This window comes from Euprymna scolopes, chromosome 8 (assembly GCF_053919585.1).
Source record: "Euprymna scolopes isolate OS-2025 chromosome 8, ASM5391958v1, whole genome shotgun sequence".
NCBI lineage: Eukaryota > Metazoa > Mollusca > Cephalopoda > Sepiida > Sepiolidae > Euprymna > Euprymna scolopes.
In genome coordinates this window covers 127,196,007-127,268,095 of record NC_136489.1, presented here as the reverse complement: position 1 = coordinate 127,268,095, position 72,089 = coordinate 127,196,007, and the positions used below count along the sequence as shown (strand labels likewise).

Sequence of the window (72,089 nt, the reverse complement as noted above, 5' to 3'; positions counted from 1 at the left end):
TTTTTTTACTAAAAGAGCCATTTACACATGATAATCACCTACTTAAGGAGAATTATTTGTATTTCTTTCGCAAATGTTTTCTTGTAGCCTATTAAACTTCTTATAAACTTTTTTCCCAAACACTTTATTTTGTGAATAGGATATTTTCAAAGTTGGGAATTACATAAGTAAGATCAACCCACATAGTGAATACGATATTTTTGTGAGATAAGTAAAAAATATCCCCAAATTGGATGACCACTGACACGTCTTTTCACTCTAAACGATTAGGGCTTTATGCCTAAGACAACTAGTGGAGTTTTATATAATTATCTATATCTATATTGAAACCAAATGTATCAATTTTATAGCTACTTGAAATTCGTAGTTTAAATAATTCTTCATAGTCTTTTATACACGGAACAAGGTGAAGCCATTAGGTTCCTTGTTTTTATTCAGGAACAATACCAGGTTTTATTCTTGAATTTTTAAGTAGGTCAACTTTACTACGAATTGATTTCTAAATCGACATGTAGGTGAAGTACTTGTGTTAATTTACTATACAGGTTGTGAGCGTTTGCTTATTGTCTTTATCTCGATTCTGAGCTTAGTATCCATTCGGTAGTCTCTGTTGTTGCTGAAATAGAAAGGAATGTTCCTTTGAAACTAACTCAGAACTAAAATTCAAAACAAATAACAATGTTGTAGTTTAGAGGGAACTTTATTCTGGCTTTTTTATCCGCTAAACAACAGACCTGTAATCAGAGCTATTAGTCCGACCAAAGTCAAACCACAAGTCAAACCGAATACAAGCCTTCAATTTAGAACCGACCGACCCTATCTGACTGTGAGAATTACAGGAACGCAAATTACTCTATCCACCATCTGCTTGATGGTTTGGATCCGATACAATTATTCATGTCGATGTCGATTCGTTTAATATTTTTAATAAAAATTTTGGAGGGTGAGGAAGTCCGATTATCGCAAAAGCTCATGTGATATGTGCATAAATTTTTGCATAGTCAACATACAATAGATCTATAAATTTTAGTTTTGCTGACATTTTCAAAATCAATAATAAAAATAAATAAACTCATTGTATCATCAATATGAATCATGTCAAATTAACTTTTAAACACAAACAAAAACTAAAAAAAAACAAACAATAAAAAGAATCGTTTTCAGCATCGGAAAATAGGCACATTTTTCCGATTCTGATATCGATTCTGATATCCGCTAAAGTTCCAACACACACTCTCTCTCTCTCTCACACACACACACACACACACACACACACACACACACACACACACACACACACACACACATATATATATAATACATATGTTTAATACAGTATGTTGAGAAACACTTTAGCAAGAGTTAAACACATATTTATTATTCGGAAAGTAAACACAAATAGAGGTGAAAGGATATAATCCGCGGAGTTTCGAAGAAATACTTTGCCTCTTGTTAGAGGGGAGGAGTTAGTAAAATGCATAAAAAAATTTGCCTGTTACGTATTTAAAGAAACTTAGTATGAAAAGGATCATACTAGCGTCAAACTGAAATGTAGAACAATGAAACAGATTGAGTGGGTTAAAAGGATAAAAATTGTTTCATGCGCGAGGATGCTTCCATAGTCGTTGAGTCCAAAATCACGTGAGTGGAGTAAGGAAGGATGATGATCTGGTTGTCATGAGAACCTATCGTTGTCAAAATAGTAAATAGGGCAGTACGTGGCGAGGTGGAATAGGTCATTGGCTACTGTTTGGTGGGATTATGCGCAGAGTTAAAGAGAATGAAGCAGGAGTATTTAAAAAAAGCTTTTTAAAAAAAGATTTGGGGGTGCAAGTTTATTGCTAGAAAGAATTAATCTGGAAGATTGGAGAGTTTTATTTAGAGTTTTAGCAGGGATTGAGGAAAGAATGAAGAATAATTAGTTGAAGAAACAACCAACAGAAAGGAAAGAAATAAATCAATTACATATGCATAAGCATACTCAAAATACACAGGAATGCACGCATATACACGGAAGACAAATGCATGTACACATGCATGAACATTCTAGCAGAGTCCGATCAAAGGGGGGAAGAAAAGGACAGGGAACGTATAAATGAATAAGGTACCATACAGTTCTGAGGAATTGAAAGGGATAAATCTGTAATTGATGGAAGTGAAATTTTAACGGAATCATTTAAAGGTAAATAATATGAAATTGCCTATATATATATATATATATATATATATTAGTCATATGTCTACAAAAGGTGACTAGTTCGCTTTTAGAGTTTATTATATTATTGTTTGGAGGGAAGTAATTATTGTTATAGCGTCAGATGTGCTGAGGTGACACGAGTCGGAGCCTGAGATGTAAGACAACTTTTTTTTTTTAGGATGGTCCATTTAATTGAAAAAAGGAGTTTTATTAGATTTAAGTTTTTTTAATTAAAGTAGTTAGAGAAGTTCTTCGCTTATTGTCAGGGTTTGGGTTGTTAAAGGAAGAAATGTGGTTAGATATTCTGGTCTTTATTAGAGTTGAGGTGGCGCTGATATAGGTATGTAATTTATGAAATACTTGGGGCCTATAACTGGTTTGTTGATCTGTATTGGTGTTTGAGGTAGAGGGTGGGATAAGTTTGTTGAGGTGAGTGTGAGTTGACTTAATATGTGTAAGAGTGTTATTTAGGGAAGTATCAGTGTTGTTAGTGTTAGGATCATTGTAAGGAGAATTGTTATTATTATTATTGTTGTTATTGTTGTTGTTGTTGTTTTTACTACTAGTATTTGTACTGGGGTAGTTTATCGAGCTCGCTTATTGAATCAGTGATTCTATCAGATGGGAAATGGGGAAGGAAGGAAGGAAAGAAGATGTCGGCAGAATATGAGAGTCGGAGAAATATAATGTTATTGAGCAGGAATGTATAACATGCCTATGAATGCAACCATTGTTTGGTAGCAAGTAAGCTTGTTATTAAAATTGCAATTGTTTTAAATTTAATTGAGAAAAGAAATTTTGGGGCCAATTTTATTTTTTTTTTAATTTTTATTTCCTACATAATTTAGAACAGAGAATCTTAACATCTAATGTTAAGATTCTTTGTTCTAAATTAGGCACAGTTGTGTAGGAAAATCCTTATTGAGTTTTTATTAACGATGGAACTATATCGCTGTAGTTACTTGAATGGGGTTTTGTACAATGTTAAAAATTTATTTAGGTATATTTGTTTTGACATTTGAACTACATGGAGGATTTAACCAGGTGTTTTTCTTTCTTTTGAGGGGGCTGGATGGGTTAGTAGTACTCCTCTGAATTTGTTTTTTATGTATTAATATTCATATTAAAACACCGTTTTTCTATTTATTTAAAGAGAGAATAGAACTTTGTTATATATGGGACGTGGAATTGCGTTCCTCTGCAAAAGATCTAACTAATTTGTACATTCTGTTAAACATTCATTTTAATTAATTCCCTATTTGTTTTTTTTTGTTTTCTTATGATCATCATTAGTCATCTTTAGTAAAGTATTGCGTGTAATTATATTTATGCAGATATTCTACATGATTTATATTTTCGTAATATTTGCGTAAAAAAGGTTATCGTAAACACAAACCTCTTTCTATATACATTTATGTATACGTATGTATACATGTTTAAAAAAATTATCTACTAAACTCCCTGTAAGTTTTTGAGCTAGAAACATTAAACTTAATAAATAGGATATTCGCACTCATGCAAAACTTTATATTTGAGTTTAAGCCTGGGAAAATTGTAGCAAAAGTGTGAAAATTAAAAAAACCGAAATATTCTAGGTGAAGGTCGAACGACGACATTACGAATATGCATGTGTAACGTAATAGCAATTCGTTCATGTTTTAATTTTAGTCTTACAACAAACATGTCCTTATAGCTACGTCGTTAATGTCAAAAATATATCATAAGCTAAACGTTTTTGTTTCGATTCTCGGTGGTGGTACACGATTCACTTTTTTTTGTATTTTTTAAAAAGCATTACTATATATATATTTTTTTAAACTTTTTAAATCATTACTATATATTGGGTTCAATATAATATAATAATAAATACGAAATCTGCATTAATCAAAATATCATATTTAAGCATATTTTACGAACGAACAATGCCGGGCGGCCTGCAAATATATATATATATATATATATATATATATATATATATATATATATATATATATATATATATATATATAAAATAGTACTTTGATCATCTGGTTAAAACTTTCGATAACCATTGGCTATGATAAAGTAGGTCTAAGCCTATTGTATTCGTTCAATGCACAGTTTGAAGTTTAAATTGATTAGTAATAAAATCATTATTGTAAAATAACCTCTATTAAAACATCAATTAGGCATCAAGCTCTTTTTCTTAATTAACGAACTATAACTTTTGAATGTTTTATGGACAAAATATGAAGTTTTTTAAAAATCATTACTATATATAAAGTCCAATATAATATAATAATAAATACGAAATCTGCATTAATCAAAATATCATATTTAAGCGTATTTTACGACCAGGTAAGACCGAATTCGATTTATAAAAAGTAATATTCAACACACAAAACCCTATTCACAGTTTGAGTTTTATTTTACAGTGAAAACAATTCTGGACCAAAGCTGGGACAGTTTGTGCATTTTATCTGCTTTGTTCTTTTTTATAGAAGCAGACAACATTTTCTTTGAGCATAAAGATATCTTTCTTTTAGCTATGAAGAAACTTTACAAAGGAGGATGTAAACAACATTTTTTTTTATATATAAACGAAGTTCTTATTTTCTTGTCTTGAAATTTGTCGCAAATTCTATTGGAAATACGTAAGTCTTCCTTCTTTTCGGAAATCTTGCAAAACTAAGGAGACTTTAGGAAAAACAGTTCAACGTAGCCCTTCACTCGAGAAAAATTATTAAGAATCTGAAAAGGAAAAATGCTGAAAACCCTAGCTTTAAATAACTAAATATAGCCTTTAATGCCCTTTTTTCTTTGAATTTATATTACATGACAAAACGTTTCGTTAAGTTTCTTTTTAGAAATACTCTGATCTTAACAATAAATAATTAATACCTTTTAATCATTTAGTCACACAGACTACAATCTACTAGATTTTTATCTGGGGGATAAGTTCCATCAAGGTTTTCTTAAAATATTTTTAATATTTTGAATCTCTTTCAAAATATTTTAAAACAAATATTGCAATATTGCGATATTTCAATTTTTCTTAATATTTTTACTCTGTTAAAAGATTTAATTCTTTATCTAGTTTAATTTCTCGGTAGAAATTGTTATTACGAAAAGATATATAAAACTCAAATTAATAATTCTGAAGATTAATCGTCTCGTCAAATTAATAATTCTTAAGATTAATCGTCTCGTCTCGTCTTTTCATTTCTTCTCGATATATCGAGTTTACTAAAAAGAAGAGAACAATTGTTACGAAGAAACATTTTTTTAAAACTAGATTCAAGAAACTATAAAAAAGCTGAACTAATCTGCCGCAAATATTTTCAATCTGCCTATATGTGTTAATTTTACTGATGTGCTTTGTTTATATCACGTGACCCAAAACAGCCAATGAGAAAGCACTAAAAAGATCGTCTGCTAAATTGAATAACCCGACCAAAATCACACATGCCTAAAAATTTTTGAACCAGTTAAAAAATCAAATTTGCAAACTTTTCTTTTTTTGCTGAGCCTTTCAATTTTATATGAAATAAGCCAGTTCAAATACATTCTGAAGATATCAAAATATTCAATTAATTCGAAAAGAACAGCAAAGTTTGTTAACAATATTTAAAAAATGCAAAAATTAATCAGAAGTGACCCTCTGAGGGCATTCTAAATGTCATAAGCCATTGTTTATTTATTATTTAAAATAAATTCTGAAAGTATATAAGGAGACATTATTATTTGAAAAAGCAAGTCGATGTTTCGGTGTATCTTTTCTCTTATCTAAATATTTCTCTTATTGCAAGAACTGCTGTCCGTGGAATACATCTCCGCGCCTCACTGAAAGTTCACATAAAATATAATTTTGTATTTCTTTGTCTTTATTTTGATTGATTTTAGATCTGAGGTCTGTGCATACAATTTTAAGTGTTTATTTTTGTGAAGCACCACAGTGAATTTTCAATAAAGTTGTCGCAACAAACAAAAAAGAAGAAAAACCATTAAAAAAATGTCATTTCTGGTAGTAAACACATAAATAAAAGAGCTGATGAAAACTTTTAGGCGTGAACTTTGAAAAGTAAGAAAACTTCGAAAGACTTGCACATAAAAAATATATTGTAAAGGCGTGAGCAGTAAGTATGACAAATCTTTTTTTTACTTTAATTTTTTTTTAATTTTAAGTATTTATTTTCAGTTATTTTATATAATTGACTTTCAAATTTTCACAAAACGAAAACAGAAACATTTTTTGAAATAAACCAAACGAATAATAACTTGACTATATTATCTTCTAATCGGCATTTCTTTTTTTTTCTTCGATTCCAGACTTACTGAGAATAGCGTTTGTCTACAAAAAAATGAAACTAGACAAATAAAGCGATTTGTACCTGAATTTGAATTACGTGTTTTTATTCTTTCTAGCTGTTTACTAACTTTACTTTAGCTATTTGGCTGTGCTTGATATTGAATTGTCGTTTTCGTGTAAAATGTTGTTGACTGGACATTTTTAAACTTATGCAAAGATTTCTTTGCGGGTTAAAATGTGTTATATTCCTTGTAGTTTATGTTTTCCTCGTTTTCATCTCAAACAATGCAGGTTGCCACTTGGAATGTGCGGAGCTACTGTCTAACATGTGACTTTAGGGAGTTGAGCAGCGAAATGTCTAGCAGGGTTCATGGAACAGGGAGGAATTTCAAAGTCTATAAATTCAAGGGAAGAAACTATTAGAGTAGAACGCGTTCATGCATTTAGGGACCTCAGCAGTGAAGAGGCGAGATTTTGCTGCGTGTCGAGTTAGTCGAAAGTAAGAAAACTTCGAAAGATATATATATATATATATATATATATATATATATATATATATATACATTATTTAATTGGAATTCATTATTGAGATGAACGGACTATGAGTTCATTCAAGCACACTCTATTAAAGTACTTATAAAGTAGACACAGCGAAGACAATCGGACAGATTTTACATTTGCCCGACAGTAAGGAACCTGTTAGATTTGAAATTCTTTTTGGGGCCATGTCTAAGAGTGAGGAACTAGCTGTAGATATACTAGCCCAGATATGGAAACAATAATTCGGGCATGGGCAGTATTCCTGCATTGTAGTAGTCAGGTCATTAGTTATCTCCCTTGCATAATTTTAATCAACATCTAACAACCGGGATAATTTGAACTAGCAGGACACATTGCCATTCTACAGAAATGAGAAATATATTTAATCAACAAATATGTTTTGATAAAGTTGATATTTTTTGGATGGTGCAAAAAATGAGAACTGGCCCAAATGAGAAAAAATAATAAGCATTAATAAATACTTAGAAAGTAATATTGTGCTACATAGTTCAACACAAATAATAAAAACCCACTGTACGGGGCAACCTTTAAGTTACTCCTTCAATCCAACACGTTTGGTATACATTATTCTTTTTTTTTTTCTGTTTCTATCGAATATTCACTTTTTTATAAATTTCGCTGGCTTCGTTCTTTGGCAAGGAATCGCTGCAGGTCGAAATTACTACGATTTTCTTTCTCAAAGTTTTACAACCTTGACCTTATAGCAGTATTCGAAAACGAGGCAACATTAAAGGAAGGTCACTCTCATATTCTTGTTCAAAATGTAGGACAAAGGAAATAGCAAGCAGAATATTATATAGATACATGTTATATATGGATTTATTAGTTTCAATGATAGTTTTGGTATTAAAATAGAAGTTAGATACAGCAAAATGCCACACTGTTTGTATATTAGTTCTTTCCCCAACAGACGAAATTTGCAATTCCTGCTCGACACAGTTTCATCATGTATACATTTCTACAAATTTATTTTTTCCCCCTTTATATTGCGTCTATTTTCTCAATTCGTTTCATCTTACATATTTCATTCTTTTCTCTAGGCTGCCATGGTTTTGTTGATCGTATAAAATATATTATATTAATCAGCGACAAATAATCTTTTCAGTTTCATCGAGAAACAAAAATATTTCAAATTTAGTTAACCATTAATGTGAAATTGCAACAAACATAATTTCTAAATTAAAGAAATTATTCAATAGATTCCAAAATTTGAACAAAATATATTCGCTTCCGCATCATTTATTTTACAAGGGAGTAACCAACTATCAAGTCCCGAACGTCACTCGAGGATAACGGTTAATAAATGTAAAGTGGTAGTGTAGTAATCGTTAATGACGTAGATGTGGAAGAATTTTGATTATTTACGCAGACGTCTCAACAAGAACTTGTTTACATTGGATCTGAAGGTTATCATATTGTAGTCGGCCGTTGGCCTTCGGGCCAAGATCAAAGTGTAGTATCTTTTCAGATGCTACACTTCAATTTCTTGTTTTCTGCCAGTGAGACAATTTTTTGATTTTTGCTCCTTTTCTCCGCGTTAAAAAACGACCCTGGAGCCTAACTCTGTCCCGTGGGGAGGCATTGTAAATAGGAACTATGCATGGGTTAATATAGCGATTAATATATATTGTTTATTGCAATTGCTTTTGTTCATAATTACTCGACTTCTAAAAACCACCATTAAAAATGAATTGTTTTTAACAGCACCATTAAAAATGAATTGTTTTTAACAGCCCCATTGGCCTTTTGGCCAAGATCAATGTGTAGTATCCATCCGGCAGATGCTGCATTTTTAGACCATTGCCTTTGTGGCAATAAGTTATTGGTCCATGTAGGGGCAACCCTATATACCATAACAGCAGTACCAGCTCCCCCTTCCCTCCCTTGAGGAAGCTTGTCTCCCCTTTCCTTCCTCCTTCCACTCCACATTAAAAACGATCTTGTGTCATATTTTGCTCACATAGAGAAGCAAATAAATAACTCACCATTAAAAATGAATTGTTTTTAACAGCTACCTTTTGTCTTTCATGATGTCAGATGAATTTTTGCAAGCAACTGCTATTATCCTTTATGACGTCATCAAGTTTCAAGATAACAAGCAAGACTCACAGTTTTATGAGTATATAAAGTATATAGTAAATTATCAAACTATATTTGCTGCACAGAGGCGTCAAATATATGTATGCATGAATATAAAATTGTGGAGCACCCCTGTCTCGTTGGGTCTGTATTTGTTATATATAACTATATGCTGCTCATCTCTCACCTTTCTCTCTCTCCCTCTCCCCTCTCTCTCTCTCTCTATTCACCAATGATGTACCAAATCACATTCTAAGATAATTCATCGTCATTTATGCATATGACACTACCTCCAATTTCTTGTATATCTTTGTTAGGGGAGATGCCGACATTATAATTTTATTTTATCTCATCAATACGCAAAGACCACTCAAGGATAACGGTTAATAAGTGTAGGGTTGTCACCGTGACAACAGCGTAATCATCGTTAGTAATGGAAATTGTGTATAGTTCGATTATTAAAGAGAACGGATCAACAAGAACTTGTTTACATTGATCTAAGAGACGATTATATTTTAGGCAGCCGGAAAGCAGGTCAGAAAAACAAAGTTCCACGAGCAGGAAGTTCTAAGAAAAAAAGCTTCGTTCCAAAGCCTATTGCTTAAAAGAAATTTTCGTTAAGGTTTTGGCGCAAAAAGAGAGTAGGGTAAATTGTTAGCAGTGGTTGTAGCTAGACAAGTGCTTGTTGTGAATGTCTTGAAGGAGAACCATAGATTGAAACTCAGCGGAACACTTGACATGAAAATAAGGATAGAACAGAGACAGGCTCGCAACGTCTCTTCTGTGGGAAATAGGCTGCAGGGAAGAGAAAAGAGCATCAGCTGCTAGGTTTCGAAGTCTATTTTGAACTTTTTCGAGAAACAAGAAAGGATAGGGGTCTCCGAGCAGCTCCTGCCCAAATGTGGCAACAGTACTTCATCCTAGGATAGCACTTGACTTTTATACAGGTCGACGAGTGCACCGGCAGTGAGATATCTACTGGAGCGGTAGAATGATCCAACCATTTTTCCGGTGATCTTGGCGACGGATTTGATATGTGTTCCATTTCAGATCAGTAGTGAGAGTCAGTTCCATAAGCTTGTCAAAACATAATGCTTCCCCAATACGAGGGACATTCATTTCAATTAGGGCTAAACGGGAGTAACGGATTGAAAGAGAGAGCTTAGTTTTAGATGCATTAAAATAAACCAGCCACCCTTTTCCCCATTGCTTAATGTCAGAAGAGAGAAAATCAGAGAAAATTTGGTTATTGTTGGCCCTTGAACTGTTGTCATATATGGTAATGTCATCTGCATAATTGTCTACGAATAATCTAAGAATGCGTTTGAGAGATTATTAATGAGGATTATGAAGAGAGTTGTGCAGAGTTGTCAGCGTTGATACTATGGGCTTCTGATTTTTATCCTTCGACAACTATTTTTATGAACCTATCAGAGGGAAATGATTTAAAAGTTGAAAGGAGATTTTCAGCTATTCCGTAACTAGAAACTTGTTAAATAGGGTGTTTGGGTGTGTGTGTTGAGAAAAAAAAAGTGTGGTAGTAATCAGGCAGGCTCAAACTCGTACCGCGAAGCGGGAAAAGAACGTGACCCCTCCCCCCAAAAAAGTGACGTCTTTGCGGTTGCGTCCATCGCCAAAATAGAAGTGGCTAATGTGTTAAGTTAAGGCTAATCAATCTAAAAGAGGGGGTTAGGGTTAGGGCTAGAAGTGGCTAATGTGTTAAGTTAAGGCTAATCAATCTAAAAGAGGTGGTTAGGGTTAGGGTTAGGGTTAGAAGTGGCTAATGTGTTAAGTTAAGGCTAATCAATCTAAAATAGGGGGTTGGGGTAAGGGTTGGGGTTAGGGTTAGGGTTAGAAGTGGCTAATGTGTTCAGTTAAGGCTAATCAATCTAATCGAGGGGGTTAGGGTTAGGGTTAGGGTTAGAAGTGGCTAATGTGTTAAGTTAAGGCTAATCATTCTAAAAGAGGGGGTTAGGGTTAGGCTTAGGGTTAGGGTTTAAAGTGGCTAATGTGTTAAGTCAAGTCTAATCAATCTAAAAGAGGGAGTTAGGCTTAGGGTAAGGGTTAGGGTTTGAAGTGGCTAATGTTTTAAGTTAAGGCTAATCAATCTAAAAGAGGGTGTTAGGGTTAGGGTTAGGGTTAGGGTTAGAAGTGGCTAATGTGTTCAGTTAAGGCTAATCAATCTAATCGAGGGGGTTAGGGTTAGGGTTAGGGTTAGAAGTGGCTAATGTGTTAAGTTAAGGCTAATCAATCTAAAAGAGGGGGTTAGAGTTAGGGTTAGGGGTAGAAGTGGCTAATGTGTTAAGTTAAGGCTAATCAATCTAAAAGAGGGGGTTAGGGTAAGGCTTAGGGTTAGGGTTTAAAGTGGCTAATGTGTTAAGTCAAGTCTAATCAATCTAAAAGAGGGAGTTAGGCTTAGGGTAAGGGTTAGGGTTTGAAGTGGCTAATGTTTTAAGTTAAGGCTAATCAATCTAAAAGAGGGTGTTAGGGTTAGGGTTAGGGTTAGGGTTAGAAGTGGCTAATGTGTTCAGTTAAGGCTAATCAATCTAATCGAGGGGGTTAGGGTTAGGGTTAGGGTTAGAAGTGGCTAATGTGTTAAGTTAAGGCTAATCAATCTAAAAGAGGGGGTTAGAGTTAGGGTTAGGGGTAGAAGTGGCTAATGTGTTAAGTTAAGGCTAATCAATCTAAAAGAGGGGGTTAGAGTTAGGGTTAGGGTTAGAAGTGGCTTATGTGTTAAGTTAAGGCTAATCAATCTAAAAGAGGGGGTTAGAGTTAGGGTTAGGGGTAGAAGTGGCTAATGTGTTAAGTTAAGGCTAATCAATCTAAAAGAGGGGTTAGGGTTAGGGTTAGGGTTAGAAGTGGCTAATGTGTTAAGTTAAGGCTAATCAATCTAAAAGAGGGGGTTAGGGTTAGGGTTAGGGTTAGAAGTGGCTAATGTGTTAAGTTAAGGCTAATGAATCTAAAAGAGGGGGTTAGAGTTAGGGTTAGGGTTAGAAGTGGCTTATGTGTTAAGTTAAGGCTAATCAATCTAAAAGAGGGGGTTAGGGTTAGGGTTAGGGTTAGGGTTAGAAGTGGCTAATGTGTTAAGTTAAGGCTAATCAATCTAAAAGAGGGAGTTAGGGTTAGGGTAAGGGTTAGGGTTTGAAGTTGCTAATGTTTTAAGTTAAGGCTAATCAATCTAAAAGAGGGAGTTAGGGTTAGGGTAAGGGTTAGGGTTTGAAGTTGCTAATGTGTTAAGTTAAGGCTAATCAATCTAAAAGAGGGAGTTAGGGTTAGGGTAAGGGTTAGGGTTTGAAGTTGCTAATGTTTTAAGTTAAGGCTAATCAATCTAAAAGAGGGGGTTAGGGTTAGGGTTAGGCTTAGGGTTAGAAGTTGCTAATGTGTTAAGTTAAGGCTAATCAATCTAAAAGAGGGGGTTAGGGTTAGGGTTAGGGTTAGAAGTGGCTAATGTGTTAAGTTAAGGCTAATCAATCTAAAAGAGGGGGTTAGTGTTAGGGTTAGGGTTAGAAGTGGCTAATGTTTTAAGTTAAGGCTAATCAATCTAAAAGAGGGGGTTAGGGTTAGGGTTAGGGTTAGAAGTGGCTAATGTGTTAAGTTAAGGCTAATCAATCTAAAAGAGGGGGTTAGGGTTAGAGTTAGGGTTAGAAGATGCTAATGTGTTAAGTTAAGGCTAATCAATCTAAAAGAGGGGGTTAGGGTTAGGGTTAGGGTTAGAAGTGTCTAATGTGTTAAGTTAAGGCTAATCAATCTAAAAGAGGGTGTTAGGATTAGGGTTAGGGTTAGAAGTGGCTTATGTGTTGTTACGGCTAATAAATCTAAAAGAGGGGGTTAGGGTTAGGGTTAGGGTTAGAAGTGGCTAATGTGTTAAGTTAAGGCTAATCAATCTAAAAGAGGGGGTTAGGGTTAGGGTTAGGGTTAGAAGTGGCTAATGTGTTAAGTTAAGGCTAATCAATCTAAAAGAGGGGGTTAGGGTTAGGCTTAGGGTTAGAAGTGGCTAATGTGTTAAGTTAAGGCTAATCAATCTAAAAGAAAGGGTTAGGGTTAGGGTTAGGGTTAGAAGTGGCTAATGTGTTAAGTTAAGGCTAATCAATCTAAAAGAGGGGGTTAGGGTTAGGCTTAGGGTTAGAAATGGCTAATGTGTTAAGTTAAGGCTAATCAATCTAAAAGAGGGGGTTAGGGTTAGGGTTAGGGTTAGAAGTTGCTAATGTGTTAAGTTAAGGCTAATCAATCTAAAAGAGGGGGTTAGGGTTAGAGTTAGGGTTAGAAGTGGCTAATGTGTTAAGTTAAGGCTAATCAATCTAAAAGAGGGGGTTAGGGTTAGGGTTAGAAGTTGCTAATGTGTTAAGTTAAGGCTAATCAATCTAAAAGAGGGTGTTAGGGTTAGGGTTAGGGTTAGAATTTGCTAATGTGTTAAGTTAAGGCTAATCAATCTAAAAGAGTGGGTTAGCGTTAGGGTTAGGGTTAGAAGTGGCTAATGTGTTAAGTTAAGGCTAATCAATCTAAATGAGGGGGTTAGGGTTAGGGTTAGGGTTAGAAGTGTCTAATGTGTTAAGTAAAGGCTAATCAATCTAAAAGAGGGTGTTAGGATTAGGGTTAGGGTTAGAAGTGGCTTATGTGTTGTTACGGCTAATAAATCTAAAAGAGGGGGTTAGGGTTAGGGTTAGGGTTAGAAGTGGCTAATGTGTTAAGTTAAGGCTAATCAATCTAAAAGAGGGGGTTAGGGTTAGGGTTAGGGTTAGAAGTGGCTAATGTGTTAAGTTAAGGCTAATCAATCTAAAAGAGGGGGTTAGGGTTAGGCTTAGGGTTAGAAGTGGCTAATGTGTTAAGTTAAGGCTAATCAATCTAAAAGAGGGGGTTAGGGTTAGGGTTAGGGTTAGAAGTGGCTAATGTGTTAAGTTAAGGCTAATCAATCTAAAAGAGGGGGTTAGGGTTAGGCTTAGGGTTAGAAATGGCTAATGTGTTAAGTTAAGGCTAATCAATCTAAAAGAGGGGGTTAGGGTTAGGGTTAGGGTTAGAAGTGGCTAATGTGTTAAGTTAAGGCTAATCAATCTAAAAGAGGGTGTTAGGGTTAGGGTTAGGGTTAGAAATGGCTAATGTGTTAAGTTAAGGCTAATCAATCTAAAAGAGGGGGTTAGGGTTAGGGTTAGGGTTAGAAATGGCTAATGTGTTAAGTTAAGGCTAATCAATCTAAAAGAGGGGGTTAGGGTTAGGGTTAGGGTTAGAAGTGGCTAATGTGTTAAGTTAAGGCTAATCAATTTAAAAGAGGGGGTTAGAGTTAGGCTTAGGGTTAGAAGTGGCTAATGTGTTAAGTTAAGGCTAATCAATCTAAATGAGGGGGTTAGGGTTAGGCTTAGGGTTAGAAGTGGCTAATGTGTTAAGTTAAGGCTAATCAATCTAAATGAGGGGGTTAGGGTTAGGGTTAGGGTTAGAAGTGGCTAATGTGTTAAGTTAAGGCTAATCAATCTAAATTAGGGTGTTAGGGTTAGGGTTAGGGTTAGAAGTGGCTAATGTGTTAAGTTAAGGCTAATCAATCTAAAAGAGGGGGTTAGAGTTAGGGTTAGGGTTAGAAGATGCTAATGTGTTTAGTTAAGGCTAATCAATCTAAAAGAGGGGGTTCGGGTTAGGGTTAGGGTTAGAAGTGGCTAATGTTTTAAGTTAAGGCTAATCAATCTAAAAGAGGGGGTTAGGGTTAGGGTTAGGGTTAGGGTTAGAAGTGGCTAATGTGTTAAGTTAAGGCTAATCAATCTAAAAGAGGGGGTTAGGGTTAGGGTTAGGGTTAGAAGTGGCTAATGTGTTAAGTTAAGGCTAATCAATCTAAAAGAGGGGGTTAGGTTTAGCGTTAGGGTTAGAAGTGGCTAATGTGTTAAGTTAAGGCTAATCAATCTAAAAGAGGGGGTTATAGTAAGGGTTAGGGTTAGAAGTGGCTAATGTGTTAAGTTAAGGCTAATCAATCTAAAAGAGGGGGTTAGGGTTAGGGTTAGGGTTAGGGTTAGAAGTGGCTAATGTGTTAATTAAGGCTAATCAATCTAAAAGAGGGGGTTAGGGTAAGTGTTAGGGTTAGAAGTGGCTAATGTGTTAAGTTAAGGCTAATTAATCTAAAAGAGGGGATTACTTGCGAAAATATCGGCGCAAAAGGGCACCCCTCCTTGTAGAAAATTGTCCAGTTGAGGGTTAGCCAAGTTTTCGATATTTGTCGTTCGGAGGGTCGAGCTTCAAACGATACTGATCTCGTGAAAATTCGTTGCCTCTGTCGAAAGTTTTAGGCAGACACACAAACACACATGCATACGTACACTTAAACATACAGGGTAAATTTATATTATAGATAACATACTCGTTGTTTTCGGAAACATTAAGCTATTTACCTTCTGTGAATATTGTCACTTGGGTGCTGAAATTTATTTTTTATATATAAATACATACAACTTGGAACAAGCAGAGTAAGAGTTCTTTGGGCTTTAAAAGTATAGGCTGCCATTCGAAAACATAGAGACTGAGAATCAGAGAAATGGATAGATAGATGGGTTGTATCGTTACAAGTTGCTGCATTATCACCAATCATTTTCGACCTTCACTAGTGCTATTAGAGGAACAGTAGTGCTTCACTTCTGTCTGTTTAAGAAAAGAGTGAGATTTTCCCATTTACAGAATAGCCGTTGTTTCGCCGAATTCCATTTACTTAACATTGCATTCCGTTCAGCAATTGTTAAATTACTCCTCCATTTAATCAGCGGCTTTTTGTTATGTAACAACTTGTAAAAATATTCTTTTTATATACCTGTAAATTAGAGTATTTTTCTTGGTCTGGAAATAATATTAAAAGCCTACTTAAAATTTTTTAAAACGAACTTCTTAATATTCTCAGTCATGGATATGCGAGCGACTACACGACGGTTAACTAATTTGCAAATTTCTTTGAAAAACGAGCATTAATTAATTACTAGTGCAGTTTTCATGGTTTCTTATAAAATGACTGACTTTATTTTACTATTATGTAAAATTCTGATAATAAATAGTTTCTGCACTCTGCATAATTGCACACATTGTATATATATATATATATATATATATATATACATACATATATATATATATGTATATATATATAAATTATGAAGAGTTGCATTAAATTTCTTGCAAACATGCGCATACAACATTTTTCATTTTACACTAGTTTTAGAATGGGTGGACTATTTAGGCCAACCATAGTAATCTCTCCAATACTCGTATTGTAATTATAAAGTTTTCTTTTTATATAAAAGTGTTCTACTTGATTGGAGTGTTGTGAGGTCTTCATTCAATATCTTTGCCATTTCTTTGTCTTTATTTAACGTGTTTTCAGTTTTAAACACTTTTTTATTTTAGAGTTTTTTTTGTTAAGAGCTGCGTCGAGTTTTCTCATAACTTGTTGCGCCGAAGAAGAACATTTAAAATGACATAATAACTTTTGTTTGTGAATAAAAGAGTTGTTATAATATCATATATTATGTAATCACTTATGACAAAGTAACCCAAAAATTTTCTTTCACAAAAATAGTATTTGACAAAGTAACCTAAAATTTGTCACAGTTTTGGATTCCAATGTATTATTTCTACATTTACCCACGAATAACCCACCAGTGATAAGAGAGGCTGTGTTTTATAAAAACAACACCTGGGAGTACACAGAAGATTAAGTTCCTCATTTACCACAGTTCACTTACTGATAGAGATAGAGAGGGGGGATGGAGGCCGAGATAGAGAGGGGGGATGGAGGCCGAGATAGAGAGGGGGTGGGGCGAAGATGGAGGTGCAGGTGGAGAGGAGGAGGAGGAGGAAGCCATAAATAGTTAGGCCTTTTATGTTAATTGTAATTAACTTGAGATAAAGCGTAGTCAATCTCCTGTGGGTGTGAGTAATAACCCAACGTTCACATTATTCAACCATCAGCAAAGGGTGTTTCTCACCAAAGTCAACGCAGTCTTTTCCATCTGTTGACTGCAGTATGTTGTTGGTCCTGTGCTTCTCTGGAATGTCCATATTCCTAGGCTTTACCTTATTTCTTTGAAAATTGGTTAGTTTATTGCTAATTGCCTGAGGCGGCCTCTACCAGGGAATGCTGCCAATGCATTTTTTTCTTTTCTTTTTGCATGCCAGAGAATTCTTCCTCTAGAACGCTACTTTTTTTTTTAATCTCACTTTCCGACCTATGTGTCGTATCATCCCGTCGTGACACAAGAACATTTAACTGTATTCCAGCCGCAATAAAAATATAAAGAGTGTCTCCCGAAATTTTCAAGAAACATCTGGACGTCTGGCTGGAAAAGATACCTGACCAACCACCAACACCAAGCTACACAGGTCCCAACCTCAGTCGTCTAGTGGACTGGACCTCTGAGCAAGTGGACAGCCTGGATGCAATGGAGTTTAAGTTCAGCTGTGTCAATAACCGACGGAATAATGCAAAGAAAATACAATATATAAGTACTTGATATTGCATGTAGCAATCTTTTAGACCTCTCTTATAAGCAGTACAATGTAACACCTTCACTAATAAAGTCGTTTATTTCTAAATTTGTTCAGACGTCTCTTATTAATTTTATAAGGAACAACAACCTTTCCATGCGCATTTCAGAAATAAAAAAATCACGGCCTTTTATAAGTGGCAATAGTGTTCGTTCTAGTATTTACTTTCGATTATTTTCTATGAGTGACTTTAACATTTTCACAAAAGGAAAAGTAAATTTTCTCTGAAAAAGAATCAAGTGAATAATTTCTTTTGCTCTTCCATGTTCACTCACAATAACAACGCAAGGAAACTAAAATGACAAAGGGGGTTGAATTGGAACTTGACTTATTTATTTATTATTTAGACGTTATGCATTTATTCTTGCAACGTGTAGCTACGCGACGGTAACCGAAATTGATTGTTGCTTTTGTGTAAAATGTAATTGATTAAAAATGTTTAAAGTTTACAGAAATATCTAATCAGAATAATCAAAATAAGATTATGTTATCTCACGTGTTACAAGATTTGAATAATTAATTAACCTCCTTGCATCATTTGAACCATTATCTAAAAAGCGGAATAAGTTGCATGCAACAAACTAAAAGAATATTTATTTCAATGTAAATTACACGCTAAAAAGACGAAGTGACAAATCCGAATAAAATATAGATGTGTTAGATATAATGCTAATTTGATCCAAATTCACAGATGCGCCTGACAATATTATACAGTGTTAAAAGTAGCTCAGAAAAATGTAGTAGGAAGGAGGTACATTCTTTTGTTCTTTTGGTGTTAAATTACTTTAGCCTTGTTTAAATTACCTGTAGTGCTATAAAACGTGATGGAAGTGCTCCCCATTGACATCTATGCATTTCTGGGCACGTCCAACAATGTTTGCAGATACTGCCTGCAGCTCTTCTGCAGTGATTCTACTGATAGCGTTGATAATGTTCTCCTTTAGTGAGTCTAGATTTTGAGGATTATTTCCGTAAACTTTTTTGTTTAAAAGTCCCCCAAAAATAAAAATCATGATGACAAGTTAGGGAACATCGTGGCCATTAAACTTTTCTCATTGCTCTCTCTTCCGTAAACATGCCATGAACTCGTGTCAGTGATATGTGAGACGTGTGGCATGTAGCGCCATCTTGTTAGAAAAAGAATAGCATTTTGTCTTGTGGTGTCAGTTGGTCGTTGAGAGAAATATTAGAGAGATCGAGTTACTTTTAAGTAGGCCATCCCGTAGATATAGATCTCTTTTAATTCGTCTCACATTATATATTAATTTATACACTTTAAAATCATAGTTCTGGTAAATCATATAATTAACATAAACAAAACATACCATACTAGTATTTCCTTTCGAAAATTATACTTTTTCCGGTTAGAGAAGACTCTAATTGTCTATAATTTTGTCCGTGTCTCCAATGCTTATAAAGATTAACATATTTGAGTAATACTGAATGAACAGTGACAATAACTAACATCATATTATCTAGTTCTTATCACAATTCTTGTATCTGCATTCTTTCTCCAATGGATGAGATTCTCAATATCCAGTTTCAGTTCAATCATGTTGCAACAGAATATTCTTTTCATTGTTTTGCCTCTTGAGTGTGAATCCGTTGATATCTTATATGCTTTTATATAGAGTGGTGTGGTTCTCGGTTGATTAACTGTGTCTAACTGTGTCGGATACACAGGAGTCAAAACAATGAAAAGAATATTCTGTTGTCATACCCCTAATCATGTATACATAATTTTTCACATAAAAATCATGTACTCTATAATTTTACACGCAAGAAAACTTTTAATTTCTTACATCTATTTCATCCGTCATTTTAAAGTGTAGCATTCCATCTTTTCGTTATGTTCTCTTGAGTCCGCTGTTTTTATTGTTACGTGCTCCCTTGGGATCCTATTTCGAAATATTCCAGGACGTCAGAAATAATCCGCCAATCGAGAGGGTCATCGACGGGAGCATGCGCCAGACAACGTTTCGACCTTCCTCGCCGTCAAAAATTTGATATGTTATCACGATTTTTAACTTAGAAATGTTACCTATGGACTTCGAAGAAGTTACGTCAATTATGGGTGCATTTAAAAGAGTTTACATAACCATGGCTAACTAGAGAAAAATAATGACGTCACTTTTGGTTTAAAAAAATGTTAACATAATCCTTCTTTCTTTCAAAACTTGTAATATATATGAGTCGATGACAATTTACCTTCCAAAGTCAAGCAATAGAAAAAAAATGAAGCCGCTGACAGTCTCTTTCAAGATGGGTCATGTAATGTAGATGTACGGGCACACTAAAACCGATTCATTCAAAGAATTTCGTAATTTCTCTTCTTTCTACGTTACCACTTGCTTGTTGATAACGAAGTTCCAACTGGTGTGGACTGGACGAAATCTTACCAGCAACTGACTAACTGATTATTTATTTGTTTCCTACGAAACAAAATGTGACACAAGGTCGGTTTAATGTGGGAGATAACCAGCTCCCCTCAAAAGGGGCATTCTGCAAAAATAAAATCGCCTTAGTATAGAAGGATTTCCCCCTCCATTGACCAAGGGCAATTAATTTGAGTGCAGCATCTGTGCAGACACCGTACTTCAGTGACCAATTCAGTATAAGTACCAGTTGTCGACTAAAAACTGACTGACTGACTAATGCTCAAAATAATGGTTGCTTTTTATCTTTAGCGCTAGAGTTGGTAGTTCTTTTTATCCAACCTGATTGACTACTGGCCTACCTTCGTTAGAATACTCTGCCGTTACCTATTTTGGGTAATAAGTATCTTGGATCGTCACATCATTCATTCTAGTACATTGTACTAGAATGAATGATGTGACGATCCAATGATTTAATTGTCTACGAAGTGTAAAGAGAATATATACTAAGTACATATTCTCTTTACACTTCATAGACAATTAAACACATCATTGTGAATTAGGTGAACCAGAAATTTAGGAAAAAAGATCATTTCTAAATTGAAACAATTATTCAGTGCATTCAACATTTTTAATAAAATTACGAGGGTAGTTCCAAAAGTAAAGCTTTCTATTTTGTTAGCTCAAAAAGTTGAAGAGCTACGAAGACTGAAATGGTACCATTCAAAGAAGCGACCTTTTGTGCCCCATAATTTATTTTTCTACATAGAAACCACCATTCTTAATGCATTTTGCTATGAATTCAATGACGCATCTCTGCTTCTGACGCCCGTCAAGGGTTGCTTTCTTAGAGTCTCAAACAGTCAATATCTTCAACTAGGAGATGAAACTTTCAGGTCATTAATGTATACATTCAGCTAACATAACAATGCAATTTCCTGTCTCTTTTGATTCATTCGAGTCGAGTGAAATAAAAATATAGGAGACATTATTTTAGAAAAGCCCCCATAATTTCATTCCGTTTTGCAACCTCTTCCGCAGGTACTTGCGCTTAGTTATTATAATTTCTGACCTGCTTACTATTTGATGGTCTAGTATCTTATAGCGCATTCGATGTAAATTGATAGTACTGGCAAGATATTCAATGCCATCGTAATCCATACTTAACTTCAAAAACAGATCCCATACTTTTCTTGTTGCTATGCCATGTATAGAAGACCATATTAGTAAACTATCAATAATTAACAATTATCAACAATGACGGCAACCAGCTCTTCAGTAATATCTAGTAAATATTAGCAGTTCAACTCGGCTTTGCTCGGGCGTATGTATTGTTCAAAACTTTATGTTCATATTTATGGACTCATGTTCAAGTAACCTATATCTAAAATTTCAAGTGTTTAGACCCAAAATTGGCGGAGGAATTTGATAGTGTCTGCATATATCAACTCTTTCAACTTTGACCTCTTAGCAGCCAAACTTTCGCCCCAAAACTGATTAAAAAGTTTCTGTATGTCTGAATACCCTTTATGTATAATTTCAAATGTTTAGATCCAAAATTGGTTGAATCGTTGCTAGAGACCGAAAAAGGTCAAATCTTTTGAACTTTGACCCTTGGCAGCCAAATTTTCGGCCCAAACCCAATTGTCTGAATACACTTTATGTAAAATTGCAAATGTCTAGACTAACAATTGGCTGAGTAATTTGGTAGAGACGGGAGAGGTCAAATTTTTAAAAACTTGTTCCGATCACCAGTGTTCCGTGGACTACCAGTTGGCGGCCTTTGCTTTGAATTAATAATATTCTAAGCGTTTACATATTCATTTATTCAGGTGCAGTTGCATTAGAAAATAAGTGATTGTTAATCTTATAGAGCTTGCATTTTAATTGTTGGAAACTATATCTTGAGCGTCAATTACGATATTTCAAAGATGACGTGTGACAGGCGTCATGAGTACGTTTGTTTCAATTTGGACGGATCGATATCCATTTCCTTTCTTTTCTCTCTTCTCTCTTTCTTTTATATCTTTATATGTATATCTATTCTCCCTCTCTCTCTCTCTCTCTCTCTCTCTCTCTATATATATATATATATATATATATATATATATATATATATATATGTGTGTGTGTGTGTGTGTGTGTGTGTGTGTGTGTGTGTGTGTAATTATGTGTGTGTGGGCCCATATGTGTGTGCCTGTGTGTGAGTGTGCGTCTGTGTATGTCTGTGTGCGTGTTTGCTTTTTATAAACACTTGCTTCATGGTCTGTGAAAAACGTATCACACACACACAAACATACACAGACGCACACTCACACACACACACACACACACACACACACACACACACACACACATATATATATATATATTCTAAAGAAAGCTTCTATTGCTAAAGTTGTAATCTGATCAAACAGAGCTTTACTCGTTTCAGCCTTTGTTAGGTAAGTATTATTTGTATTATCTACTATAAATAATTGTCTGTATAAGTTTAAGCAAACCAAACTCATGGGCTGTCTACTAAATTTACAACTTCAAGAAAACATAATTCTATAATTATAAAGAAAGTGAAACACTTTGTACGTCCGAAGTCCAAACATATATGTATGGAAATCAGATTCATTTTGCAGTTAGGCTGGATGATTGCGGCGTTTCTGTAGCTCTCTTAAACACGAGCTCGTAAAATATTTCTCAGCCAGCCGTGATGCCACCATAGACATACACTTCATAGCTTATTGTAGTCTTTTTAACTTGCTCCTTTTGGGACTGCTTTATATTTATTTCTTCTTTCACTTCTTTTGCGACACGAAGTTTTTTCTACTTTTTAATGCAGTTCCTATAACTGCAATTTAGCATTGCAAATTTCACATAAATATACACAGAAATTAGTTCTGCTTAGATATCGACTATTATACGCAGAGTAGCGAAGCTCATTGTTCAACGCTTTCTTAATAGTCGCTAATCTGGTGCCAACCTCTTTCTGCATTGCCTAGGGTGGATTTTGTCACATTTTTTGTAGCTTCCCGAGGAATTTCAGTGTGCAAGCCTAGCCAGAATGCCTACTATGATTCTTTTTGCAAGCTATTGCTTACACATCTTCGTTGTAATACTCATATCTCACGGCATTTAAGTTGTTATAGAGAGAGCTTGAATTCTTACTAGACACCATCCTCGAGTAAGAGCAGGGGTTTGAGTGCTTACGCACAAAACGGACCGTGCTATATTTTAGATACGATTTTCATGTTTTAATTAAAATTTGCGGTATGTTTTGTTTATTAAATTATCAAATGAAAGCACAGAATAGTAACAAAACACCCTCTCGAAAATTTAAGAATAGGTTTCTAAATAATAATTTTATTATTTAAGCACGATTCATATTCTGATTAAGTACCGAGACAAGCTGATCTGATAATACTTCCCCTTACAAATAAACCGGTACCAAATATGAAAAATAACAGTATTCGAAGCCCAAATAATATCTCTCGGTATGGCCAACTCACACTGGCTTATACGAAGAACGGTACATCTGCGAGCGATGTTGATTCTAGTAACAGCATCGAACCGGATACTCGACTAGACTAGATTAATTCGTATCCTGAAATCCGATAAGAAAAAGAAACCACTAAAACAATATACTATATCATAAATTATCTAATTAATTATGGAGAGGAAAATTTATCCTCTTAGCTTCTTTATTAACTCGACGTTTGAGGGGTATACGAGAACTTTAATAGACTATTCAAATCTTAAGGCATCTCATATAGAAATCAATGGTTAGCCCCAGGAAAGAAACCCTTAATTTTTGAGAACTTCTACTAAAGTCAAGTGAAAGTATTCAAGGAACAAACTACTCCTAAGATTTCTGAATTTTATGATCTGGTACGACTTACCATGATGCTGATAAATTTCTTCCAGTATTAACGTACTTTTCATACAAGCATGGTTTGTGGATATCAAAGCGGCCAATTGCCCATCCAAACACCTATCAGTTGCGCTTTACCGCTATTAAATACATCAAATGACTTAAAATGAAAAAATGCGCGAGAGTCATCGGATATCTAAAAGCTACATATATCATTAATCAACGAGATACTCTATTTCTCAAATAAGTGTGCATTTTTTTTTTTTTGCAAATTTATTTGTAAACTAAATCGCTTAGTAAACACAATCTATCTTTTCACATCTACAGAGACCATCATTTGTTCGGTTACTTTTTATAATTCCTAAAATATAATTTTGAATTATAATTTCTTTCCGCTATGTTATTCAGGGTGCCAATACACACTTGCCTATAGAAAATAGGATCTTCTTTGACGAGATACTGATTTAACGATAAGTGCTTAAGTACGTTCAAGGCCTATCCTGCCTTGACAGAGTACAAAATAGACTTCCTGGCTTAGTGGGGGAATGCCCTTTTCTCTTCCCTGCAACCTCTCTCCCACAAAAGAAACGTTGCGAGCCTATCTTTATTTTATCGTTATTTCCATGACAAATACTCGTCTGAGCTCCAATCTCTGGTTCCCCTTCGCCAATCTTTCTAAAAAAACACCTGTCTAGCTGAAACCAAGGTCAATAATTTTCCCCACTCAATCTGTGCCTAAATCAAAACGTAGATTCCATGAACAAAGCTTCTTTCTTAGAAGTGCAACTGTGTAATTCTCTACCGCTTGCCTGTTTCCGTCCTAACTTCAACTTGAATGTCTTCAAGTCCAACATAAACAAATTTCTGATGAACTGCCCCCTTAAGTAAGACACTTTATCAAATCTCCGATACTAACTATTACTGCGATGCTGCCTCATTGATTGCTGTACGTGCAATAACCCTTATCCCCGAGCTGCTTCTGGGCCTTGATAAGTGGTGGCCTCCATGTAAAGAATATATATATATATATATATATATATATATATATATATATATATGGAGATTTTACAATAGTTATACCAAATTAGATGCTGAAATTATTCGCTTACATTAACTAAAATATATCATTTTAAAAATCGAGTATTTCAAGGAACAAGCTGCTCCTAAGATTTCTGAATTTTATAATTAAAATTAAAAAAAAAACAATTCACAAAACGTCAACGTACCCTTGAGAAGCTGTAATCAACTTATTATAAGGAAAAGCTCGTTGTGTGAATCTAAACTTCAAACACAATTCATGTTTCTCAAACGTTAGAATAACGTTTTTGTACAACTCCACCACCACAGCTTTTGTAGAACTCCACCACCACCACTTAACTTTTGCTCTCCCCCAAATCCCTCTGTTTGCTTTCAATCGATTAGTTGATTTTCAGGCATGCAAATTAGTTTATTCATGTGCAAATCGGTCTCCATTATAAACATTTATCACTGTGAATAAAAAAGAAAACTTACGTTTTGCCTCTGATTTCTGGACACGCCTTACAGCACCTCATTTGCTTTTCTGCTGGTAAAATTTCGTTTATATTCTCTCAATAATAAATAGTTAATCCTCACTTATATGTTAATCTAGAGGCGATCAATTAGTGAGAACCCCAGGGTTGAAAGAGCTTTAAGCCGGTCTTTTTGAAGGAAATATAAAGCAAAACAAATATTCAGAAACCAAACAAAACTGAAAGCATTTGAATTGAGAGTTTAAAGGCTTCGAAATTAAAATCAGATTTCTAACGGACAGAATAAACATTGCTGTATCCGCCATAACCTAATCCCAAATACACCTGGAAATTGTTTCCCACTTACTATAATCCAAAATTTATAAAAATAAAAATAAAAACTTTGATGATTTATAACAGAATAAACATTGCTGTATACGATATAACCTGATCTCAAATACACCTGACAAGTATTCCCACTTACTATAATCGAAAATTTATAAAATCAAAAGCAGAAACAAAAAAAAACCCTGAGAAAATTACAACGTTTTTTAAAGTATTGTAAAAAATATGTATAGCTTTTGATGTTTTCTTGTTTTTTTTTTGTTTGTTCACACAAAACAGAAAAAGAAAATACGTACAACTTAGGTAATTTAAGTTTTAAATTGTTTATAAGTGTGACTAACATGGTAATAAAATTTGCATTGTCCTTCTAGATCGCAGGCTCCTTCAGTTTTTGACAGACTATGGATACCCACGTAGGGGTGCCTGCGCGTGGAATTTTTGTAGCAGGACGTGCGCAATCTTCAACCACACCTCTCCTGAGTTGACATTGTTAAATACCAGTGGTAAGTGAAATGCATGTACAGAACGTCTGGAAACAAATACCGAGATAAGCGGAGAGCACATGCAGCGACTAAAAGTCCCAAATGGTAACCCATCTGATACTAACCAGGTTCAACGTTGATTAACTTCGGTAATTTGACGAGAACCGGTGTGTCAACGCGATTATGCCGTATAACTATGCTATTCTAAATACTATTAGATAAACTGAACTGACATAGTCATGTGTATATTGTATGTTAAAAGCAGACTATGCTTGATTGATATATATATATGATATATTGACATAATTGATATATATATATATACATATATATATATATATATATATATATATAAATTTAAAGGAGATTAGAACAATAGTCTAAAGAGCTGAGTGTATTTTAATGTAACAGTGAAATTACTAGTTCAATTAAAATACAGGAAATAGAAAGTGCTCGTTGTAATTTAGATATATAATAAGCTCGATAGTTAAATGTCCTAGAGCTAATTCAATATTAAGTAATGTGATTTATAATTTAAAATTTAAAAATCAAATTTTAATTAAATTAAAAATCAGTTTCATAAGAAGGAACAACAACAAAATCAATTATCTGTACGATCGTTTCGGAAAACAATGCTTTTTATTGTGGTATACATCAAGTTATGTAGAATAATTATATATAGTTTTTTAGTAAGCAAGGTCTCCTCATCAGCAAATTTAGGAGGGTTTTTATTGAATTTAAAAGACACTATAAATAAACCTAGCATTAAAAGTAAGGCAGACGAACCTGAAAAATTGAAATAAAAGGTCTGGATTAAAAATTTATAAGAAAATTAATATGGGTTAGAGATAGAAATAAGTAGAGAAAAATATATATTTTTGAATTTACATAATAAATTTGCTTTAAAAATATATAGAGATATTTACCTTTTAATTTTTCTTTTTTTGAAATCAGGAACTGTGGTTAAAGTAGTCATTTAGATGTTTGCTATAGCTTTTTATCTCATTGAAACTCCAAATCTACATGAACCTATTAACAGCCATAACTCAACTACCAGATTAAATAATAACACCAACTTAAATCAATCTACCGATCAATTACTAATCAACCCACCACATAATAATCCAACAATAGACCTAACGAAAAATAATCACAACAACCAAGAGGTAATATATATTGGTTCCACATCTGGCCTAATAAAACATAGAATTTCAACGCACAAACATTCTTTTAAAAATAACTCTCTGTCAAACCAAACTACTCTATCCAACTATATTTGGCAACTAAAAAACAGCAATATTTCTTTCAACTTAAAATGGCAAATAATTGAGACTTGCAAATCATATAAACCAGGAGATAAATTTTGTGCACTATGTACAAAAGAGACCCTAAAAATTTTAAAATATGAAGATATAAAAAGTACAACCAAACTATTAAATTCAAGACAGGAGCTTCTGACATGTAGTCATAAACGTTGGTTTAAATTTAATAAATATAAACCACCTTAAATCATTAAAAATTACTTATTAGTAAAAATAGATTACAATTATTTTTTATTTATTTATTTATTTTTTTAATAAATTAAGTTAGACTAATTACCTCCCTTATAACCGTAAAATAAATAATAAATAAAGTCAAGAACACATGACAATTATCTCCCCTTTAAACTTGTAATAAAAATATTCTCTCTATATATAAACCGTAGCGTCTTTAAATTAAAAATACGCTAACGGAAACAATTTATTGCACGAGCGTCCCCCTTTTTAAAATTCATCATTCAATAAGATAAAAAGCTATAGCAAACATCTAAATGACTACTTTAACCACAGTTCCTGATTTCAAAAAAAGAAAAATTAAAAGGTAAATATCTCTATATATTTTTAAAGCAAATTTATTATGTAAATTCAAAAATATATATTTTTCTCTACTTATTTCTATCTCTAACCCATATTAATTTTCTTATAAATTTTAAATTCAGACCTTTTATTTCAAATTTTCAGATTCATCTGCCTTACTTTTAATGCTAGGTTTATTTATAGTGTCTTTTAAATTCAATAAAAACCCTCCTAAATTTGCTGATGAGGAGACCTTGCTTACCAAAAAACTTATATATAATTATTCTACATAACTTGATGTATACCACAATAAAAAGCATTGTTTTCCGAAACGATCGTACAGATAATTGATTTTGTTGTTGTTCCTTCTTATGAAACTGATTTCTAATTTAATTAAAATTTGATTTTTAAATTTTAAATTATAAATCACATTACTTAATATATATATATATATATATATATATATATATATATATATATATATATATATATATATATATATATATATATATATATATATATATATATATATATATATATATATATATGATACATTGACATAATGACGTTTGACACACCGGTTCCCGTCAGATCACCGAAGTTAAGTAACGATGAGCCTGGCCAGTGCCAGATGGGTGACCATTTGTGTCTTCCAGGCGCTGTATGTGCTTTCCACTTATCTCGGCATTGTTTCCAGTCGTCCTGGACTTCTCGTTGCCACTGGACTCAAGCAGTGCCGATTCAGGAGAAGTGTGGTTGGAATTGCGCAACTCTTGCCACACAATTATACACACAGCTGCCCTTACAGGGGATATCCTTTGTCTTTCGAGACTGAACGAAGGCATCTGATGCTTGATTGGTGTAGACCTAGCTGCGTAAATTCGTCAGTTTGTCCATTTCACGGTCCGTCTTCTCTCGAGTACGAACGTACGAGGTTCATAACAGAAAATCTAACCTATATCTAATGATTATACAATCACTCAAGCGTTGACGATTCCAAATCTCTCAGTCATGCACAACTGTTCACTGAAGTCTATAGGACATACTCTTCAAGAATATGATCTGTTATTTGATATTTTCCAATTCAGACGCATCCACAATTGTGTCATTGTGTATATAACCATTTTAATTCTTTAGTGGTTGAGCCACTTTAGTGTTAAACTTTCTACATGAGCATGGTAAATACAAGCTCGGTTTTTTATGTAGGTAATCGAACTTACAACAAAGGGGCGCTCTGGATTAGGAACGCAATTAACGTGTATTTTTTGTCCGTAAACTCAATAAACCGAACAGATACTACACTTTCATCATTAGCAAATTTTTCAGTAATTATAATTGTGGAAAAATGCCATAACTGCTGCTGAAAATATATGAATTAATGACAGAGAAATGTAAAGTACTATGAAGTAGAATAGAGACTTTGGACAAATAAGATTGAAAATTAGATACTACTACTACTACTACTACTACTACCACCACCACCACTACTCTACTACTACTATTACTGGGAATCAGAATTTAAAAAAAAAATGAGTGAAACAAAAACAAAGGAAAATTCAAGTATAAAATAAAAAAATAAAAGCAGGTAAGATTTAGGAATAGTATATACGAACGCGAACTCCTTAAAACAAATAAGAGAATAATTTGACAAATATACGAAATACGTGTCACAGAGAGTTTTGAATTTTTTAGACGAGGATTAAGAAGTTTTATTATTTGGATTACTTTTACTTCTATTTCTCATCTTGACCCTTATATTATGATTTTTCACAAGGTTTTGGCCTATGTAACCTCCGACCTTCTTAAAGATTCTGAATGTAAATAAAAGAAAATTCAAATATAAAAAACGATAAATAAAAACAGGTAAGATCTAGGAACAACATGTACAAAGGCGAACTCCTTTAAAACAAATGAGGGAATTGAGGAGGATTTTATAAATACACAAAAATACGTGTTACAGAGCTATATTTAGATCAATGTTTTCGTATTTTTTTTTAGATTACGATTGAGAATTATTATTACTTGGATTATTTTGACTCGTACTCTCATCTTGACTTTCATTTTTTTCTTTTCACAACATTTCGCCCGATGTAACCTTCGATCTTTTTCAAACTCCTCGGCCTAACATTTGCGGGCAATATGGACTGGAACAAATACAAAGGCTGCTGCAAAGAAGGTTGGTTACCTCTATCGAGTTAGAAGACTACTCACGCCTGAGAGTATCCTGTACCTTTACAAGGTCACCATTCGCCCATGCATGAAGTATTGTTGCGACATGATCGTGGCTTAACGGATACAATACTAGAGAAAATTCAGTTGTAAGTAATATTCTTCTGCAATTGCAAATTGGTTAGAATTTCTATCACGGCTGAACAAGAATATACTACCTCCGTAGATTAAATGAAGGGTTCTGTTCGAAATCTCGTGCAGATTCCCGACTTGATGTAATTATAAACCATTACAGCTGACTGGGTCCCAAAATAAACGACCTTTTATCTCTTTTTCTTCTCTTCTTCTCTATCTTCTTTTCTTATATATATATATATATATATATATATAATGACCTCATTTTTCCCGTGTGAGTTTGACCTTAATAGGATTAAAAATCACGACATTACATTCAAATGTAATGTCCCAACACTTCAGCACAGGATCTGAGGTTTGCTATTGGCCTACTACCCTTACAGTTCCTTCATATTAGTACACTTCTATATTTTTCCGGTGAGAGTTCACTGCCACAATCGGTTAGAATCAATGGAAGTTCTAAAATCTTTTCTCTCTATTCGGTTCATACTCCGCCCGCGACCACTTATCACCGTTGCGGATACGTCCACAGGGGAATATACGAGGAACACCCGTTTGAGTTCTTAGTTGCTTAAAAAACATGGATTGACATTTTTCCGTCGGGTGAAACGAGACTTTACATTCGAGTTATTCTGTGGGTTACTTGTGCCATTTTATAAATTTCTTCTTCTTTTTCCCCTTTTCTTCTTCCTCTCTTTATATTTTTCTCTTTCTGTAGGGGATGGGTATTGCGATTCGAAGGATTACTTAAACAAAACGAACTAACATTTGATTCCAGTTTTTACAAGCAACTTTACCAGTCAGCCGCCAGTGTTCTTCAAATCTTGCACCGATTAGTCGCTTTACTATTTTATTTACTGTCTTTATACTTCTATTATGTTTGCACTGATTTCATACGTGATACCAGGGGGGGGCTGACTTCCTATTTTCGAATTAGTTACTTATTCATTATTTATTTCTTTACATTGCATTTCTGAGAGTTTCATTAGCACAATTACTACTACGCTATCTATATTGGAATAACGACATTCAAATTGGTTAATAGCGACAAAAATAAAATTTAATAAACATATTTTCATTATACACGGTAAGTTTTATTTTTTGAATTTTGTTATTCCATTAAAAAAAAGTTAGACTTAAATAAACATATTTGCATTTTACGCGGAAACTTTTTGGGTTTTTTCTTTTTTTTCCTTTGGTATTCTTTCACGTTCGTTTTGTTTTTTATTCCTTTCAATTTTACGCGTCATATATTAGCTAAACCAGGGCGGGGGTATCTATAAATATAAAAGCTAAAATGTGTGTGGGTGTGTGGGGTGTGTGTGTGGGGGGTGTTCCTTCACCCTAAACTCGGCACCTCCTGCTACTACGACAATGACGTCATGTTTGATCTAGAAAACGTTGACGTTAGTTTCAACCACCTGCAAGTGTTTCTAAAGGGTTACTTTTATCCGTTCTTAATTGTGTGTCTCTTTGACGTAGAGATAACGTGTCAGGCATTTTTTTCCGCCTTAGTCTAGATGCTTAGGGTTCGGTCCTGTCTTCCTACCTATACCTTTTTCCTCTTTTACACCTTTTTTTTTTCCTTTTTTAAAATTTGTTCGCGGTTTTGCTTTGTTTTGGTTTTTCCAATTTTTTATAACGTGTTTTTTTTATAATATTAAAACAGGGTCATCCTCTCCTACATACACATCTCCAAACACCCAGGTAACGCCGGGTACCCCCCCGCTAGTAAAGTAATAAAACATTGTTTGTATCAGTTACTATAACTGTCAAGTTTAATTATATTAAACGTTTTTTTCAGTTATAATTTGCCTTTTAAAAATGTTATTTCAATTTTCAGATATGCCCTTAACAATTGACGAACGAGTTAAACTACTGTTTATGCCTGTTGCTGATGGCGCATCTAATCGATCTTGTCCTGAGAGATTTGATCAGATTTATCCTGATTCCGAACCCATCTCTCACAAAACAGCAGGACGTTTGATATTGAAATTTCGTAAAACTGATAGTGTCCTAGGCAAACCACGAAGTGGCCCTCCAAGAGTATCTGACGAAACTCTAAAACGCATCTTCGAAAAAGTTGAGAACCGTCCAATGAAATCATCGCGACGATAATCAAATGAGCTCTGTGTCGGAATAATCACCATGCAACATCATCAAAGTGTTTCATACTTACAAACTGCAACAGTTGAACATGTTACACGGATATGAACAAGATCGACGAGTTCAGATGGTTACTTGGTTTAAATATCAGCTGATTTTGGATCAAAATTTTGTGAAGCATGATGTTTAGTTCAGCGACGAAGCTAACTTTTCTGTAAACGCACATCTAAGACAGTAAACGACCAAGTTCTCTCCAATTCTCTCTCCTCTGATCTTGAGCACGTAGTACAATGGGGAAAGGAGTGGCTGGTTACTTTTAATGCATCTAAAACCAAGCTTCTCTCTTTACATCATCAACATTCTGATCCACGTCTGGCATCAATTGAAATGAATGGCTCTCGTCTTCAGGGGGCCTCAAGTTTTGACAAGCTTCTGGGCTTGACCTTTACTCCTGATCTTAAATGGAACACGTACATCAAATCTGTTGCCAAGGCCGCTGGAAAAATGGTGGGATCTTTCTATCGATCCGGTAAATATCTTACTGCTGATGCTATTCTCTATCTATATAAGAGCCAGGTACATCCAAGGATGGAATACTGTTGCCACATCTGGGCAGGAGCTGCTAGAAAGGACTTGGCCTGCCTTGATAGAGTTCAAAATAGACTTTGTAGCCTCGTAGGAGATGTCCTTTTCTCTTCCTTGCAACCTCTATCTCACAGAAGAGATGTTGCGAGTTTGTCTCTGATGTATCGTTATTTTCATGGAAGGTGTTCAACTGAGCTTCAATCTATGGTCCCCCCTCGCCAAACTTTCACAAGAAACACTCGTCTAGCTGTACACACTATCAATAATTCCCCCCACTCTTTATCTGTGCCTAAACCTAAACGTAGATTCCATGAACAAAGCTTCTTTCTTAGAACTGCACGCCTGTGGAATTGTCTTCCGTTTTCCTGCTTTCCGGCTGACTACAATATGGTTGTGTTCAAGTCTAACGTAAATAAGTTCTTGATGAGCCGTTCTATATAAGTTATCAAATTTACCAAATTTTCATTACTAATGATTACTATATTGTCCAATGTCTACTGTACACTCTTTAACCCTTATCCTTGAGTGGCCACTTGGCCTTGATAAGTGGTGATGCCTATGTAAAAACAACAACAAAAAAAACGACAAAGTTAATAAACAAAACAATCGTTATTATTCGTGCGTTGAGCGAAAACTACTAAAGAGCACTCATCTAAAATGTTAGTGTAGTGCGGACTTTGGAGGAGTCATGTTTTTGGCTCATTCTTTTTCAATGAAACAGTGACCGGCAAAGTGCATTTGAACATGCTAAAAATGATTTAATGGCGAAGTTGGAGCGCATCGGTGAACAAAAAAAACCGTTTTGTTTATGCAAAATGGCTCACAAGATCACTATGCGACGATTGTGTGAAATTGGCTGAATGGCCATTCAAAAACTTGGATTAGGCAATGAGGCACCATAAAATGGGAACCAAGGTTCTCTGACTTGAGCCCAATATATTTTTATATTTGGGGCCACCTAAAACAAATAGTCTACTGTACAAGAATTGCAGATGTCGACCATTTTCGCTAGCAGATATATAAAAGCCATTTTGTCTCTGTGTCTGATATCGTTCCCCATGGACTCCGAAACAGCTGGGCCAATTTAAAAAAAAAAATTCACACAAATGTACTTTTTGGGAGTGTTTTTAGATAGGGATTGTATCGGAATGGCTATGGTAATATCAGAAATCGAACACATCTAATTAAAGAAGGAACGATCAGATTTTAACAAAAGCATTTTAGAAGCTTTATCACCGCATGCACAAAATATCCCCTCGTATAAAACCAATAGTAGGTTGTTGGATAAGACAGAGCTGCATTCGAAATGAATGTTTCTGTCTAGAGCACAACTCAACCATGATAATTGACTTTTGCATTTTAAACTTTAATTCAAACCATTATATAAAAATAATTTTATAAAATTAACAGTAAATTCTCTAGTGTGCAAAGTAGACGAAAATGTATTTTGGCCTAAGTCATCACGAGGAGGAATGTGAAACTTCCTTTCGATGCACCACGTGGGGTTCCTAACTAGAACAAAACATTAGAAGCGTGAAACATTCGTTGATACTCATTAAATCCCTGGCAACGTCGGGTTTCAATGCTAGCATATATTGAACGAAATGTGTAGAAGTATATTATATGAAACACTTTTTATTTACAGTTAAAAGTAAATGTTAGAATTGTTACGCCGATTCCATTTTGTATTTGTTCTGATTTCAGATGAACTCGGTCAATGGTTTGAAACGATATTTTTAAATCCCGAGAGAAAAAAAAAAGAATTTACTTTTTCAACTGGTGAGAATACAACGCAAATTCAGTGTTCTTTTTATTGTCAAGGTGATTTTAAAATTAATTTAATATATAATTGCTATGTAACTATACCGTTTTATTGAAAACAATGACTAATATTTTTTTTTAATTTTGTCAGTCTGCAATGTATCAATACGTAGACACACGCACTTAAATAGCAAACATTTACTTAATAAAAACTTCCGAGCCATTTAATAGTAGTATTTATTTTTTTTATTATTCAGATATTGAAGCAATAAGTGGCATCGCCCGATTGTAGACAAAAATGTCTGCTTACTGAAAGGGAAAACTCATATATGTGTAAATTGTGTAACACTGAATAAACATAGCCATACATGCGAATTTAAAGAAACACTTGTTTGTTCCGTAAATATTGAATACATTATATTCAGTAGAATTTTATATTATTGTCTTACTGAATCTAATGCTGGTTACTTTTTAATAACCTATGTGAATTGACGGAATACGGAATTTCCTGTGAATATAGAAAATATTGTCTTATAAAATTAAGATTCGGTGATATGGGACATGAGTCAAGTAAAATGACTCACAGAAAAAGGGTTAAAGCATTATAAATTTTTGATAAATAAGTCTGAAGAGTAAAATAGCGACAGGGATAACATATAAAACTTAAAGAAAGTTTTCTTTATAACAACACTTCTCCTCTTGTAATTGTATTGATCAGACTATTGCTCTCGTCTGGAGTGTTATTTGTGCAACATGTCGGTCGGTTTGGCCTTCGACTGTCCTCAGGCATGTTGATTGTTGTTTGGAAAAGAAAGAAGAAAAGTTACTGGCTCTGTAGATATTTTCGTATTTTTAGAGTTAGTCTCTGTTTTATGGCTGTAGTTTGATATGTGTGAAAAAATTAGTTGACAAAGAGGAAGCAACAGGAAATTTTCTCCCATTTATCTCCAAAAGTTTAATAGTGTACATTTTTTTTATTTTTCCTACAATTAGAGCCTTTCATGTGCTATTAATTTCTAAGCGTGGTCTGCTTAGTAAGTTTTATTCTTTTAAGCATATGTACTTCCATTTGTGAGACATTTATAATACTTGATGAAAAGACATGGCTTTTCTATCTATCATTTAATCAAATCTTATTTCGGTAAAAGGGATATGAGAAAATCTCAAAGTAAGGAAAGATAAAATTGCAATTTAAATGATATTCTTATTCTTAGAACTGCGTTTTGGTGTCGAATGTAAGGGATGTTTGTGTTTACTGCAAACAGATTAAGTAATACACGTTTCGGTGATGTTTATTTTGTAACCTTTTTTCATAAATAGCAGATTTTTGTCTCAGAAACAACTTTCAAACTAGTTAATATTAATATTTGTTTATTTAATATTAATATTTATTTATTGTTAAATATTGAAAATAATTACCATTGCTAGTGTCGTTATAAGTAATTGCGAGATAAAATGAAAGCAGGATTGAGGAGGGGGGGTTTGAAATGAAAATATAATGGTTGAGTCTATGCTATCTTTAAGATCAACTTGGTAGATATAATAAACAACATATATGGACGAGAAACGCTATCATTAAATAAAACAATTAGAAAATAAAAATATAAATTAAATACTGAAATAAAATGTAGTTATTAATATTTGAAATCTAAAGATAAAAGGTAAAATCAATATAGCAGTCACTTATCTCGAAAAGACTTCCGTCTCTAAAATGTTCGTATGTATGAAGTCGACTCACACGAATGGATACTCAAATAAAAATCGTATTTGTTCAAAACATTGTAACCTATATTTTCAGTAGAAAAGCTTTCTAGCAACTATATAGCAAGAAATAAAGTAATTAGGATGATAATATATAAAAAAGCGAAGACATCGATGGATAGTATAATTTGTAGTCATAATAAAAGGAACTAATACATGTTCTAAATGAATAATGAAACATATATCTCTTATCTAACGCTTTGTCAGTAAACGGCGCAATGGTAAATCCCACCCTATCTCATTTATAAGAAAGGTATACCATTACAAATAAAATTATTTATACTACTTGTATTGATCGGACAATTGTTCTTATTTTATTTGAACAACGTTTCCGTCGGGTTAGCGTTGGGCCGTCCTCTGGAATGTTGGTTGTTGTTTGAAAAAGAAAAGAGAAAAGTTACTGGCTTCGTAGATATTTTCGTATTCTTTGAGTTAGTCTCTGTTTTATGGCTATGGTTTCGTATATGTAAAAAATTGGTTGACAAAGGAGAGGCAACTCTAATAAAGATCGACAGGGGATTATCTCCCTTCCATCGCCGAAATTTGTAGGGTGTACTATGTTTGATTTTTCTACAATTAGGGCCCCCAAACTGCTATTAATCTCTAGGCTTGGTCTGCTTTGTAATGTTTCCTTGTTTAGTATATGTGCTGCCTCTTTGAGTCGCCTGACGCCCCACCTTAAATCCCTGTCAATTATTTTGACCTCGTTCCACAAAGGGAAGTTCGTTCCCTTTTATTTCCATATGTGATCAGCTAGTCCCGACTTCCCGAGTCACGGTTTTACGGTGTTCTTCTAGTCTTACTTTTAGGGGGCGATCGATCTCATCTTTGTATAGTTTAACGCATTCGTATGAAATCTCATATACAAAGTTTTTTTTTGTCATGAGATTTTAGTTCAGAGGCTTGACTCGTACTAGGTACTTTTTTGAGAGTCGAATCTTGAATATTGTTCTGATGTCATATGAACTGCATATTTTGTGAATTATTTCGGACTCAAAATGAGAACAATAGTCCGATCAATAGAAATAATATAAACAATCATCTAAATATTCAGAACTTAAAATAAAATTATGTTGCTTTGTTACAGTCTGTTTTTAGTGTCTAATATTTATTGTGTTTACTCCAAATACACTAAGAAATAAGAGCGAAGTTTGACATTAATATTGTTTATTTTTCATTTCATATATAAATTCTTATATTCAAACCTTTCTGTGTCAATTGAACAAATATAGACATTATGAGTGCTGTTTCTAAATTGTTAAATGACGATTTATTTATTGAAATATTTGGATCTTCAGGCAACTATTCTCATTTTGAGTGTAATTTTCTATAACGTTTCGATCAATGTCACTTCCGACGTTCTTCAGTTGTGTTATGTATAGGTCAAACAAAAGAAAGTGTCGATCTATCTATTTATCTATCTATCTAATTGGAGATATGGGTGAGAGATGAATGTGAAGAATGTTGAAAGACTGTCAAAATATAGTAAATCATATTGTAGACAAGTTTACCTGAAGGGCTGGTCAGCTGATCGGATCTACGTGTATATCAGGTTACCTGGAGATCATTGAGAGTTAGAGTTTGGACGTCGAGAAGAGCGGACGGTTTAACAAGTCGTCATCCCTTCACTGGGGAGAGGGGTGACGTGTCTCATAATGGCGACTTAGAATTAACCACGCAAGCAAAGATATTCACTTTCCATTCTTCTGCGATCGATACCTGGAAAGTGAATAAAAACTGTATAAAACCAACCAGCGTTCTTGGGAGTGAATGAATATTCGTCCAAACAGTTCCCAGCCTTCTCTCCAAGAACAAGATGAATTCCAGGTGGACCAAGATCAAAGACGCATGAAGGTATGTCCAAAATACATGTATCACACACACACACACACACACACACACACACACACACACACATATGAACAATTTTTTTTTTACATAGGCATCACCACATTATCAAGGCCCAGAGGCCACTCAAGGATAAGGGTTAAAGAGTGTACAGTAGAAATTGGACAATATAGTAATCATTAGTAATGAAAATTTGGTAAATTTGATAACTTCTATGGAACGGTTCATCAAGAACTTATTTACGTTAGACTTGAACACAACCATATTGTAGTCAGCCGGAAAGCAGGAAAACGGAAGACAATTCCACAGGCGTGCAGTTCTAAGAAAGAAGCTTTGTTCATGGAATCTACGTTTAGGTTTAGGCACAGATAAAGAGTGGGGGAAATTATTGATAGTGTTTACAGCTAGACGAGTGTTTCTTGTGAAAGTTTGGCGAGATTGAAGCTCAGTTGAACACTTGCCATGAAAATAACGATACATCAGAGACAAACTCGCAACATCTCTTCTGTGAGATAGAGGTTGCAAGGAAGAAAAAAGGGCATCTCCTACGAGGCTACGAAGTCTATTTTGAACTCTATCAAGGCAGACCAAGTCCTTTCTAGCAGCTCCTGCCCAGATGTGGCAACAGTATTCCATCCTTGGACATACCTGCCTCTTATATAGATAGAGAATAGCATCAGCAGTGAGATATCTACCGGATCGATAGAAAGATCCCACCATTTTTCCAGCGGCCTTGGCAACAGATTTGATGTACGTGTTCCATTTAAGATCAGGAGTAATGGTCAAGCCCAGAAGCTTGTCAAAACTTGAGGCCTCCTGAAGACGAGAGCCATTCATTTCAATTTAATTATATATAAATATAACATAGACTGCAACACAAAAATTCCAGGGTTCAAATAGTGAAGAATCACCAACAATAGACATTTAGTGACACGTATACACATCAGGATAAACCCTTCGTCCCAAGTACGCATATCAACATTTAGACGATTATACAACATACATTGTTTTATAGCCTTTTTTGTACACCATAATATAATAGTCGTGTCTTGTCAAACTTCAGAATATTTTTGTCGAACTCGGGAATCTGCATTGTATCTCGATGGAACCTTCTCAATTAATCAACGGTAGAATCCTATCAACCATGAGTAGCTAGAAATCATAAGTTATTCGCAATTGCATTTTGAGTGTCACCAGCAAAGACATCGTCGCGTAGTGGATAAAGTACTTTGTAAAATTCAGTTGTAAAGTTATACTCTTCTTGTAGTTGAAGTTTCAATCCCCACTGAGAGCGACACTTAAAATATAATTGTGAATTATTTAGGACTTCTACGCAGCTATGGTAAACGGAAAGAGAACATGCTATACTCATGAATTAAATAAAGGTTTCCGTTGGAAATTCTGTGCAGATTTCTCAATTCGTCAGAAAAATTCCCGAGTTCGACAAGATGCACAACGAGAAGTCAAGATATTCATTGATCGAAACATCGTGAAATAAAAACTGAAGATGAGAACAAAATACGTTCAATTTAAATGATCATAATTGTGAATTCTTTTGTTATTTTTAAGCAGGTAATTTTAAAAAAAAATAAAATGAACATCCGAATTCTTATCCTAACTTTGGCCATTTCCCTGATATTTATGGAACCAGTAGTTTCGCAATACCAATGTGTTCGCTTGTGCATGAAGTGCTTGACATCTAAGATATACTGTCATATTACCGCCGCAATTCCCACCGGCAAAGAACGGGACTTTTGCTTGAAGTAAGTCCCTCAATCTATCTATCTATCTCTCTATCTATCTATATAAAAGTGAAAGTGACTGTGTGTGTATCTGTGTATCTGTGTGTTTGTGTGTCTGTGTACATTTCTCTACGCAATAACTCTGTCAATTTTTAGTCGGCAGACTCGGAATTTGATATACAGGTTACTGATATTGGGAAAATCGATGTGATCGGTTTTTGGCCAGAAATTTGGCGATTAAGGGGTCAAAGTTAAACGATTTGACCTTTGAGAACTCTACCAAACTCCTCCGGCAATTTTGGGTTTACGCAATTGAAATTTTAGATATAAATGTCTTGGACATGGATCTAACTTAATAACTTGATTTGAGCCCAAAACAATAAATTATAAGGGGTTATAATAGGGGTCCATGTTTAAAAAAAATTTACCTCTGTGGTCTCTTCCAAATTTCTCAGAAAATTTCTGGTCTAAATATTTGAAATTTTACATAAAGGGTATTCAGAGATAGGGCAAGCTTATTCATCAGTTTGGGTAGAAAATTACTAGTTACCAATATATAAATGTATGTATGTATGCCAGTTTGCATGTCTGCCTGAAACTTCTTTTACCAAGATCAGTAGCGTTTTAAAGTTCGACCTTTCATACGACAAATATCGAAAAATTGGCTAAAAACATTAATATCTTCCCCTTCAACTAGGCACTTTTCTACGGGGGGGGGGTCACTTTTTTCGCCGATATTTTGAAAATTATCCTCTCCTTTAGGTTGTCTAGCTTAATTTAAAAAATGTCGCTTCCGGTTTGGCGGTGGTCGTAACAGCATAAACGTTAGCTTTTACCCCGTTCTTTTCCTCCTTTGCGGTACAGGTTCGAGCCTGCCTTCATACTACCACTTTTTTTTTGACTCAACATACACATCCAAACACCCGGGAAACGCCGGCCGGAAATGCTAGTATATATATAAAAGTATGCGCGTGTGTGTGTGTCTGTGTCTGTGTGTGTGTCTGTGTACATTTCCCTACGTAATAACTCTGTCAATTTTAAGCCTACAGATTCGAAATTTGGTATACAGGGTACTGAGATTTGGGAAAATCGATGTGATTGATTTTCGAACAGAAATATGGCGATTAAGGGGTCAAAGTTCAACGATTTGACCTTTGAGAACTCTACCAAACTCCTCCTACAATTTTGGGTCTAAACACGTGAAATTTTGGATATAGGTTCCTTGGAAATGGATCTAACTTAACTTTATTTGAGTCCTAAACAATAAATTTTAAAGGCTCATAATAGGAGTCAAAGTTAAAAAAAATTAACCGTTTTTTTTGTTTTTTGTTTTTTTTTGCTCAGCATACACCTCCAAACAACCGGGCAACGCCGGGCTGAACTGCTAGTTGTATATATATATATATATATATATATATATATATATATATATATATATATATATCTATAATATAAAGCTGAACGTCTGTGTGTGTGTGTCTGGTCACGAATAGGCTCCTATATGGTTGAGAATTATAGAAAACTGATCGCATATAATTATAGAAGATGTATCGAGACACAGGAATGGGTATGTTTGATCTGGCATAATGATGATTCATTAAAATTGTGGGGTCTGCGTACGCGCCTGATCCACAAAGTATGGAAATAAAAAAATTAAAAATATAAAAATGAACGTTTACAAGTGTTTTTGATATAGATGTACATAAGAATACTTTGATAAGTTTATGTTTTAACTTAAATAGGGATGGTATAATAAAATTGTGGGGTCTGCATTCGCGCCTGACCTCCATAGAATGGAAATAGGCACAAACTTTAATAAAGACTTTTCATATCTATCTGCGTAAGTATAGTTTGATAATTATGTTTCAGTTTGAAGAAATATGGTATAATAAAATTATGGGGTGCTCGTTCGCGCCTGACCTCCATAAAATGGAAATATGTCACAAAGTTTAACAAGGTTTTTTAATATAGATCCACAGAATATTGTGAGTGTTTCAGTGTGAACAGGTATGGTATAATTAATTATGGGGTTTATCTATTTTATTTTTACTTTCATCATATTTTGCTTTGGTTTAGATACCCCCAAATTCGAAGCTATCTCTTTACAACCCTTCCTTTTCATAACCTATCATACTTTCATAAATCAGAGTCCATTTTCCGTAGGCTGTTTTTGAACCCAGTCAACGACGGGCACTTTTGCTAGTATATCTATAAAAGTAAACGTGTCTGTGTGTGTGTCTGTGTGTCTGTGTACATTTCCCTACGCAATAACTCTGTCAATTTTTAGTTTACAGACTCGAAGTTTGATATACAGGATACTGAAGTTTGGGAAAATCTATGTGATTTGTTTTCGGCCAGAAATTTCGCTTTTAAGGGGTCAAAGTTCAACGATTTGACCTTTGAGAACTCTACCAAACTCCTCCGACAATTTTGGGTCTACACACTTGAAATTTTAAATATAGTTTTCTTGGTCATGGATCTAACTTAATAACTTGATTAGAGCCCAAAACAATTAATTTTAAGGGTCATAATAGGGGTGAAAGTTAAAAAAATTGACCGCTTTTTTTTGCTCAACATACACCTCCAAATACCCGGGCAATGCCGGGCACCTATGCTAGTATTCTATATATGTTTTATATGCTCTGACGAACTCACTGCACTTGTACTTCCCCTTACGTGCGTACCCCCTAAAAAACCCGTCTCGCAGCAAAATCCCACCTCTACATTGTAGAGGCCCATAGATAACAGAAAGCCTTCTACTAAAACAACTTCTTCCTGATACTGCTAGACATTGGAATTCTCGTTTCCTGCTTCCCTTGCTGTACTAACATGCAGACGTTTATGTGACATGAACGGACATCTTGCTTATCTCCAAAATAGTTTCCAGTAATAAATAGCAGGCCCTTACGTTATTTGAGGTAAAGGAGAACATAAAAAAGGATATGCACATTTATTTTCAATTGAAATATTCTGGAATCGAGTAAACATTTAAAATTGATATTATCTTATTATCTCTACTATTATATAAAAGTGTGTGAGTTTGTTCCTTATGAACTCGGAAACGGCTGAGCCGATTATTTTGTAATTTAACACGAAGGTACTTTATGTATCTTGGAGTGTTCTTCCGTAGGTTTTCTGTAGAAGGCGTTTGATTAGTATCGAAAATTGATAACCGAATGAATCCGATTAAAGAAAAGTTCGATTTTAACCAAAGTTAACACTTTTATACAACCCAAAATCACAGTGTGTTTGAGAAGTTTTATCGCCGCACAAGCAGAAAGGCCCAACCTATAAAATCATCTGCAGATTCTTTTATAAGACAGTGGCGCGTTCGAAATGACTTTCTTTTTTATAGCACAATGCCACCAGTTTTTTGTACGTTTAACTTTAATTAACATGATTATGTAAAAATAATGTTATAGAATCAATAGTTGTTTTTTTTTAATTAGATAGCGGCGCGTTCGAAAGAATGTTTCAGTTTAGAGTACAATTGAACTATGCTACTTAACTTTTGCATTTTAAGCTTTAAATGAAGCTATTATTTGCAAATCCCTATTATGTAAAAATAAATTTTGTCTGTGTCTGTGTGTGGCGGGGGTTTCGTTTGCTATGGACTCGAAAACAGTTTGGCCGATTTATATGAAATTTAACACAAGGTATTTTGTGTGCTTGGCAGTTTTCTTAGATAGAGGTTGTATCGGAATATCTTCGATAATTATCGATAATCCAACTAATCCGATAAAAGAAGGAACGGCCAATTTTGACAAGGGTTAACTCCTTACACAGCCTAACAGCAAAAGTGCATTTGAGAATGTTTTATTACCACAAAAGCCAAAAGGTTCGACATATAAAATCAACAGTAGGTTCTTTGATATGACAGGGACGCGGTTCAAATGTAAAATTAAAGCATAATAACAAGATATTTGATTTTTTTCATTTTAAACTTAAATTCACGCAATTATCACTGGGCAACCAAGAAGGCCAGACATATAAAATCAACAGTAGATTCCTTGATATGAAAGGGGCGCGTTTGAAATGATTGTTTCTGTTTACAGCGCAATTGAAACAGGATACTTGACTTTTACATTTTAAACATTAATAACAATGATTTTATAAAATCCACAATATGTGCTCTACACTTCAATATAGAAAATATATTGTGAACTAAGTCACTGCGTGGAGGCATGTGAAGCTTCCTCCCGGTGCACTGCGATGTGTCCCTAACTAGAGCAGGATATCAATCGATTTGATTAAAAAAATGGGCATTTTACCGATTTCGATGACAATTAAAATATTGGAGCATGAAACGTTCGTTGTCGATCATTCAATTCAGGAAAACATCGGGTCACCCTGCTAGCAATTTTATAAAATCGACAGTATATTCTCTACAGTGCAATCTAGACTACAATGTATTGGTTGTTTCACGACATATCAACCCTTTTCGGGTTATTTAATGACGAATCCAGTTATTTTGGAAACAGTTTTTATGCTTCAAGTTCTTTATATCTTCACATATTTATTTGTAGGGTTTGGTTTGGTTGTTTTACGGCTTATCAACCCTTTTGGGATTATTTATTGTCAAATCCCGTTATTTTGGATGTAGTATTCATGTTGTATCCAGTTATTTTGTAGAAGGTTTTTATTCTTCAAGCTCGTGGTATCTCCAATTACTAGTTTGTAGTGTTTGGTTTGGTTGTTTTAGAGTGGATTTTATTGTTTTTTCCCTGCTCTGCAGAACATGGATGAGTTTGGCAATGGAAGAAAAAAAAAGGGTTACAGTACTAATGTTTGGTACGTTTGAAGTTAGGAAACCAGTCAGGAAGTGGAAGAGATAGAAAGAAAAAGGAGGAAGGGAAGAAGGAACAGGGGGAAAAGGTGGGTTGTTGTTTTTGGTTTTAGTTTTGCTGAACATAATTAAGTTTTGCAAAATGGAGGTAGAAAAATGAAAAGCATCAATGTTAGGTGCATTTCGTCTCAGGAAGCCAATATCTTCAGACAGCCTGATCTGGTAGCACCAGCACAGTGTATTGTTGATTGAGTCACTGCGGGGAAGCACGCGGAGCTTCCTCAGGTTATACCGCGGTGGGTTCTCCAACAAGTGCAAGCAACCAATTAATTTGATTGAAAAAGAACGAATTCACCGATTTCCATGACAATAAACGTATAATAACGGGGAACATTCGTTGATATTCATTCAATCCCGGGCAACGTCGGGCTTCTCTGCTAATATTCTTATAACGAAGCACAATTAAGAACTCGATAAAAAATCTAACAGATAAAATTAAGTGCCTTACATTTTAAGAAAGTTGGTTTCAAATAGCCGTTTATCTAGCGAATTAAACTTTGCTTCGAACCAACTAATTTAATCAAAGGTGACATTTCTAATAGAAACACATATTTCGTTAAAATTTATTTCAACCGTTACTTAGTTCAGCACAAAACGAATGATTATATGAATTATTTTTCGATAATCACCGAAAATCAAGGGAAATAACTTATATATTAATTAAAGAATATCTAATATGTATCATCTACCATGCAACTAAAATGTTATAAATGTCAAAACAAATCAGATTGCGATGGGCCAATACCAATATGTTGGCTAATTCCTATAAAATTACCCTCGATTTGGATTTAGGAAAAGCGTAAGGTAGTCAAAGTATACAACAATTTTTCATCTTAAACCAGATTCACAGCGTCCACCCAATTTCTTCCCATTGAAATCAAATCTTAATCGATTGTTTGTTTTGTGTTTGCTCTACATTTTCATTAAAGGTCCTTTGAAGCACTAGCTTGGCAATTTTCTTTCAATTAAGACATGTCGACTAAGCATAAGCATCATTTGCAGATTATTGACAATACCACATGTTGATTAGTACTTTCTCTGACTTCTTGGTTGATAGTTAGATCTTTTTATTTGATCTCGAGTATTTTTCAAGGTACTATGAATCAAACACGTCTAATTTTTTCTCTTGACTGATTTTGAGATGCAAAATATCACTACAATATAGCAGCGCAGACAATGAACTCGGAAACGTCCAGGCCAATAATTTTTTAAATTTCACACAAATATAGTTGATTTTGCCTAGGAGTGTACTTACGTAAGAAAAACAAAGAGAAAAAGACCAGCCTATAAAATTAAGGGTAGATTCTTTTATAAGACAGATGTACACTGGAAATGGATGTTGGATATCAGAGCACAATAGAGTCATGCAACTTAACTTTTATACTTTAATTCAAGTGATTATGTAAACATAATTTCATTAAATGAACAGTTGGTTCTTGAATAAGACAGGGGCGTGTTCTAAACAAATGTTTCTGTTTATAATACAATTGAATCATGATACTTGAACTTTGCATTTAACTATTTATGTGAAGCAATTATTTCCAGATAACTTTATAAAAATCTAAGAGTATATTCTCTACAATGAAATGTAGATTACAATGTATTGTGTAATAAGTCACTGCGGGGAGGCATGCGAACCTTCTTCCCGGCACACTGCGGGGAAGGTCTCTAATATTTTAAAGGGGCTATTTCTGATGGCTATGACAATGCAGTTTTGAGGAGAACTTCGTTGGGTACGAAACAAGGAAGTAAAAGTAACAATGACAGTATTGAAGTATATGAATGTTTTCAACTATAGAATATTTATTTACCAACATAATATGTAGCGCCAGGATGGTAATGTAATATAAAGTGCCCGAAATCTTCAAGAGGAAGATTCGTTTAGTGTTAGTTATTGTTAAATTATACTAGAGTATTTATCATTAATAATATTATTATTATTTGATTATAATGTGTTTCATTTATATTGTTCACATATAATCTTAATACCATGTACAAATGCGATTCGTATTGTTGAATAATAGTGTACAAGGGAGACAATAACTGTGACCAGATATTAGAGTTAAGTAGAGTTACTTCCCTTGGGTAGTATTCTGTATGTTTTTATTTATTCATTTATTTTCTTTTATTTTGTAACTCTGAATATTTTTTAATTATTAATTTACTTATTTAATATATTTTATTACTTATTTACTTTAATAGTAATATATGATAAAAATGTTTGTTAGTTCTAAGTAGTTTATGTCCACTAATTGTTTTGTTAGTGTTCGTATGATTATATAAACGAAGTTTCAATTGAGCTTCGTTTTGTTGCTTATTTTGGAGTTGTTGTTTTTTTTTTACTAACAATGATTCTTTAATTCTCAAATTATCTAGACCTCTTTCAGTGGCTATTATTCTTATACATATATCTTTGATAGCGTTGTGATATTGCGATAGGTGTTTATGGAATGAAGACGTATTGGTTATTGTATGTTTTTATACATATGTGCAATGACCTAACTGTTCTACCGATGTAGAATTCATTGCATACCGGATAATATATTAGATACACAGGCTACGTGCGATTACATTAACCTGTGTTGCTGATGAGCAAATTTGGTAAAGTGTACAGATCGTTGTTGAGGGGTATTCTAATTCAAAATAAGCGCTGTCTTCGTGTTTGTCTGAAGTGGATATTTTTTCTTTTCAATACGAATATCTTATGTTATTATATCGTTAAATTGTAGTAGTTGTAGTAAACAGGCGAGCGAGTGCATTGTTGACGTTTTCTAGAGTAGATAGGCTATTGTTTAGCATCTGCAGGGTATCCGTTCTGCCTTAGTATTTTTGAAAATATCTACCGGAATTGATCTTAATATTTTTCGCTAGTGTATTTGGGATGTATGTGGTTCGCTTAATTATTATTTCATATTAATCAATATTTTATTTTAGTTAAAAAATCTACAACAAATGTGTTTGCAGATTCGATCATAGTATTAATATATTTCTTAGCTTCATGTATGAAAACCATTGACGCTATTTACACTCAATCAACATTACACTGACAAAGGTTGTCGTAGTTTCATATATATATATATATATATATATATATATATATATGTATATATATAGGATTGATTTGTAGTTTGCTTGAAGCATTGTGTGGGATAGGTGTGTAAAAGAGATTTAGAAGGCTGTCACAATGCGAGGAATGAATTATAGTCGCTGTTGGTAAGAGGAGACGAGAACAAGTGGCGATTTACAAATTAATAAGTACATACATATATATATATATTTTTTTTTTATATATTTATATATATATATATATATATATAAATAAATGTTTAGAGGTACAGAATTTGTATATGGTTTTAAATAAAATACTAGGCGGAAGTTTCTCGAGAGCTCTTTCGGCTATCATCTCTTCAGGAGTAAATCGATAGCAATCTAAATAATATTGTAACGAAAATAAAGAGTTCTATTGGGGAACTTATTTAATGTGCCAACGTACGGGGACATTTATTAAATTTATTTACGTTTAAAAAACGATTAAAAATGTTGGCACAACGAAGGAGAAAAAAAAAATTCAAAGTTCCCCAAAGAGAAACAATGCGTTTGATGTTTCTTTTTGCCGGCACAAAGAAGGTTGACGCACTGCGATAGAGACGGCCTCCAAAATCTTTAAATGGTTTTTGGAGTCCGCTCTATGTAGCACCTCGAATCAATCTATTTTATATCTATCGGCACAGCACGGGTTGTCAACCAAATGCTGGCCAATAGCAGAGTCCAAGGCTGCAGAAGGAGGGAGACCACCGAACCCCATTCTCCCTTGTCTGATCTTCGATCGATATATATATATATATTTATCCAGTTGTATGGTAAAATGTCTTACTTGTAAGCCTATGCGACGTATTCCATTATTAATTTCGGAAAAATTTTCCCTTTTCAAATGGTGTGCGTAACAGGTCGATTCAAAGCATGCATATATATATGTATATATATATATATATATATATATCTACTTCAGAATAATATTGCTTATATATTAAAAATATAAAATTATATGTTTATTAAAAACATCTTCACCGGACCGATGTATTTATCGTATATCTCCTCGAACCAAAGAGATACCAAGTGACCATGCATACTTCGGATTATTACTCTCACTTCAGGATTTACAATTTAATTTGGATATGAAGTTCAATATCCTTTTCATTCTGAACCAATGTATCATTTCCCTTACTCCATGATTTAAAAACTTTACAAACTTTTAATTATGATTTTCTATGTTTATTATATTTAGAAAATTGGATATAAACCATTTTAATGTTTGCTAATATTTTTCCTCCAAGGATATGGATAAACATCGAAAACCTATAGGTAAAGGAATTATACTTATTGAAATGTAAATCTTTGTCTTACATATAATAAAAATTTTAGATTTGAAATTAAACCGTTTCACAGCATAAAATTTAAATTACTAAATTATGATTTATATATATATATATATATATATATATACATATATATATATATATATATATATATATATATATAGTAATTTATAAAATATATATGGCGATTAAGCTATACTGAATATCCCGCGTTTCATCCACTCTAGGATTCTTCAGGCTTATGCGCATAAGCCTACCTACGTATTGAGCACTTTTGAAGTAAATACTTGTGTATATTAATTTTATGTGAGTAAATGAAGTAGTTGTATATATATATATATATATATATATATATATATATATATATATATATATATATATATATATATAGTTGTTGGAACAGATTGTAAATTTTTTTTTAAATTCCATTCTTCGATGATGTATGAACTTATTCACACGAGTATTGCAATAACACACCACTAACGTATTGCCAAACGTACAATGTAATTTTTGTGGTAACTGCTTTGCTCGTAACATTATGTGTAAACGTTATCTTGAATGTACAGCCCCTTAATTTCTAAACTATATTTAATGTCGCCATTTCTTTACCATAATGTGTAAATTTCATCTTGATTTCCAAACTATATCACAGATACCAAGTGTCCTATTAATATGAAAGTCAATGTTCGATTTCCAAATTAAATGAATAATTAATTTTTACTTTTAATTTGTGTATTCTTAGTTTTAGTCATTACATATAGTTTTAACTTAATAGTAACAAAATTAGATACATTTGGGCAGAATGGGTTAAGAAGCCAATTGCGAATTTCTTATGACATCTATCAGTTATGACGTACGGAACGAGAATTTGCTATTCCTCTGGATTAAAATCAGAAGGTTCAGTAATAGATAAGTTTGTCTATGAATTGCGAGATTCTGCATACTTCAGCCATGGTCCGGATGCAGGTAAATAAATAAAGTACATGCGAAATTTTTTTAGCTCAAAACATCATACAAATATCAATGTTTAATATTATTTTTTTTATCGTTTCAGATATTGTTACCCTACCGATATAGGTGACACATTAAAGACCTGAAAAGAGAACAAGATTCAAGTTGTATTGTTATAATAAAATATGAGAATGCGACTTCACTTAGAAAGTTTAATATTATCTTTTTTTTAAAGACATTTTTCAATAAGTGATGTTTCCAGTCCGAGGCTTTATTTTTTAAATAAATACTATTATGGCATGTGTTCTCAAGAATTTATGATCTATTCCATACTTCCTTTGTTCCGTTGGTCTAATGATCTCCGTCAATTAACTGTTTTTTGATACATAATTTGAATACAGCTTCCTATTCCAATAGATTCTTTCCAATAACAGTGACGTTGTGGAACTCTCTTACTGATCACTGTTTTCCTTCTACCCACAAACATCTTCTTTCTAAAAGGAAGGTCAACAGGCATCCCCTGCATCGGCGATAATCATATTTCGTTCTTGTTAGCTCCTTATATCAAGTGGCTTCACCCATTGTCTCTTGCGATTTCCATTAAGATATCTCGGGCCTAAAATATAGATGTTGTCATTAACAAAATAGTCAATATAACTGACTAAACTTCAAATGATTCGTTCCGGGTTATGTTTACATGTTATAATTTTTAAATAAAGCTCTAATATTTTGAAAATAATTCACCAATGTCAGCGGTCAAGGTTCCGGTCTTCGTATTTTTCGCTGTCCATCCGACAAAGTTAGACACAGTCAATCAACCGAAAACCACATAACTCTTTATAAACGCATATAAGATATCAACGGATACACATTCTAGAGCCAAAACAATGAAAAGAATATGCGGCTGTCCTAGCCCTAGAAATTAGCTCTTTTTGCTTTTTTATTACCTAGGAAATATCGCGAATATTACATAGCATTATTAGTGTGTTGAAAGAAGAAACAAAACTGCCACTTACGAAGAAGAAAAATACACTTTCGCAAAGAAAATGGATTGCATTTCGAATTATTTCTGCACCAATTCTATACTAAATGGTATAATTTGAGCGATTGTTAGTGGCTTGCCGGCATTAGATGAATGTTATAAAGAAACAAAAGATATGTGGCTCAGATAAAGAACTGATATTAGAAACCGTGGCGTATTTTAAAGACGAATGCCGAGAAAAATATATTTAAAATGAATTAAATGTATGTATAGTGAGAAAAATATATCCACTAAATATTTTGAAATCAAGAAAAGATTTTTACTCTTACTTATTTTGCAATAAGCAAGTACGTTTATTCTTGTCTGTATTAGAATAAAAATAAAAAGGTAAAAAAACACAATCGCTTGAATCATTATATAACTCGTGCATCAATTGAACAAGAAATTTATTTTTATAAAGACAAATAATAAAAAAGTCAATACAGGTCCGAATGCGATTAATTGAAAGAAATATTAAATAAAAAAAAACTACTTACATTTTGAGTTTTACAGGAAAATATAAATTAAGGATCAATGCTTTGAACGACGACATTTTCTTTTAGCATAAATATTTGTTTTTCTTTTAGCTTTGAAAAACTTTACAAATAAGGATACAAATATTTTTTTTATAAAAAAGTTGTTATTTTCTTTTTTTTTTTAAATTTGTTTGAAAATCTATTGAAAATAGTTATTTTGGAGCCTTTTTCTTCTTCTCTGAAATCTTGCCATACTGAGGAGACTTTAAGAAAAACAGTTCAACGTTGTCCTTTACTAAGGAAAAATTGTTAAAATCTGTATACAAAAATGCTGAACTCCCTTGCTTAAAATATATAAATACGGCTTTTAATATTCTTTTTTTTAATTTATATTTGAAATTACAATCTATTTGAGCTGAAGAAATCTTTCGTTAACTTCCTTTTTTAGAGACTACTCTGAAACAATCTTCTTGCTTCATTCTTTATATATATATTTTTTTTTTTGATTATTATTTATCTTTACGATAAATAATTAATACTCTTTTCATAATTTAGTCACACAGAATACAACTTTTCAGATATAAATTTGAAATCTCTTGGAACGCCATTAAAAGGGTTCTGAAAATATTATTGGATCTCTTTCAAAATATTTAAAAACAAATATTGCAATATTTTACTTTTTCTTAATGTTTTGACTATCTGTCCAAATATTTAATCCTTTATCCAGGTAAATTTCCTGGTAGAAATTGTTTTTACGAATAGACATCAAAAGCTCAAATAAATCAATTTTGAGATCAATCGTGTCGACTTGTTAATATATTTTTATTTCTCTTCGATATATCGAGTTTATTTAAAGGTGAGAAAAATTTTACAAAGAAACATTTTTAAAAAGTGGAAATGTTTCTTTCATTTCCACTTTTTTAAAATGTTTCTTTGGAAACTAGAAAAAAGCTGAAATGATCCGCTCAGAAATATTTTCCAATCTAACAATATTTGTTAATTTACTAATCAAGAAAACATCGATGTGCTCTGCCGAATTGAATAACCCACCCAATATCACATACCTCTATAAAATCTTAAATCGGTTAAAATACATTTTACAATCTTTTCTTTTTTTGCCTCGCTCTTCAATTTTAAATGAAATAAACCATTTCAAATAAATTTTGAAGATATCAAAATGTTCCATTATTACGATCCCCCCCCAACAAAGTTCGCTCAAAATATTTTAAAAAACTGCAAACATTTATCCAAACAGGCCCGTTGAGGGCATTCTAAATGTAATAAGCCATTGTTTATTCATTATTTAAAAAAAATTATGAAACTCCCCTGCCGAAAAAAAGAAAGAATGAAAAAGAAAATTTCCTTAATTAAACTTAATCAATATTAGATGTGGCCATATCTCAATCTATGGCAAAATAACACATACAATCAAAAATACTTTATATATATATATATATATATATATATTGTTTTGCTCTGATTTTAGCGATATGTTTCGAATGAATTCAACTATTCACGAAAGTGCACTTTCACCCAAATCTTCCTTTTGAACCAACTTGGCACCCCTACATGGGGAGCAGTATATATATTATTCTTAAAATGTAATTATCCACTGACACGTGTTTCGTCGTCTACGACTCATCAGAGTGGCTGTATCTAGCATGATTCGAAATCGGGACCCAACGGTAATGAGCCTAAACCCTTACCCCTGGACCATCTCGCCAACTGGATAATTACATTTTAAGAATAATATATATATATTGCTCCCTATGTAGAGGTGCCAAGTTGGTTAAAAGGGAAGATTGTTCCCGACTCGCATTTGAGTGAAAGTGCACTTTCGTGAATAGTTGAATTCATTCGAAACATATCGCTAACATCAGAACAAAACAACATCAAAGTAAATCGCGATATATCCAGTATGAACGTAATAGAGGGAAAAGATTTTACCACTTCCATTGATTGTAACCGAATTTGGCCGTTGACTCTCAGCAGAAAAATATAGGGATCTAAGTTTATCAAGTGAGTGGATAGGTGATAGGCCTATAACACACCAAAGTTTATGTGCTGCAGTGCGTGCACATTACATTTGCATGAAATGTCTTGATTTTCAATCCTATTAATGTCAAAATCGCAGGGGGAAAATGAGTTCATTATATATATATATATATATATATATATATATATATATATATATATATATATATATATATATTAAGTAATGTGATTGATAATTTAAAATTTAAAAATCAAATTATAATTAAATTAAAAATCCGTTTCATAAGAAGGAACAATAACAAAGTCAATTATCTGTACGATCGTTTCGGAAAACAATGCTTTTTATTGTGGTATACATCAAGTTATGTACAATAATTACATATAGTTTTTTAATAAGCAAGGTCTCCTCGTTAGCAAATTTTGAAGGGTTTTTATTGAATTTAAAAGACACCATAAATAAACCTAGCATTAAAAGTAAGGCAGATGAATCTGAAAAAAATTGAAATAAAAGGTCTGGATTTAAAATTTATAAGAAAATTAATATGGGTTAGAGATAGAAATAAGTAGAGAAAAATATAGATTTGAATTTACATAATAAATTTGCTTTTAAAAATATATAGAGATATTTACCTTTTAATTTTTCGCTTTTTGAAATCAGGAACTATGGTTAAAATATTCATTTAGATGTTTGCTATAGCTTTTTATCTTATTGAATGATGAATTTTAAAAAAAGGGTGGGGGATGCTCGTGCAGTAAATTATTTCCGTTAGCGTATTTTTGATTTAAAGACGCTACGGTTTATATATAGACAATGTTGCTTGTGCAATTACATATTTTAAGGGGAGATAATTGTCATATTTTCTTTACTTTATTTATTTGAAGGGTGTAAGGGAGATAATTAGTCTAACTTAATTTATTAAAATAAAAATAAATAAAAATAATTGTAATCTATTTTTACTAATAAGTAATTTTTAATGATTTAAGGTGGTTTATATTTATTAAATTTAAACCAACGTTTATGACTACATGTAAATATAAGCTCTTGTCTTGAATTTAATAGTTTGGTTGTATTTTTTATATCTTCATATTTTAAAATCTTTAGGGTCTCTTTTGTACATAGTGCACAAAATTTATCTCCTGGTTTATATGATTTGCAAGTCTCAATTATTCGCCATTTTAAGTTGAAAGGAATATTGCTGTTTTTTAGTTGCCAAATATAGTTGGATAGAGTAGTTTGGTTTGATAGAGAGTTATTTTTAAAAGAATGTTTGTGCGTTGAAATTCTATGTTTTATTAGGCCAGATGTGGAACCAAAATATATTACCTCTTGCTTATTGTGATTATTTTCCGTTAGGTCTGTTGTTGCATTATTATATGGTGGGTTGATTAGTAATTGATCGTTAGATTGGTTTAAGTTGGTGTTAAAAATTCATCATTTAATAAGATAAAAAGCTATAGCAAACATCTAAATGAATATTTTAACCATAGTTCCTGATTTCAAAAAGCGAAAAATTAAAAGGTAAATATCTCTATATATTTTTAAAAGCAAATTTATTATGTAAATTTAAATCTATATTTCTATCTCTAACCCATATTAATTTTCTTATAAATTTTAAATCCAGACCTTTTATTTCAATTTTTTTCAGATTCATCTGCCTTACTTTTAATGCTAGGTTTATTTATGGTGTCTTTTAAATTCAATAAAAACCCTTCAAAATTTGCTGACGAGGAGACCTTGCTTATTAAAAAACTATATGTAATTATTGTACATAACTTGATGTATACCACAATAAAAAGCATTGTTTTCCGAAACGATCGTACAGATAATTGACTTTGTTATTGTTCCTTCTTATGAAACGGATTTTTAATTTAATTATAATTTGATTTTTAAATTTTAAATTATCAATCACATTACTTAATATTGAATTAGCTCTAGGACATTTAACTATCAAGCTTATTATATATCTAAATTACAACGAGCACTTTCTATTTCCTGTATTTTAATTAAACTAGTAATTTCACTGTTACATTAAAATACACTCAGCTCTTTAGACTATTGTTCTAATCGTCTTTAAATTATATATATATATATATATATATATATATATATATATAAGAAGAAGAGAAGAAGATATAACAGATCATATATATATATATATATATATATAACTAGTTCGTTTACTCACATAAAATTAATATACGAAAGTATAAATTTATGCGTAAACTTTAAGTATTTACTTCAAAAGTGCTCTATACGTAGGTAGAGCTAGTTAGTAAGTTATAATATATATATATATATGGCGATTAAGCTACACTGAATATTCCGCGTTCATCCACTCTAGGACTCTTCAGGCTCATGCGCATAAATCTGAAGAGTCCTAGAGTGGATGAACGCGGAATATTCAGTGTAGCTTAATCGCCATATATATTTTATAACTTACTATATATATATATATATATATATATATATATATATATATATATCCGCGATATACAAAAAAGATTGTTTCTTCCTAAACAAATATGCGAGATTACTTTCAAACCAAATTGAAACTGATTAGTAAATTCCATCATCTAGCAAGATAGCTATGACAGGCTTTACATTAAATTCTTCATTAAATTGTAATTGAAAACCGGGGTTAAAACCTTAATGCAAGTGCTTCGTTACCTAACCCTACAATTATGACTTTATAAAATATGTTTTTGTGTCTGCTAATATTTATATTATATAATATGCTTGCAATTGGGAAAAACACTCTGCCTTTTTGAAGTATGTTGGCAGTACGGCGGGTTAGTAATCAATTTTTTTTGCCCACAAATCTCTGGCAGTGATTTATGGTTGCTTTACAAAACTAAAATATGTTCCATAAACAAATCGATGAGATTTTGTGTCTGCAAAAATAAACCCCGATGTTTCCTGATCGATTTATGAATACATTTGTCTTTTTGTAGGTGGTACCTATGAGATGCACAATAGATACGTTAACGATATGTCTTCTATTTTGTGTAACTTTCAGGCTATTATTGTTATATTATGGTGTACCAAAAGGCACCAAAACAGTGTATGTTGTATAACTGTCTAAATGTTGATATGCATACTTGGGAGGAAGGGTTCATCCTGATGTGTATCCGTGTCATTAAATGTCTATTGTTGGTGATTCTTCACTATTTGAACCCTAGAATTGTTGTGTTGCAGTTTATTTATTTTATATGTATATGTAAGTGTTCATATGCGGGCGCGTGTATGTATGTATGTGTCTGTGTGTGTGTGTGTGTGTGTGTGTGATACATGTATTTTGGACATACCTTCATGCGTCGCTGATCTTGTCCACCTGGAATTCATATTGTTCTTGGAGGGGGCTGGAACCTTTTGGACGAAACACATTGATTCCAAGACGACGATTAGTTTTCATATTTAGTTTTTATTTCACTTTCGAGGATATCGCGCAGAAGAATAGAAAGTGAGTTTCTTTGGTTGTGGTCTTAACAGCCTACATTGAGAGACACGTCACTCCCTACCGAGAGGGGAGGAGAGACGACCGTAAAGCCCAACCCCTCTGCTTCAATTACAAGTTCCAACTCTTCGATGATCTCCAGGTAACCTGAAAACGTGACTCACACGTAGCATACACGTAGATCCGATCAGCTGACTAGACCTTCCGGTAAACTTGTCTATGATCTAACTTTCCATATTTTGACAGTTTTATGAAAACATCATCATATCCATCCCCTGTCTACCTCTCCAGTTAGTTGGTAGATAGATCGAGATGGACAGATAGCTAGATCGATAGATAGATAGATAAATAACTACAAAGTTAGATAGATAACTAGATCGATATAAGATAATTTATCCTGTTCTACCTATTTCATAACATTATTACATATGGATTAGCAGATGTGAATTTTCATGCGTCATGATTCTGATGAGAGAATGATTTTATTTCTTTCAAACGCTTTCTGGAATTCTGTCCTCCTGACCCAATCTTTTTTCTTTTGTAATATCCTATTGTGTTCATAAATTGTGTATACTTGGAATAAGGCATTATAATAATTTGGTAAGCTAAGAAAACCTTTAAGTGAGGTTACATTTTCTGGAACCGGCATATTTTTATTGCACTGTTATATTAAGCTAGTTTGCCTTGCTGATAACCGATTAAGGTAATAGACTATTATTATTATTATTATTATTATTATTATTATTATTATTATTATTATTATTATTATTATTATTATTAAAAAAGTAAAATGTCAGATAATGAACATTATTGTTGTTTTGTTAACTGTTATGTAGAAAAAGGAATGTAGAGAGAATGTTATTGAAACAAAGGAATGTTAGTAAATTATTTAACTTAGAACAAAGAGATCCTAGAATTTGGCCTTGACGGATATGTAGATTTCCAAACAGCAGATCAATCATGGAATTGTGAAACATGACTAGATCAAGTATTGGAAACGTGTTTGGATGTCACGTGTCAGATCATGGCAATCAGTGGCGTAATAGAATCTGTTCGTAGATATACGAGCCAGGACAGAAGTTCAAAGGGGAGAATTCGAGGAGAGACAGTGGGACGGTGGAGTTCCTAACGGCAGGCCTTTTGGCTTGGCGCTAGTGGAATAGAACAGAAAAAACGTCCAGTTTTCCAATATGGAAAGCATCCGTCAAAGAAAGTTGTTTGAGCACTATTTTATTTTCATTTTGATTTCTATCATCTTTGTCTGTAATTTGACCAGGAAATGTTATTTTCCCATGAAAGAATCGTATTTGTCCCCTTGCAACTTTATCAATTGTCATGGATTATCTTAATACGTTTACATGTGACTTATCTTCTTGTGTATTTTACTGATCACCCGATCGGCATCTAAGTTGGCTGTGAAAAATTCAAATCTACTAAGTAATGTGTATATTACTTGTTAAAAAATGACTGGTGAAACCTTTACTGCAAAAGATAATCGTTTGGTTTTTATAAAGTAGCTTGGAGGGCATCTCGCCCACAAGTATTTACAGAAGCATCACTTAAATCAATTGCTGACAAAAATTTCCTCAGTTGAGTCAAGCAAAAATCTTCTTCTGGAGAAGGTGGTTGTAATTATTTACTGCAGGGTTCAATCTCGTGAAGAAGGCTGCAAAATGTGAATATATTTATTTTTGTACATAGGCTGCGGTCGAATATTTGAATTTAATTCGAATTTGGCAGATATTTTCTGATCTGGCCACCTTAATAAAACTTCTGAAAAGGTTTTTTTTTTCTTTAATCTCTCTGCTTCAGCATTTAAATTTCAATATATTTGATATAATATGTTTATGGGCATATTCCGTAATTGAAATTTCCACACACAGTTCTTACGTCAAGAAAACCTGAGTTCTTCAATACGAATATTTATGTAAAAGTCTTTCATTTATAATGTAAGGTTACAGATTAGACCACTTATAAATATTATTTTTTCATCAGTTACGCATTTGGCGTTTTTTCTCGTTCACATCCAAGTAACTTTTCCAATTATTTCGATGTGTAAACGGTTATTATTGATATGAATTTAGTTTATAATTTTTATACGTTTTAACCACACAACTTTCATCAACTTAATAATGCTATTTATTTAACTCTTCAGCGTGTACGCATATATATATATATATATATATATATATATATATATATATATATATATATATATACTAGCAAAAGTAACCGTCGTTGACTGGGTCCAAAAACAGCCTACAGAAAATGGACTGATTTATGAAAGTATGATAGGTTATGAAAAGGAAGGGTTGTAAATTTGGGTTGAATTTGGGGGTATCAAACCAAAGCAAAATATGATGAAAGTAAAAATAAAATAAATAAACCCCATAATTTATTATACCATACCAGTTCACACTGAAATACTTATCACAATATTCTGTGGATCTATATTAAAAAAACCTTGTTAAACTTTGTGACATATTTTCCTTTTATGGAGTTCTGGTGCGAACGAACACCCCATAATTTTATTATACCATATTTCTTCAAACTGAAACATAATTATCAAAGTATACTTACGCAGATAGATATGAAAAGTCTTTACTAAAGTTTGTGCCTATTTCCATTCTATGGAGGCCAGGCGCGAATGCAGACCTCACAATGTTATTGCACCATCCCTATTTTAGTTAAAACATACTTATCAAAGTATTATTATGTACGTCTATATCAAAAACACTTGTAAACGTTTTTTTTAATTTTACATTTTTTTTATTTCCATACTTTGTGGACCAGGCGCGAACGCAGACCCCACAACCTTAATGAACAACCGTTCTGCCAGATACAACATACCCATTCCAAAAAAACAAAAAAAAACACTAGCCTAGTTTTAAAACAGATCCGTTGTCCGATAAAATGCATGCCCATTGGCTGATAGGGAGGGGCGCGGTGGATACTAGAAAGCTGATTGGCTAACTAAATCCTCAATAGAAGAGGACCATATAAAAACGATAAACAACCACAGAATTCGCGCATAAGCCTGAGGAATCCTAGAGTGGATGAAACGCCGAATATTCAGTGTAGCTTCATCGCCATATATATTTTATAAATTACTAACTAGCTCTACCTACGTATTGAGCACTTTGGAAGTAAATACTTAAAGTTTACGCATAAATCTAGTTATATATATATATATATATATATATATATGTTTATTTATGTATATGCATAACAGGCAACATGAATTAGAACAAATTCATTGAGGATATTGCCAAGGCTGCTGCAAATAATGTTGGTTTTCTCTGTCGTGCGAGTAAATTACTCACAGTAGGGAATATTCTATATTTCTACAATGCCACAATTCGCCATAAATACGGAGTATTGTTGTCAAACCTGGACTGATAAAACTACTACTAGTCTCTCAGCTTTAGACAAGATCCATAAAAGAGTGTCAGATCTAATAGATCTCGCACTATCGGCCAAGCTCTGCCTATTTTACAAATACTTAAAAAATGTGATTGGATAAATTCATAGAACCAGTAGCCCTAGGCGTGTATACTCTCAATTAACCCAACAAGCAGTAAAATCTCATATATTTATATTTTGGATTCCTAGATGTCAGAAAGTCCTTTACACTAATGGATTCTTCCCTCGGACTGCTAGGCTTTGGAATTCCTTCCTGGTTGTTGCTCTCCAAACTGCTGAAATTTAAATGTAACTGTTTACAGCAAAATAAAGAATGGAAAAGTGAGTTTCGCTAATTTAAATAGCAAATACTGTGTGCTTTTGTATATGTATAGAATTTGTATTCTGCGTCTGGAGATTAGCCATTTTAGGATAACTTTGAACGGGATACAGTTTAAGCTTATCCGAATTGTTATGAAACACTTGTAACACCTGAGGAATACATAGTATAATAAAACACGTGATATTAGCCCATCTTCGTTATTGTGGAATTATATATATATATATATATATATATATATATATATATATATATATATATATATATATATATATAAAGTAATGTGATTTATAATTTAAAATTTAAAAATCAAATTTTAATTAAATTAAAAGTCCGTTTCATAAGAAGGAACAACAACAAAATCAATTATCTGTACGATCGTTTCGGAAAACAATGCTTTTTATTGTGGTATACATCAAATTATGTAGAATAATTATATATAGTCTTTTGGTAAGCAAGGTCTCCTCATCAGCAAATTTTGGAGGGTTTTTATTGAATTTAAAAGACACCATAAATAAACCTAGCATTAAAAGTAAGGCAGATGAATCTGAAAAATTTAAATAAAAGGTCTGGATTTAAAATTTGTAAGATAATTAATATGGGTTATAGATAGAAATAAGTAGAGAAAAATATATATTTTTGAATTTACATAATAAATTTGCTTTTAAAAATATGTAGGGATATTTACCTATTAATTTTTCTTTTTTTGAAATCAGGAACTGTGGTTAAAGTAGTCATTTAGATGTTTGCTATAGCTTTTTATCTTATTGAATGATGAATTTTAAAAAGGGGGGACGCTCGTGCAATAAATTGTTTCCGTTAGCGTATTTTTGATTTAAATAAATTTTTGATATATATATAAAATAATTAAAATTGAATTCATTCAAAACGTATCACAAAATCAAAAGTAAACAACATCTAAGTAAATCCCAATATATCCAAACAGTCATGCGAAATGGATGAGCGGTAAGGTGTTTAGGCCTATTACCGTGGGTTTCTCATTTCGAATCTCGCGAGATGCAACCTCTCTCCCACAGAAGAGACGTTGCGAGCCTATCCTTGTTTTATCGTTATTTCCATGGCAGGTGCTCGTCTGAACTCCAATCTCTGGTCCCCCCTCGCCAATCCTTCACGAAAAACACCCGTCTAGCTGAATGCACTGTGAAAAATTTCCCTCACTCTTAATCTGTGCCTAAATCAAAACGTAGATTCCATGAACAAAGCTTCTTTCTTAGAACTGCATGTCTGCGGAATTCTGTTCCGTCTGCCTGCTTCCCACCTGACTACAACTTGGAGGTCTTCAAGTCCAACTTTAACAAATTCCTAATGAACCGCCCTCTTAAGTAAACACTTCATTAAATCTCCACACCAACGTACTGTACTTGCAATAACCCTTATCCCTGAGTGGCTTCCGGGCCTTGATAAGTAGTGACCACCGTGTAAAGAAATATATATATATATATATATATATATATATATATATATATATATACCTTAACAGTATTTAAAAAGTATGCTTCCCATAAGTCTTTTAAAACGTATGTCTTTATTCTGGAACTAGTTTGTTATAAAACTAGGTTAATCTATCACTTGTAGGCAAACTATAAACCAATACGTAATATCTGAAAAAAAAAAAAAAAAAACGAACAAGATGCCCCCAAAACGCTATTGAAAGCACAAAATAAAAATAAAGAGACCCCTGGAGCACTTCTAAACGCAAGTTACAAAGCGATCCTTTCTTGTAAGAGAAAATATAATTGAACAGTGAAAAAAAAACAAAAAAAAACAACAAAAACCAAAACAAAATCTAAGAAGCTTCATAAACGCTAGTGAAAACACTAAATAAGATTAAAGAAGCCTCCAGAGCATAAATAAAACTAAGTTTCTACCTTCTCGTTAGGAGATAAATTTTTAATTAAACGTTGGAAACAAAACATACGAGAGGCATTCCTAGCGCTACTGGAAAGCACTAATTAAAAGAAGTGGGGGGGGGGCTTCAGAGGATTACTAAGACTAAATTTTTAGCACCTATAAGAACAGAAATTATTTTTTAAAGGATAAATGAGAAACACGCTAAGTAGGTCGCCAGAGTACTACTGAACACACTAAATAAAATTAAAGAGGCCTCCAGTGCACTACTGAAAATATACTTCTTATTAAGAATAAAACTACTCGATTATTTTACGTGATGTTTTATTGTATCATTTTTCTTTCCTTCACGATTGAGATTTTGTCTGTTCTTTTCATGAGAGTAGAATTCTGTACTACTAGAAGTGTCTACCAGCACTACGCAACTATCTCGTTGTGTGCAATGTCATAAAAAACTTAAAATGAAAAATAACTTTTAAATGACTTTCTTCAAACGCAAAAGGTTTTAACTTCTCTTTAAGAAATAAATGATTAGCATGAAATATATAACAGACATTTTTTATAGGTTTCATTAACAAACGTTAAGTAGATAACGCGAAAAATCGAGATAAAAATTTAAAATACCCCCCCCCAAAAAAAAAAGCAAGAAAAATTTAAGAGACGAACAATTATGTTCACGTAAGCGAAAGCGCCTATTAGATTAGATAGACGAAAGTAGCAGAAAGCATTTTGTTTTCTGGGGCTTTCGTGCGAGGACAATTTAATAAAATACTCTGTATCGATAAAAATAGATTACGAGAGTGTAGTATTAATCCAAAGTTATCTAGTAGTTGAAGAGGTAAATAGAGAAAGTGATATATGGGAAAATATGTTTTATTTGTTTATCTGCGAACTATTATCCTCATCTTTTATAGTTGTTGTTGGCCAATCATTCTTCTGGCTTTCGTCAGGTTGTTACCCGCGAAAACGTTGTGCAACAACAATGATAAAATATAAGGTTAATAGTCAGCAAATAAATAAATAAAATATAACAAATTACTCATATCAAAAAGAATTCGAACAATTAAATAATATATGAGAAAATAGGTACCCGGAAAAATCGTACCCGGAAACATCGTACCCGGAAAAATGGTCCCTTTTTTGCTAGGTAGGAAAGCTGATCCCTTATTGAATAAATAATAAAACTGATCCCTTATTAGATAAATGATAAAACTGATCCCTTATTGAATAAATAATAAAACTGACCCCTTAGTAAATAAATAATGAAACTGATCCCTTATTAAATAAATAATAAAACTGATCTCTTATTAAATAAATAATAAAACTGATCCCTTATTAAATAAATAATGAAACTGATCCCTTATTAAATAAATAATAAAACTGATCTCTTATTAAATAAATAATAAAACTGATCCCTTATTGAATAAATAATGAAACTGATCCCTTATTGAATAAATAATAAAACTGATCCCTTGTTGAATAAATAATAAAACTGATCCATTATTGAATAAATAATAAAACTGATCCCTTATTAAATAAATAATAAAATTGATCCCTTATTGAATAAATAATAAAATTGATCCCTTATTGAATAAATAATAAAACTGATCCATTATTGAATAAATAATAAAACTGATTCCTTATTGAATAAATAATAAAACTGATCTCTTATTGAATAAATAATGAAACTGATCCCTTGTTGAATAAATAATAAAACTGATCCATTATTGAATAAATAATAAAACCGATCCATTATTGAATAAATAATAAAACTGATCCCTTATTGAATAAATAATGAAACTGATCCATTATTGAATAAATAATAAAACTGATCCCTCATTGAATAAATAATGAAACTGATCCATTATTGAATAAATAATAAAACTGATCCCTTATTGAATAAATAATGAAACTGATCCCTTATTAAATAAATAATAAAACTGATCCCTTATTGAATAAATAATAAAACTGATCCCTTGTTGAATAAATAATAGAACTGATCCATTATTGAATAAATAATAAAACTGATCCCTTATTAAATAAATTATAAAACTGATCCCTTATTGAATAAATAATAAAACTGATCCCTTGTTGAATAAATAATAAAACTGATCTCTCATTAAATAAATAATAAAACTGATCTCTTATTGAATAAATAATAAAACTGATCCATTATTGAATAAATAATGAAACTGATCCCTTATTAAATAAATAATAAAACTGATCTCTTATTGAATAAATAATAAAACTGATCCATTATTGAATAAATAATAAAACTGATCCCTTGTTGAATAAATAATAAAACTGATCTCTTATAAAATATATAATAGAACTGATCCCTTATTGAATAAATAATAAAACTGATCTCTTATTAAATAAATAATAAAACTGATCTCTTATTGAATAAATAATAAAACTGATCCATTATTGAATAAATAATGAAACTGATCCCTTATTAAATAATAAAACTGATCCATTATTGAATAAATAATAAAACTGATCCCTTGTTGAATAAATAATAAAACTGATCTCTTATTAAATAAATAATAAAACCGATCCCTTATTGAATAAATAATGAAACTGATCCCTTATTAAATAAATAATAAAACTGATCCATTATTGAATAAATAATGAAACTGATCCCTTATTAAATAAATAATAAAACTGATCCATTATTGAATAAATGATAAAACTGATCCCTTATTGAATAAATAATAAAACTGATCTCTTATTAAATAAATAATAAAACTGATCCATTATTGAATAAATAATAAAACTGATCTCTTATTAAATAAATAATAAAACTGATCCATTATTGAATAAATAATAAAACTGATCCCTTATTGAATAAATAATAAAACTGATCTCTTATTAAATAAATAATAAAACTGATCCATTATTGAATAAATAATAAAACTGATCTCTTATTGAATAAATAATAAAACTGATCTCTTATTAAATAAATAATGAAACTGATCCCTTATTGAATAAAGAATAAATAAATATTGAACAAGTGCATTTTGTTGTTTTGGGAACACAAAAAGTGTTTAAACTAAATTAATTTTTCTAAATAAAATATTTGTTTTATTATTTAATAATACAAGAAGTGTTTTCTTTTTTGTTTGTTTCGTAATAACAAAAGAAAAGTTAAAAAATAAAGTATTTTTTTAATAAATATATGGTTTCGTTTTTCATGTCTTCCGTTCGGTTTCCTTACATAGTCAACTGTATCCACTTCTGGTAGCTTGAATTTTTTTCCCGAGCAATGATCTTAGACATTACCTAAGGTATACAAATTTATTTTCTTTTGGAGGGGAGGGCTCGTTTTAAAACTATATCTATCTCAGTATTTACTTTAATTTAAAAATTTTTAACGGTTATCAAGACTCCTAAGATGTGATCCCCTGATGTCGGACATTATTTCTCGTTCTAACTCGACGCTACTTTTTTTTTTTTATTAAATAAACGCTTCAAAATAAATTAAACCTCTAACAACTTAGCCAGCAAGGTAGAAAAATCGATTTTGCCCCTTTAAAAACAACAGTAAATAAGTATAAATATTTCTTTTTAAATATTATGCAGCCTGTAGTCTACTTTTTTTAAACAGAATAAACGCCTTAAAATAAGTATTTCAATTTACTATTTCTTAATTCTTAGAAGATTAAAGTTAACTGCAGCACATTTTTTATCATGAAACTTGAACAGCCTCCTCTAATTTAAACGAAGCGGATGTTCAAATTCTATGATTTATACTATATATATATATATATATATATATATATATATATATATATATATATATATATATATATATATATGGGCAGCATTTTTTTCTCTTATGAATATTTTGTTTATCTTGCAATCCGTTTTTTCTATTTGACGGATCAATGTTCGAACGTTCGATTCGAGTGTAAAAAGAACCCCTAATAGAAGTCCTACTCCTTCGTATATCAATCAGGCTGAATATGAGGCAGTGGGCAAGGTTAAGCTCTTTTAACTATTTTAAACGATTTAAATCGATTTTTAAAAATAATTCACCAAACTCAATTTTTAATTCAGCATTCGCCTGAAGACGACTCATAGAAGCCAAAAACGTTTGCGACTATGTCAAATTTCATTTTACACTTGAACAGAACTTTCGACCATTGACCCACCAAATGAAAAAAAAGGATTCAAGAGAAGGAACAGAAATTATGCCTGCTGTTATATGAAACACACCCACCCACACACCCACACGCACACATACACGCACATACACGCATATATATATATATATATATATATATATATATATGTATATATATATATATATATATATATATATATATATATATAGAGAGAGAGAGAGAGAGAGAAAGATAGGGTGATCTGAAAGTAACTCTCTATTCTAAAATAACTATAATTGATTCAAATTCTGCTATATGTTTCTCAACTTTTGTGTGCATGTAACCTTGTGTGTGGTAAATAATTTTTTTTTTATATTTCAGATCTATTATATGTATTTAGGTTTTAATCTTGAAGGGAGAATGTTTGAAGTTATTTGTACATTCCGCAAGTTGGTGTGGTTCATAGTAGACTTGAAAAGCTAGTCGCGAATGGTGGTTCACATATTGGATTTTAAATAAAAGTCCATGAAATATACTTCTTATATTCATTAATTGGAGAAATTATATGTCAAAATATATCATCATCATCATCATCATCATCATCATCATCATCATCATCATCATCATCAATCTTATCATTATAATAATAATAATAATAATAATAATAATAATAATAATAATAGTTATTTTAGAATAGGGAGTCAGTTCCGGATCATCTTGTATATATATATATATATATATATATATATATATATATATATATATATATATATATATATATATATATATATATGTATATATAGGCGTTACTTAATATATATATATAGGTTTTATTTTTTATTACCGTATCTTTCTGATAAGTTACATTATTAATTAACTACTATATATATATATATATATATATATATATATATAATATAAAAATATAACACGGAAATTACATAATTACATTTTTGATACTGAAATAAAGAAAGAAAAAGAATCGGGCCCCGAACGTCAAAAACCAGAGGGGGTGGTAGTAGCAATACATTTTATAGAGAGGGTGGGAATTAAGTTAGTATGGGAGGGATTAAAAAAAAACAACAACAACAACAACAAGAGCATTATGACACCTAAAACGGCTGTCCGGTAGCCCGACGTAACAACAGACACACACACACACCACAACACACACACACACATACACCCACACACACGCCCCTAAATATGCACGTTCTTATTATTTAGGGGCGTGTGTGTGGGTGTATGTGTGTGTGTGTTGTGGTGGTGTGTCTGTGTGTGGCTGTTGTTACGTCGGGCTACCGGACAGCTACTACCACCCCCTCTGGTTTTTGACGTACGGGGCCCGATTCTTTTTCTTTCTTTATTTCAGTATCAAAAATGTAATTGTCTAGTTTAGATGCTTGAAAATACCATAAGGTTGAAATAAATTATTGCATCGACAATTATGTAATTTCCGTGTTATATTTTTATGTTATTGCTCTGTTGTTTACCACATTGAGCTCTCATACCCGGATTTCCTCCTGGAATTATTCCATTATAACACTATATATATATATATATATATATATATATATATATATATATATATATATATATAGAGAGAGAGAGAGAGAGAGAGAGAGAGAGATTATTTCTGTATTTAGTATTTAAAAATATGATTTCACAGCAATTAAAAATAGTTTTTTCTTGTCGATCTTAATATTCAATATCAAATGTTAACTGCAAATTCTCATTACGAATAACAAATTAATAAGACCTAAACGTGAAAAACAATTGATGTTGATGAATGCGATCCAAGTTGAAAGGTGATTCATCTGCACGTGAAATCGATCGACTTTAAGTTTCCAAGCTATGAATTCGATCGCCTTAATCCAAATAAAATATTCGTAATCCGATCGAGTTAATCTGATAATGGAAGACAATTAATCGGTTTTGGCGACTGGAATTTTATCATAAAAATCCAATTTCATCTCGGCCAATTAGAAACGGTAAGCATTCTTAGAAATGCATTCTTCACTTTTTTTCCCATCGCAAAAAAATGTCTCTATATATGTTACAGATTGTATGGCTTAGAATGGGAAATGGCTTTTAAGAAGATATCGAAAAGAATATCAGTTTATTCAACAGAATATAGATAGGAAATGAAGAAATAATGCGTCTGTATTTCTCCCTTTGTCTATTTCTTTTTGTATCTCTCTCTATTTTTTCATGTATACAAATAAAACTTGATGAGAATATATAATATTATATGTTTTGATTCTCAATATTTTTTTAAAAGTGCTCAATACGCGAGTAGAGCTACGTATGAAGTTACAAAAATATATTTCCGGCAGTTTAGCGACACAGAGTATATCACACTTTATCCGGGTGAGAAATCGTCAGATCTGATCAGTAAGCTAGCAAGACTAATTACCACGCAGATATATAAAAACACAAAGTATATATATATATATATATATATATATATATATATATAGAGAGAGAGAGAGAGAGAGGGAGAGAGAGAGAGAGAATATTTTCACAAAAATAAGACAATAAAAATCAAAATAAAGGCATCTTATTGTGTATTTTCATAGACGTTACAATTGTCTCGTGACCATCCTGGTTTAATCCAACTTTAAGCGAACATATTCAAAATAATATCTCTAAAGAATTTTACAAAATAATTGATAAGAACTTCCTCCCAGAGAATAGATTAAGTAAAATAATGCATAAGAATTTCATTCTTAACTGATGCGAATCTAGCCAACACTATAATAGGTTCTAATAATGGTAAAATAAACAAAATAATGAATAATAATAGAATTGAATCAGAGAAACTAAATTTGGGGAATAAATGTAACTGTAGAGTGGCTAACGAATGTCCACTGGCGGGCAACAGCTTAATTTCTAAAATTGTGTACTAATGTAGAGTTAAGGTGGATAATAATAAGATGGTATACATACGGAGAAAGGGATGTTTTTAAAGACGCATTCAGAAACCATGGACCTGAAAATGAACCAAGTTGAAATGGGAATAATAATAGAAATGAGGAGAGAACAAAAGTAATTAATAAAAATAAAAAGAGGAACACAACTGCATTAGGCGATAGAGGTGGGAATTACGTAGAAATAAAGAAAGCGTTTGAATTAAAATTGTCAATAGTAAATAAGGGTAGAACGTATAAACCAGGAAAATCAAAAAGCTGTAATCTGTGCTTACTTGAAGCATACAACATAGTGAATTCTAAAGAGGAAATCTTAAACAAAAAATGAGATACTGTACAAAGCTGTGTTCATAGGAATAAATTACTGCTATAGTGCTTAAAATCTGACTGAAATAAATTAATAAAGGAAAAAGTCTAGAGAATATATTGGGAGTGAAATGTAAATGTGCAAGGAGAATTCATGAACTTAATATTAAAAATTTTAAATGGTGCAATAAATAAATAAATTAGTAGACTTTACATACAGAAATAAATATTTATAACCTAGATGGGACAAAACAAATTAGTTCTGGTTTTAATAATCGTTATGGATAATAAAATTACACCTGAGTAATTTTAACAGCACAAAAATGAAAAGAAATCTAAAATTAAATAATTGCAAAATATTGTGACTAACAGGCTAACATGGAGTAAAATAAATTTAATCAAAATATAAAGTTGAAAATAAATGAGAAATTTTTAATAAATATTGGCATTAAGAAGTTAATGAGACTTATAAGTTTAAAATTAAATGAGGGCGATTAATAAACACTAGTGATGAGACGATTTCAAAATCCTTCCCAATACAATTACTGATTCTGTTGTAAATTCCAAATGTCTATTTTAGTAGACACTCACCCACTGCTTTTACAGTGCTCGAGCTGCTTATTTATTAATAAACAAATAAGCATCTATATATATTCATATGTATGTATGTATAGTGAGAAATAGATAGATAGATAGATAGATAAATAGTTAAATAGGCGTTACTTAATTAGTATAATTAAATGATTCTCTATACAAAAGAGATAAATTTAAGTTTTTGAAAATCATACACCCAAACAGCAAGAACTAATTGCGCTATTTTTAAAAAAATTATTTTAACAAATCCAAAAAACAATTATAAATAGATATGTTTTCTATGTTTTTTATTTTTACAAAACGCGTTTCAGTTTCACAAATCAGTAGAAAATATCTATTTTATTTTGAAATGCACATACTCTTTTATAACCTTCTTTGCAAAATCATTTGTTCGATCTCCAGTTTGACGTTTCTAATGTCAAAAATATGAAAAGATTCGTGCGTGTTTTCTTTTTCTTTTGTTGTTGTGAAGACATGAAAAATGTGCACAATCGTTTCCTCTTCACAGTTTTCCTTTCGTAAATAAATAATTAAATAAATAAAATAAAATGATCATTAGTAAAAAAAGAAGTGGCAACTTTAATAAAATATTTGAATTGGATGCCACTAGAACAACGTGTGTATGTTTAGTAAAACATGAACTCCAGAAGGAAACAAAGGTAGAGAAGAATAAGCCATAAAAATGCTAACAGAACAGCTACCACTACAGTAACAATAAACTGAGTCGTGATAGAGAGGCGGTATATGAGAGTACATGGTTTAAAAGATGAAATTCAAGCAAGTCACTCACTTATCGTGTGCTATCATCATACTATTAGGTTATATATATATATATATATATATATATATATATTATACACACACACACACACACACACACATATATATATATATATATGTGTGTGTGTGTGTGTGTGTGGGGGGGGTGTGTGTGTGTGTATGTGTGTGTGTGTGTGTGTACATATGTATATATCGTACTTTGGGGTAATTTCCCCAAGTCCGGGGTAATTGCGCCAGTTAGCTAAAATTGCTCTTTTGGCAACCACGCATATAAAGAGCACTCCGGATTTGGCGCACTTACCCCCAAATATGGTGTATTATTTTGGGGATGTTTAATCGCAATCGGAATCAAGAATCGGAAAAATCGAAATATTTTAACGTATTGAAATCGGTATCGAAATCGGAAAAAATGTGTCGATTTTCCGATGACAAAAAACAACAGATTTTTAAAAATTATTTTGCCTTCTTTAATTTCGTTTTAGACATAATTTCGTTTCTGGTTGGAGAAATAATAAA

General features: G+C 32.5%; 1 long non-coding RNA gene across 5 annotated transcripts; it reads left to right on the top strand.

Annotated features, from left to right (window-relative positions):
- Positions 1-22,318: 22,318 nt before the first annotated feature.
- LOC145283759 (uncharacterized) lies at positions 22,319-50,599 on the top strand. Of its 5 annotated transcripts, none has more exons than XR_013868738.1 (5): positions 22,319-22,449; positions 30,181-30,337; positions 34,719-34,793; positions 39,957-40,147; positions 50,403-50,599. It is a non-coding gene; the product is annotated as an uncharacterized LOC145283759 (long non-coding RNA). The 5 variants fall into 5 exon arrangements; XR_013868737.1 differs by having other exon boundaries at positions 39,954-40,147; XR_013868736.1 differs by having other exon boundaries at positions 34,719-34,835; positions 39,954-40,147.
- The last annotated feature ends 21,490 nt before the right edge of the window (positions 50,600-72,089 follow it).